This window comes from Rhineura floridana, chromosome 1 (genome assembly GCF_030035675.1).
Source record: "Rhineura floridana isolate rRhiFlo1 chromosome 1, rRhiFlo1.hap2, whole genome shotgun sequence".
In the NCBI taxonomy this organism is placed as follows: domain Eukaryota; kingdom Metazoa; phylum Chordata; class Lepidosauria; order Squamata; family Rhineuridae; genus Rhineura; species Rhineura floridana.
Genome location: NC_084480.1, coordinates 168,558,623 through 168,630,711, shown reverse-complemented (window position 1 = coordinate 168,630,711; position 72,089 = coordinate 168,558,623). Strand labels below are relative to the sequence as shown.

The 72,089-nt window shown below is 44.8% G+C and overlaps 1 protein-coding gene and 1 pseudogene across 6 annotated transcripts; both read left to right on the top strand.

The window, feature by feature from the left end:
- Positions 1-28,786: 28,786 nt before the first annotated feature.
- Positions 28,787-30,909, top strand: LOC133375564 (uncharacterized; annotated as a pseudogene).
- Positions 30,910-36,592: 5,683 nt separating this feature from the next.
- On the top strand, positions 36,593-52,667 carry PLPP6 (phospholipid phosphatase 6). Of its 6 annotated transcripts, none has more exons than XM_061585002.1 (3): positions 36,593-36,838; positions 42,781-43,219; positions 52,254-52,667. In XM_061585002.1, exons 2-3 carry the CDS (start codon positions 42,802-42,804, stop codon positions 52,619-52,621), a joined length of 786 nt encoding a protein of 261 aa, XP_061440986.1. In that variant the 5' UTR covers positions 36,593-36,838; positions 42,781-42,801; the 3' UTR covers positions 52,622-52,667. The 6 variants fall into 6 exon arrangements, with proteins under 6 accessions (XP_061440986.1, XP_061440976.1, XP_061440970.1 ...); XM_061584992.1 differs by lacking the exon at positions 36,593-36,838 and adding an exon at positions 36,853-37,048; XM_061584986.1 differs by lacking the exon at positions 36,593-36,838 and adding an exon at positions 36,854-37,255.
- The last annotated feature ends 19,422 nt before the right edge of the window (positions 52,668-72,089 follow it).

Here is a 72,089-nt window from a genome sequence, read left to right as displayed (position 1 = left end):
AAAAACATACGTCTGATTTTCTTATTGGTATTATGACTTGACATGTTTTCCTCCCTTTTTATTGTTCATGCTTGTTACTTATATTTATAGAAAAATTTGAAAAACCAATGAAGTATATAAAAGAAAAAATAAAAGAAACACAATCACAGGTCCTTGGCTGAAGGCTCTTTGTGCCTATTCTTGGCAGGAACATGAATCAGCTGCATCCTAACACCCATCCATCCATCTCCATGGCCACTAGTATTCCAAACCTGCTTATTTATTTATAGGCATGCTATAAAAGAGGGCTATGCACAAAACATAATAATCCTTTCTACTGCAATGCTAGCAGCAAAATCTATTCTCCCTGAACCATTGAAAAGCTTCTGTCTTTTCCTCCCTCCACCAACTATATGCAAGACCATCATTTGTGGCCCATATTTGTCAATGTATGCAATATAACATTTTAAAAAATGACCTGACAAAGACCTGTGCTTAGTGGCTTCCACGCTCTACAAAAATATGAGGGTATTAGCTGAAAAAACAGAGAAAGAAAACAGGCAGGGGAGGAAACTGACCTTATAGCGCCCCCCAAACTTTTTGGGCCAAGGTAACCTTTGTAAGGTTAAAACCTGCCACAAGAACCACAAAATGCCAATGTCTCAGAAGAAAAACACGTAATGCTCAAACAGGCAACCTCCACCTACCCAAAATATCCCCCACCCAAACCAGATAAGAAAGCAGGCAACAGAAACACAAAACAAGTAACAAGTAGACAATATTTCACACACACACCCAAAAAACACCAGGCAACACACACACAGACAACCAAACACAAACCCTCTAGGCAAAACAGCCCCACCCCCAAACCACTCCCAATACAAAACGCGGGCAACTAACCCTCACAAACTTACAGAAGAGCAACACACCCCGATCTCTGAGCATGTTCCAGAGGTTCCAGCATGTATCCTGGGTTGGGGGGGAGAAAAACATGTCCTCTTTTGCCGTGTTGCCAGCTATTTAGTTCCTGTGGCATTGTAAAAGAGGATACTTCCAGGCTATCTGTTTATAAGCATTATTCTGATTTGTTTCCACAAAGTTTGTGAGGATTCTGGGGAGGTTAGACATCGGCTGTTAATTGAACAGCTTATGCAAGGAGATTATATGGCATTGTGACAATCAATCATTATCCCAAATTTCCCAGTGCATCTTCTTGTTTAGTTGTGCAACTTGAATTTCCCAATAAGTGAATGAATCCTACCTGAAAATAGTGACCATGGGCTGGTTCACATATGAGCCAAGATCCACATTAAAAATGCTGCTTTTCCCATTGCGATTGATTTTGACCGTTCACATACTTCCGCCCTCGCTACAAATACATTGGCTGTTTTTCTTTTTAGCATCCACACGCGTGTGCGTTTATTGCTATCAGCATTTCCTTGTTGCCGTGCACACACATTAGAATGTTAACTGCGGAGGCGAGGAAGGGGCAGTGTTTCCCTAAACGAAGGGAGGAATAGGCGCTTGAAAGAAAGGGGATCACCTACAGCTGCCCTACTAAAGGAAGCATTGACCATTAAATATTATCGCAGTGGGATGAGTGGAGCAGATGCTGGGATGAGATGCCAAGGCAGCTCCCCTTTCCCCTGCGCTTTTGGCCACTTATAAATTACCCCAGCCTCCTCTCACCATGGCTGGATGCGCTCCAAGCCTAGTGTAGCGAGAGGCGTGTAGCGGCTTGCAGGCCCTCCCCCCAGCTCAAGTGAGAGAGCCGGCCAAGGCTGAAGGGGAGTCTCCCTCTCTGGCGGCCAGGAAGGAATTTCCTGAGCTCCAGCTCTTCCCTGTTACCCTCGGGGAGTTGTTGGTGTCGCTGCAGAAGGGAGAGAATGAAGGGGTGGGGGGAAAACCCACTCACATCACATTCAGAGAGCTTTCACAGAATTAGATATTCTAGGGTGAATAATCTGGATGAATGTGATTTTATTTAAAGGAGCGGGGGAGAAAATGTATTCGGGGGAAGCAGGAGAAAGCGGGAGAAAGGACTGCAAGAGCAACCGGAAGTTGCTTCGTCAATGGCAGGAAACAAAATGACGCCCAGAGACAGTTAAAGGGGCGGAGAAAAGGGAGGATCTAATGGCGAAGAAATTGCGCAGCCAAAAAAAGGTGCTTAAAAGGTAATACACGGTAGAAGTGCACCGAAGCAGGTGCAGATTTTAAAAGCAATTTTGGGTTTTTGTCACATTGATTTAATCCGGAGTTAAAGGCCACAGCAGCTGAATGTACTCGCGTTGGGGAAAAAGTCATGCAAACGGTCCAAATTAAAAGGATCTGCAAAAAACATCAGATCTGAATTACACTGGCATCTGATCAGGCCCCATCTGTGTCCTTATTTAACAGATATGCCCAGGGCTATTTACTTAATGAAAGGAACCATTTTAGGAGTCCTCTTCTTCTGCAGACCCCACTCATACAACTCTGGGATGACCTTTGGCCCTGCGATTCCAACAGGACATCCAACCCAGCTCCAATCCTGTAACTCTCAAAAAGAGTGCCACAATAGAAAGTAATAACCCAAATTCAGGACTTGGTTTAGAATCCAGACCAATTAACAAAGGGAAGTTATACTGGACTTATTTGGCTAAAGGCCAAACTGGATTTGTGACAAATAACATTTCTGGCATTATTGCCCTCTTGGAATGGTTGTGTGAAGGGTGCTTTTATGATTAAATGTTTGCCATAAAAACATCTATAATAATGAGATGCAGCCAAAGTAAAGGAACAGTTGCTTAGCTCTGATTTTTTTTCTTTTGGCCCTATTCCAGGGAAGGTGGACCTTTTTCCCCATCAAGAGCCATTGGCCCCAGGTAAAAACTAATTGGTGCCCAGAGCCAATGGTGGGTGGAGCCAGAGCTAGCAGTGGACTGAGTCAAAAATGGGTGGAGCCATCTCTCTTTCTGCCGCTACATCACCTTCACTGGTCCCTTCCTGCTTTGTGCTGTCCAGTCTGTGATACATGGAGCTGGCTACAGAAGGAAGAGCCCATCTCTGTAGCTTGCTTTGCACCTTACTTGGCAGTGGCTAGCAGCACTGAAGGGGGAAGCTGTCTGAATTTCCACTGCTTACTACTGAAGCTTTGCTTCCTCCTTCAGGCACCATGAGTTTTTTTTGTAGGGTTTTTTATTATTTATAGAAATCTAGCCGATTGATTGATTATTGCAGCAATGTTTTATTTGCTGGTCCTTAATTTGTCATATGCAATTATAATGTTTAAATTTCTTTGTGCTTTGTACATTGCCTAGAGAACTCTTGTTTTCAGGTGACTGTTTATTCAGTTATTCAATTTTTAAAAAACATTCTCTTTAAAGGTGCAGTAACTCTTGGCTGGTTGAAGCTTAGATACTCTAGATTTATCCACTGGGGTTCTTAAAGCTATTTTAAAAAGTTCTCTCTCTCTCTCTCTCTCTTTGCCAAATTATCAAGCTGTAGGAAAGTCCCATAGCAAAGGATGCTGCAAATTATGGAGCATTTCTAGGCATGACTTGAAGAAAGGGTTTTTGGAAACATTTGCTAGTTATTGCTAGCTTGTTTTATTGTACATTTTAATTGTGGGTGCAGGAAAACCCTATTCATAGGGTCGCCATAAGTCGGAATCAACTTGACGGCAGTTCATCATCATCAAGATTTTGATTAAATTGTTTTACTTTGCATTTTAATTATGTGTGTTTCTCTTTTTTGAAGTTAGTTTTATATTTGTAAACTGCTTAGAAGCACCCTACGCAATTAAGTGGTATATAAATTAATGAGAGAGAAAGGCTGCTGCCCAAAGCTTTCCTGTCCATGAAACTAACAAGGAATGAACCAACATGGCTTCTAAAATGCACATCAAATGCGACAGATTTCTCACATTAATCACATGCAGCAAAACCTCCAGACATGTCTGCAAATGTCACATGTTGGCAATGTATATACAGCTTGCAACATTTTCCTATGCAGAAGTGCTATCTGTGCAGGAATTTTTTCTATTTTTCAAGCAGTATTAAGATGCAGTGGCATCTATTCACACTGCTGGTGTCTGGTGCCATCTAGTGGCTAAAGCAAAGCAAATCAAAGGTGTAAGCATCAGAGTACTTACTGATGGACAGAGAATCTTGGGAAGAATTCTGTGGTAATGAAGGATTATAAATATGAGCGTGTAGGAGTCTTTGGATATTTTATCATGTAGGGCTACCACCTAACTTTAGATAGACCCAAGAAGCAGCTGTAGTGTTCTATGCGAGAGACACTCTTACGTAGATTTGTCCCTCAGTCATATGTCCCCATATAAAGTACTGTGAAGTAGCTGTGCAGTGCTTTCATTTGAGACAGTAGTTATAAGGGCCCTGCTCTGGAACATGTAAAGAGAGCCTATTTGAGCATGTGCAAAGTACACTTTTCCCAAGAATGAACCAACACATACCTGGGGGGAGGCTGCTTTCTAGGCAGGCCCAAGACTTGGCACCTTCTGATGTTAGAAATTACTCACTAGAGTTATTCATTCACAAACAGTTCACTGTCTTTTTTCTATCAGTTAGGTTCTAGCTTGGATTTGGCCCATGCATTCTTCTTAGGCAAAGATGACCAAGGCTTTTTGTTTTGCATTTTGCTGGTGAAATGTTCCCCATCCTGTGCCTTGTCGCAAATCTAGGTAAGCTATATAGCAGCTCATGAAATAATCAAAACTTAACTGTGATGCTATTTTCTCATTTTCAGTTTTAATAACTGTCAGATCAGAAGACTCTGCATCCCTGTCATGTACCCTCTGCTGTTTTCTCTATGTGTTTCTCTAAGAATATGCTATGTAGTAGTTCAGGATACAGCTTAACCTCAAATTGCAATAAAGCATTTCTTATACCATAATGCCCAGGAAGATGTGTTCTATCACATACCAAAAGGCTTCCAAACGCTTCCCTGGGAAAATCCCTTCATCCTTTTTTGTCACTGGTTCATTAAACAGCAGTTTGGAAAGGCCTCTTCTTTCTCATGTATCTTCTCTTTAGTGGAAGGGAGGAGGTGATCACCAGGGGGCACAACATGGACATGACAGGCAGTTTCCCTTTCCTAACGCCCCTATTTATTTATTTATAATATTTTTATGCCACCTTCATGAGAGCCACCAAAAAGAGGAAGCTTCCCAAAAATGAGGGGATTGGTAAAAAGAAAGCTGAAAGGCAAAGTCAGGAGGCCAAATCACTCCAAAGTACTTTGGGAGTTGTTTAAAAACACAATATTAGAAGCTCAACTGATGTGTATACCGCAGATTTGGAAAGGTACCACCAGGGTCAAGAGGATGCCAGCAGTGAGCAGAGTCAAAGATGCCATTAGAGGCAAGAAGGTTTTCTTCAAAAAACAGAACTCTTGTCCAAATGAGAATAAAAAGGAACATACACTTTGGCAAAAGAAATGCAAGGAGGCAATAAGGCAGCCTTTCCCAACCAGTGTGCCTCCAAATGTTGTTGGACCACAATTCCTATCTTTCCTGACCATTGGCAATGCTGGCTGAGGCTGATGGGAGTTGTAGTCCAACAACATCTGGAGGCACACTGGCTGGGAAAGGCTGCAATAAGGGATGCTTTAAAAACAATCTGAGGAGCGCATTGCTAAAAACATAAAAGACCAAACAACAAAAATCTTTAAATACAGTAAAAGCAGGAGACTGTTGCTGTGCCTCTGCTTACTCACCAACTGACTTCTGTGAGTAGAGAGGGGGACATAGGTTTTTGTTTACTCTTCACACTACCCAATATAGCAATGTTATTCAGAATTCCCTTAGAGTTGCTATATAGTTCAGGTACAAAGGGCAAGCCTCCACTGTGACACTTTGTCCCTTTGAAGCTCACAGCTATGAGTTTAGCCCCTGTAACCGGATACTAAAATCTTCTTCAAGGATTTGCTGTCACCACAAAGTATCTGACTCAGCCTCAGTGAGGAGGCACTTGTGTGAAAACAATATATACTGTTGCATGCCACCCCAGTCTCCGAGTGGTGAGAGATCTCCAGGGGTCCCTGCTCTTGCCCAGGGTTTGGTTTCCTTGGAAAGAAGGTCAGCGGAGACTGTGGTGTCTATGAAATATGGTTTATTTATTTAGACACATTCCAACCTGAGCTTAAGATGGAGGGGTTCAAAGAATCAGCAGTCCAATAGATCTTGCTTTTCCATCAGGCTTATAGGAGGCATCCTAAAGCCATGGCGCAGGGAGCCAGCCTCTCTGCCTGTCTCCAGTTCCCAGGCTTTCCTCAGACTCAACTAAAAAGACAAGCCTCTCTTAGGCCCCTGGGGTGTGTGTGTTGAAACAGATGGGTAGGTGGGAAGGGAGTTGTGTTAATCTAATTGGATCTTCAACAGAGTGCCATTCAGATGTTGTTGGACTACAACTCCCATCAGTCCCAGATAACATAACGATGCTGTTGGTTCCTAGTTCCCAGTTCCTTATTTGCTTGAAAGTTAAAAACACTTTAAAAAGACAAGTTCACAGCTACAATAACTCCAAGCCAAAGTTAACATGTCTGTGAACCCCAAAAATATGTTTTGGTACCCTGTATCATATATTGCTGTGATCTGGAGACTCTCCCCATCAAGAATAACAACAAATTTATTCAATCAAAATTATCAGACTTCTGAAATGCTCATAAATGCATAATGATGTCATAAAATCATAAAAAAATAAGTAACTGGGTGTGCCCACCCAAAATCTGTTCTGAGCCAGGACAACTCATACACCCCAGGGAAGGGGAGGGTGCCCTCTACAAGATGCCAGTGTGTCCCGCCTGGCCCAGAGCTTTTGCTGTGTGCAGGGCAGGGATAAGGGCATTTCTGCACAACCCAAAGCGACAAAAATATGCAGAAAACAATAACAAACTGGGGGTGCCCACCCAAAACTCTGCACTGTGCCAGGCAGTAGTGTAATGGCAAATTCAGAAGTGCAGGGCCCCTTCATGATCGTCTCAGCCACAGCCAGAGCCCCCTCCCTCCTTATTTTGCTCCTGGGTTGAGAATGAGGTCCTTGTTAATGCCTTCTCCCACAACAACTGATGTCCCTAGGAGATGATCAGTATGAAAGGGGAGAGTATTAGCTACTGAAAAGAGTCTTCTCAGTGGGTGACTCACCTCCTTTCACTCTGATTGGCTCTAATCAGCAGGAAAGGACAAGGAAGCATATTAGAAGACTCCTCTCAGTGGCTAACACACTTCCCTTTCATGCCAATCAGCTCCTATGATGCTGGAGACATAGGGACCCTGCTCCCAAAAAAGTAAGAGGTCTAGAACTCCCTGAGCCCCTGGACAACTACATCCCTGCTGCCAGGACAAATCATACATCCCAGGAAGGGGAAGGGTGGCCTCTACAAGATGCCAGTACTTCCCACCTGGCCTATAGTTCCTGCTGGGCACAGGGCACTCATAAGCTCATCTGTGCAGAACTAAAATAATGAAGAGTAAGTAGAGAAAAATATGTAATTTGGGGTGACCACTCCAAAATCTGCTGTGGTCCATGAAACATCATTCACCTGAGCAAAGGGGAGAGTGTCCTCAACAAGATACCACTGCATCCTTCCTGGAATGGATTTTCTTGTGGACACAAGCAATGTAGAATGTACAGTAGGGCCCCACTCATACGGCAGGTTATGTTCCAGACCTCCGCTGAAAAGCAAAACCCACTGAAAAGTGGAACTCATTGAATAGAATGGCGTGCAATGCCTGAAAACAGCCATAAAAGTGGAACAAGCGCCATATGAGAGGGGCTTTAGTCTAATTGCGTCTACTTGAGACCGCTGCATTAGTTAAGCTCCGTAAAGCGAAGTGCCGTAAAGCAGGGCCCTACTGTATATAAGGAACTGCAGGTTCCCACCCCAAAACATGCTTTGGGCACTACAAGTCATACATCCATGCCTGCAGGAGAGGGCTCCCACCCATTTCAGAGCTTCTTTTGTATGTATGGTACAGACAAGGGCATATACATATATTAGAAAAATAGTGAATATGTAGAGGAAAGAAAATAAGAAACTGGAGTGCCCATCCTAAAAGATGATTTGGGGCATCACATATCATACTTCCATACATCTGGGAGAGTATGTTCTGTGAGATGTCATCCATGCATACTTTAGAGTGTCATCTATGAAATTACATCTTCTTCAAGAAATCATTGTTTGTTGACCCTGCCACAAGTCCTTCTGTCACCAACATCAATGGCTTTTAAAAATAATAATTGAGCTATAACAAAGTAAGTAACAAGGAAGACCAATACAAGTTTTTTAAAAATCCACATAGATCATAAGCACTGGCCGTAAGCACTGGCATAGAATAGAGGACACCCTATCATTTTCTGGGGTGTCCGATTTGTCTTGGTCCAGAAAAGATTTTGTGGTGACAACAGTGGTCAGGCTATCCCAATCCAGAAACCGCCAAAGCTGTCTTACCAACCTAAGCTGGTAAAAGACACTCCTAGCCACTGAGGTCACCTGGGCCTCTAGCAACAAAGATGAATCAAGGAGCACCCCCAGACTATGGACCTGCTCTTTCAGAGGGAGTATGACCCCATCCAAAGCAAGCAACTGACCAATTATCCAAACTTGGGAACCACCAACCCACAGTGTCTCTGTCTTCAGACTGTCTATTGGCCCTCATCCAGCTGACCTCCGAGTCCAAGCAGCGGTCCAAGGCTTGCATGGCCTCTCCCGATTCAGATGTTACAGAGAAATAGAGCTGGGTATCATCAGCATACTGCTGACTCCTAGCCCCAAATCTCCTGATACCACTCCCAAGGGCTTCATATAGATGTTAAACAGCATGGGGGACAAGATGGTACCCTGTGGCACCGCACAGCACAACTGCCAAGGGCCCGAAGGACAACCACCCAATGCTATTCTCTGAAAATGACCCTAGAGATACAATCGGAACCACTGTAAAACAGTGCCTTCAATACCCATCTCAGCCAGTCGGCCAGTCGGCCGCTGAGAGATCAAGTAAGAGTAACAGGGTTGCACTCCCCCTGTCCTCCTCCAGATAAAGGTCATCCATCAGGACGACCAAGGCCAATTCAGTCCCATAAGTAGACCTGAACCCAGATTGGAATGGTCAAGATAATCTGTTTCATCCAAGAGTACTTGCAATTGTTGCACCAAAACCCTCTCAATCACGCTCCCTAAGAAGGTGATATTTGAGACCGGTCAGTATTTGTCGCAAACCAATGGGTCCAGGGTGGGCTTTTTCAGGGCAGCTGGAACTACTCCCTCCCACAACAATGCATGGACCACATCCTGGATCCACTCGGTCAAACCCCCTTGGCAAGCTTTAATAAGCCAAGAAGGGCAAGGTTCGAGGCTGCATTGTCACAAGCACCTTGTCCATGTCATCAGGCCGCATCAACTGAAACCATTCCCAAGAGGTTGCAGCAGATGTTGCACTGGACACCTCATGTGGATGGGGCATCAAGATTGCTACGGAGGCAAGCAACTTTACCCTCAAAGTGCCTTGCAAACAATTCACAGTGGGCCTCCAAAGGGTCTAAAACTTGATTTCCTGGAGTTGATGTCGATAGACCCCTGACAATACAGAAAAGCTCCACTGGACAGCCACTTGAGGATTTGATGGTGACAGAGAAGTGGGCCTTCTTCGCCCCCCTCACCACTGCACAGTAGGCATGGTTATGATGTTTTACGTGTGCCTCATCAGCCTCACAGCATGTCTTTCACTACTTGTGTTCTAGCCATCATCCAGCCTGTTTCATTGCCCTTAGCTCACTGGTGTACCAAGGGGCAAACAGGGCTCCACAATGCCAAAGAGGGCACTCGGGGGCAACCATGTCAAGAGCCTGATGTGCCTCGCTGTTCCACAGCATGACAAGGGCTTCAACAGGGTCACCTGCTCTATCTACTGGGAACTCCCCAGGGCATTCAGGAATCCTATGGATTCTATTAGTCTCTGGGGGTGGACCATCTTAATCTGTTCACTACCACTGCAGGGGAAGATTGGAGCCATAAGTCTAAACTTCGCCAGGAAGTTGATTGACCATGACAATGGGGTGACGTCCACCACCCCCATTTCCAGACCACCCCTTCCTCCATCTGGAACAAAAACCAAGTTGAGGGTGTGCCCTGCCATATGCGCTGGGCCGGTGACAACTTGAGACAGTACCGTGGTCGTCAATGAGGCCATGAAGTCCTGAGCCAGAACACTAGAGGCAGCCTCAGCATGGACATTGAAATCACCCAGGACTATCATTGTGGGCTCCTCCAATACCACAGCTGAGACAGCCTCCACCAGCTCGATCAGAGAAGCTGCCAGTCAGCAGGGTGGACAGCACACCAGCAGCAACCCTAGTTTCCTGTCTCCTTGGCCCGACACCAGATGCAGCCCCTCACAGCCAGCTCCAAGAAAGTGTGGTTTCCTGGTGACAGAGGTGGATGTTTGGTAGACCACAGCAACTGCTCCCCCCCATCCCGGCAGCCTGTCTTGGTGTTGTACCGAGTATCCAGATGGACAAAGCTGGGTCAGATCAACTCCTCCCAGCTCACCCACCCAGGTCTTGGTAATGCACACCAAATCAGCACCTTGATCCATGATCAAATCATGGATGTGTGGTCTTATTGTGCACCGATCTGATGTTAAACAACAGCACACACAGGCCAGTGGGCACAGCAAATGAGCAACAAGTAACCCATCTATGAGAGGAGTGGGAGCGAGGAACAAGACGTAGATAGCTTTGCCCTTGTCTTCTGTGGTAGTTCACCACCTCCCCATCCCTCCTTCTACCCATAATCACCGAAACTGGGGTGGCATCACCCATATTCCTCCTTATGAAGACTCCACCTAAACACCTGATATGGACCCAAGAGCCCACCAACAAAACCTACCTAGTTTTAGAGGTGGCTTATTTAACAGTCCTTTTTGGATGGGCAGTGTTGGGTGTCTACACATGTGAAAAAGAAAGGACTTCTACCATCTTCAATTTCAGCAACTAGAGAGACTTAGGACTCGTCCAAACTCACCTGGATAATCCACATTTTCCCTATTCGCGTTGTGCTTGGATAGTCCCCACTTCTGCTGTTTTTTAGCTTTTTTCAATGTAAAGAAATCCGCTGTTTTTGCGCCCACACATTAAACACATTATTTTCAGTTTTTCCCAAGCCCCACCTCACTCCCACCCCTGTGAGGCAATTGGTCTGCAAAATATGACGTGTCCTCTCCCCCCCTTGCACCCAAGCACACCAACGCGCAGGCACTTGGATGCAAGAGCGCGAAATTTTATTTTGCTGTTGGGGCAGACTGATGCTCAGCAAGCCCATGCCCACGCCGCCCACCCCAGCAGGGCTGAGGACAGAGCGGGCCGCCAGTAGGTTGCCCGGGACTGCTGGGGGACGCCGATGCCTCTCACACCATCCAACACCACAATTTCCCACCCACTGAGCCTCCAGCAAAGCCCATGGCATCCCTGTGGAAGCTGCTGCCGCCTTCCTTGCCGCTCACCACTCCAGAGCGGGGCCGGCCAGGGGGGTGTCTCTAGGTGCCCCTGACTGTCCAGGGGGATTGTGCAAGGGGCAGAGCTTGGAAAAGTTACTTTTTTGAACTACAACTCCCATCAGCCCAATCCAGTGGCCATGCTGGCTGGGGCTGATGGGAGTTGTAGTTCAAAAAAGTAACTTTTCCAAGCTCTGCAAGGGGTCAGCGCTTGTAATCACCGGGCGAATCCCCCCATAACCCCTGGGCTCATTCACTGCAGGGTTCAGCTCCGGAGCATCATGCGGCTCAGCCGCAGGAATGCTGCCCCGAGGGAAGCAAACAGCCCCCCCCCAGCAGGTGGCCGCTCTGGGCTCAGGTAGGGAATGCAGGCAAACATCCCCACGTGCTGCTGTGTCAATTTGCACTGAAGCGCCCAGCACAGGCTTTGCGGTGTTCCCTCTGATAAAAGAAACATGCAAACCACTTATATGCCAATAATTCCTGTATTTTTGTTTGCTTGTATTTGCAATATTTTGCAAAACCGACTGTATGCTTTTCTGCCTTTAGCATATTAAAGTTTCTGGAGATACACAGGGCTGGCAATTTCACTTATTTCTCCAGAACGTGTCATGTCTAGGAAGGTAGACCACCAGTCTCTATGGTTGTGGGTGGCCGAGACACTCTAGCAAACCACTTATATGAGATTAATTCCTGTACAGTATTGTTGTTTGCTTGCATTTGCGATATATCGCTAATGTGTGCAACTGAGATACAGAGTCTAATAATATAGCCTGCCTTGTCCATTTTATGGTGCCGAAGAGATGCAGAATGAACCTGACCAATGGGAGGGGGGACAGGAATTAACCAGAACGACAGTAGTAAACAGCTACTTAATCCCCTGTGGTTAAGTCTTGCTGAATGCCACGATTACCTCTGTTTTAAAAAAAAAATCCCAAGCAAGCTCTTCTACTTTAGGAAGATGGACAAAGGCAAGAGGGGCTCTGCTCTGCTCTTTTCACGATTTAAAGCCTTACTTTAGAACTTTTACCGCTACATTCAGCCGTGTGTGAAGCGAGAGGCTGGAAAAGGGAGGAGATACACATGGCTGGCAATTCCAAATATTTCTCCAGAACTGAGAGCTTTTCTAGAGTGCTCGGTGGCAGCTCCCAACTCCTCCCCATTCTTTCTCTCTCTCGCTCGCTCTGCCAGTGCACAGGCAGCTCTGTTGCAGGAGCGGCAGCAGCAGCAGCAGCACCATCAGGGAAGAGCCACCCTCCCCAGCAGCTTCCCAACCACTTCGGGCAAAACTTGCTCCGCTGCCTTCACCCCCCCTCCTTCTCCCTTTCCTTCCTGTGGCCCTTTGCAAAGCGCCAGGCTCTCGCTTTTCTCCGCCGTGTGTGCCTGTGCATGTCTGTCTGTCTCCGAGTGAGGAGGAAAGAGCAAAGCGAGCTCCCTGCACCAACCAGCCACACTTGAGCGAGACCAGCCAGGAAAAGGGGGGCTTTACAAACAACCGCAATTGCAGGTCCCACACGGAGCTGCCGTCCAGTTCGCAGGCTGGCTAAAAATAAACAGCTGTAGTTGCTTCTGCACAAATGCACATTTTTGCATCTGTGCAGTAGAAGTTGCAGAGCACCCCCAACACCACCCTATTGCTCTGATTGGTTCAGTTTTTCCGGGCTTTTCTCCAGACATTCGCACACATGCGCAAAAGTGAAAAAGCATGACTGGATGGGAATGAGGGAAGGGGTATGGGGAAACGCCCAAGGACCGCCCACGGACCACCCACAGCTCTAAAGTCCACAGTATTGCATCCGAGCACCTTAAGGGAAAGCGGATGATTCCAGGTTTAAAAAAGCAAATTGCATTTTTTGCGTTACTGCAGATGCGGATTTAACCGTGAGAAAATCCGCGAAAATGGATGACGTCGTATGGACCGTGGAAAATTAACGAATACACAAAGCGATCATATCGCACATTATACAGTCGTTTGGACAAGCCGTTGGTGTATATTTTCTCATCAGTTACAATTTGACCCATATGCTCATGCTAAATTAACTTTATGGGGTAATCTAGAGTTAAAGATAGAGAGGCAACCCTTTTTGTGGAAGAAATTGATTGACTGTGGCATTTATACATTAGATTAGCTGACAGGAACATATGGAGAATTCTTTATACTTTCTTATATTGCAGTTTCGATACCATCTACCAGTGAATTCTGAATGGCAATATTTTCATTTACAGCAACTGTTGGTGTCTGTTGATATCTGCAGATGTTCAAGTACTTAAAAATTATTTCTGTGGTAAGGGGAATAATAGCAAGACAACAAAAATGGATCTTGTGAAACCTTATTGTGACTGTGAAGAAATTAGAGTTTGCTGAAATGGACCTCTTTTTTATGGACTGTTGTGTATTATATGGGAATGTATATTTCATTTGAGGATTACAGGGTTAATGTGCTATACCTGCCCTGCCCTAGGGCTCAAATGAGAAAGCAGTAGAACTCCATTGTATATATTAGAGATGGCATGTCTCTTGTCTGAGGACGGGAAAATTAAAAGCTACAAACCTGTGGGTACCTGTAACATGTTGGGTGGAGCCTGTGATTGGCAGACAGCAGTAAACAGAGATGTTATCTACACGTAGTTAGTGTTGAAGGAAAACTCTTCACAATGAATTTAAGAGAAACTGTTGATTAGACTGATGTTTATTGCTGTCCAAGCAGAGAGGAGATATCTTTGTCTTTGCTCTCTCTCCTGAGCCATGAAGGCAAAATACCCAAGTCTGGGCATTGAGCCTCCAATTTAGTTAGTTAGAACTAGGAATGCCTTTCCTATCTATTATGTATTTCTATAAATAAAGTAGCTTTTCTTATTTTACTAAGTCTTAAGTCTCAGTGATCTAAATGCAGGGTAAAAACTTTCTTTCTTAGGTAAACACACACACTGGCACACACGCAGCTCAGACTGCTGCGTATCTCTCCATATGTATATTTCCATAACAATTAGGAAGGAGTGTTATACATTTCGGTGGAGTCTTTACACATAGGGTGGGTACAAGTCTCAAGTCATGAACACATTTCCCGCGTATCCTGATGACTCCAGTTCTGAGTACACTTTTCTCAGATGTTACAGATCTCTCTCTTAACCACTTCTGCTTTTCGGGAACACACTGGGACTTTGTGCAATTCACCCACTTCCTCATTTATATCCCAAGAAAATGCAAACCACTTTTATGCATCAGCAGTATGCAGCTTGATTAATTATAATTACTGTCAAAGCTTTTATGATTGCTGGGTAGGGTTGAGGCCATCCTTCCACAAAACCCTCCTTTGAGGCTTCATGCCACACTGTGGCTGGACTCACCCATTACATGAACAACAGTGGAGCCCACTGACCCAAGGTGGATACATTTTGGTTTGCTATCAGTGTGTGTTGCTGCTCCTGCAGATTTATGGAAACAATTTCAGCAGAGTAAGCAGTTGGCAGGGTAATTACAGATAACAATAACCCATATATTCTTTTAGAGCCTAATGAACCAAATACATCTTCAATTTGAGAATTACATAGTTAGATAAAATTTAACAGAGGGCACACCCATGTTCCCAAAAGCAATACCCAGATGCCCAGTTGGGTCCTCAGGTCACACCCTCACCTAGACCAAGTAATATAGGTACTGTTTTAGGAAACATGATGGTATAATGCAATAACAATAGCATCACAATACACACAAACCAAATAAATGAAATAAGCCATTTTCTCATGAAACAGTCAGTAATGGTGTATCAGTCAGCAGGATTCCGCACTTCTTCCCCTCAAGCTACTCCTTGCTTCACACAATGAAGACCAAAAGGAGTTGTTAGGCTTCAGGAAGTGTGCTTTCTGTTGCATGTTGGTGACCAGAAGAGTGACAGTTTGTCTGGTGGTCGAGCTCCTGGGACCCCGTCACTAGTTCCAGGTCCTGAGGGGCTTCGTCCTTGCCCTCAGGGAAAATCTGTGTACCAGTGAGCGCTTGGCTTATTTCTGGATTTTGTGGGACATTATCATGGTCCTTCAAAGTAGATCAAAGCATTAGACTGACTGGACTGGCTCTCTTCACCATTTGTGTTAACGGCTCAGGTGTCCATGGAGGAGATGTCTTTTGCAGTGAAATCAATGTTAATGTGTGAACCCAAGACTCTGAGCCTTGGCATTTCATAGCTGGGTGTGTTGTCAAGATGACTTGAGATCCTAATGTAAGGGCAAGGTTTCTGTGCTGATTGGAGCAAGGCTGCAGAAACCTATGAATTGAAAGTCTCAACATGCATTAACAAGGACAATCCAGATAAAATACAAAGTCCCAAATCAATTTCTTGGAATTGCTCAACACTGAAATACAGACAATAAAGTACTCCAGAAACGTTTAACATCCCTTTCCAAAGTACCATGTTGCCTATATCCAAACGCCAAAATTTAGATGTGACTTCCCTGCTAGTCAATGTGGGAACACAGGCACATACGTCTTTGCAAAATTATGCTTAAAAGCATGGGCAATTGTAATAGAGAATAGAATAAAGTCCCAAGAATAGAATAAAGAACCAAAACAAGGAAGGGAATATGTTTACCCTATCTTGATTCCAAAACTTCACTCCACTACCAGTAGTAAACAGAATAAGGAAATGAATTTTATGAAGGATCCTTTTCAAATCAATACACGGAAGGAGTCCAAATAGATTCCTCAATGTAACCAATTTCCCCCCACAAATTAATATTTAAAATCAAATAATTCTTCAAATTTAGCTTTACTTCCCAGTAGGGAACATTATCGTGCAGCCAAAGCAGCAAGAATTCCCGCTCTCCAGCTGAGTGGGGATGAAAGCCCTGTGCAAAAGCGCCCTTTAAAGAAGCTCATGCATGCAGGCTACTTCAAAGGCAATTTTGCAAAGGCTTTTAAGACAGCTCCTGAACTCCCATTTGCTCAAATGCGAACTCAGGAGCTGTCTTAAAAGGGGGAGAGGGGAGATTTGGAAGTGAAGGGATTTTGGCACATGTGTCCCTGCCTGCCTGAAAACTATGTGACATCATAATGATATCATGTGATTGACAGATGGGTGACCCCACCCACCTGTGAAATTTGGTCCACAAGGCAGAATTTGATAGGGATCTGGCCCTTGGAGACAAAACTGGTTCCCTACTCCTGCTCTACACTTTAAGCTTTGCAAGCGATTGGTCATCCTAAGAATAGTAGTCTACACAGGTAGGAAGAGTTAGTAGATCAAAGGACAGGTATAGCCTAGGAATCAGGAGGTTTCCTCTCTATCTACCCGTTTTAACCCCATGTAGACCCAACCCACCAGTTCGAATTCACCACATATTCCAGCACAGGAATACCTCTGCTCTCTGCTCCTTGATCTGCCTGAGCACTCTCAGAAGAAGTGGAATGTATGGAAATGCACAGAGTAGGCCCCTTGTCCAGTCTGAAATCAATGAGTCCACTAGCTCGGCAACAGATCCACTATAGGGGAATCAAAGTGGTTGACTATCTCCTGGAAGACTGAGTCGTGTAGGCTGCATTCTCCCAGATCCAGACTCTGTCTGCTCAGCCAGTCCGCCTGACATTCAGAGACCCCTTCACGTATTCTGCTTTGATGGATAGTAGGTGGACTTCCACCCACATGAACACCATGAGGGCCTATCTTAGGAGTGAGTCTGAATGAGTGACCCCCGACAACTGGCGTTGGCAGTTGTTGGTCTGAATCAGGATGTGATGATCCTGGATGGAAGGTGCAAATGCCCACAGTGCCAAGTGGATGGCCCTGAGCTCCAAGAAGTTGATGGACTTCTGAGACTCCTCTGGGGACCAATGTCTCTGTGCTGGGGGTCCTGGCCCTACAGCCCCCCTGCCCCTGAGGCTGGTGTCCATTGTGATGCTGATCTGACTGGGGTCCCGTATGGGTACTCCTTGTCATGCCAGCTTGCCAGCCTTGCCCTGGCCTGCATTTAAAATGGCTAAATCCCAAAGCCTTGTGGGGAATTCTTCCCCTTGACATCTTTCTTGTTAACTTGCTAGCAAGCAGTTAAACATTTGATTTTCTTTCATCACTGTGACTTGGTGATTTTTACAACGCAGCTGCATCAGCTTACAGTAGTTTTGCACCTTCTTATCAGCGGAAGAGGCCTGGTTCCGTCAAGGCTGTAAAACTCCTTGCTTTGTTATGGGAAACCAAGAGGAGGCGCCAGGTGCTGTGGGAACATAGTTTTTTCATCCCTTTGATGAAAATGTTAATTGGTTAATTGTCTCCGGCTTGGAGAGAATTTTCATCCATAAAAAGAGGCTCAGAACTCTGGGTTAAGTGTCTCACCACCTTGTCTCTTTGGTGATGTTCTGTTGTGGCTCCATTTCCATCCTGACTCACAACTCCCTGAGGGGAAGAAGGCTATCCATTGAGAGATCCTATGCTTTGTAAGCATAGCTAGGCCAGAAAGCTTTGTTATTTTGATTTGTGCCAAGAAACTTATCTTACCTTTTTATTTACTAAAACCTTACCCATTTGGGTGTATGGTATTAGGATCCAATTTGCTGCTAAAACTTACTTTTGTGCACCCTTTTGTTTTTGTAACCTTTTTATGCTTTTCTTATTTTCTTTTTTTAATAAACTTTAATTACTTTAAACCAACGTGTGTTCATTCCAGAGAAAGGGGTCAGTTCCTAAATTCAGTCCTTGCCATTTGACCACAACTACCGTGTAACAGAGAAACGTTTTTACCTGAGACTTCAGAAGGGGCCAGGAGTGTATCCAGACTCTGGTCCTGAGAAGCTTGGGTGTTTAAGTGGGCTCTGGGGTTCCCTTTGCCCCAGAGTAGCTAACCAGTTGAAGGGTAGTGGCAGTACTACCTTGCAGGGTTGGTGTTAGCGTGCACAACCTTGGCAAACCAGGATTTGCTGGGATCAATTGCCCAAGGCTGGGGATTGACTCCTAGGATCGTGAGAGCAGATGGGGAAGGGTTCCCTGCTTTCACTACACTCCCCTGTTCAGGTTCCTTGGGTCCTCCCACCAAGTTAGAGACTCTCTTACTCTGAGGTGAACTGGGATCTCCCGGTCGATATTGTCTGTGATTTGGAGCTGAAATCTCAGAAGGAATGTCTGAAGAGGCCTGGAGTGGAGTCTAGCCCAAGGGACAGAGTCTATGTAGGATATCATCATACCAGGAAGGCTGGCAAGTTGCTGGAGATGAGATTTGTGCTGAGATGTCAGCCTCACTGCCAAGCTCCTCACTGCATCACCCTGTCCCTCCCTTTGGGAGGACAGTGGTACAACTATTGGGCGGACATAAGCATGCTCTTGTTGAAGTTGACTATAAATCCATGCTTCTGTAGGGTACTGATGGTCAGTTCTGTGGCGTGGAAACAGCTGATGAAGTCTGAGCCCTTATAAGCAGGTCATCCAAATACAGGTATACCATCACCCTCTTGGTCCTGAGGAAGACCAAGGGAGCAATCAACATCTTGGTGAATACCCATGGGGCTGAGGCCAATCCAAATGGTAGGGCCTGGAACTGGTGCTTCCCATAACTGAAATGGAGAAATCTGTGATGGGCCTGTCTAATGGGTACGCAAAGGAAAGCTTCTGTCAAGTCAATTGAGGTGAGAAAGTCTCCCTCCCTGAGGTCCCCTAAGATGGAATAAAGAGTCTCCATTCTGAACTTCTGCTTTTTGATATGGTGGTTCACCCTCTTTGGGCTTAGGGTGGATCTCACGTCTCCATTCTTTTTCAGAATTGTGAAGAAGACTGAAAACATCCCCAATCCCTCTCCTGAAGTGGCATTGATTCGATAGCCTGGATCTGAAGGAGATGCCAGATAGCCAGCATGGTTGTGAGGTGTCTGGCTGGATCCTTGGAGAATGGGACTGGAAAAAAAGCTGTCCCTTGGGATCTTGCGGACCTTGAGGGAGTACCCACTTTGAACTGTCTCCAAGACCCAGCGATCTGAGGTAGAAGCCTTTCAGACACATGAGAAGCTAGCCCCCCCCCCCCAGAAATGTCTAGAGGTACAACGTCATGCCCTGGAAGACTTCTTTGGGACCCTCTGCCCCCTGCAGAGGGCCTGGCCTTGGAGATGGAGCTATGTTGCCAGCATCTGAGGCCCAGGCCATAATGTTTGGAGAAGCCGTGATTGACCCAGCAGAAAAGTCAAAGCCTTTGCACAAGGCAGACTCTGCCCTCCTGTTGTGCTAGTTCATGGGCCAATCCTCCCCTTCCAATTGGACATGACTTTGGAGAGAGAGCAGCTACCAGTGGGTCCAGCTTGGGTGTGGCTAGGTCCCCTTTGAAGTCACCCTATAAATGGTATAGCCTTTTGCAGTAGCGTTGGACAGAACTATGCTTCCCTAGTGTCTCCTATTCATTTCATACAAGTCTTTTGAGGCCATGTAGGATGGGAACCCCTGGGCCCTCGGGGGGGTACAGAGAAGGCAGAGGGCAGACCCTCTATCTCGTCCTCTAACATGAATTAAAGTATATTTGCTATGTATTTCCTCCTTCCTATATGTTTCAATGCCTCTATGCACTTATATATTCATGCCATTTACTATTGGAATATTTCTATATGCCTCTGCACTAATACTATTAGTATTATTCTATCATTGTATTCACATTTATAATTGTATCTTTTAAATATATAAGAAATGCTCTCAGTATTGCAACTGACAGAAACACAGTGTTGAGCCAGGAATGTTTATAATTTTTCCATCTTGTTTGCAAAACAAAGCAGCGTCTGTTACATTGCTTGTATGTACTATAGCACCAGGTAGTTACCCATATATGTTGTATTAACATGTAGAAGATGTATGGGTATGAATTTATCTTTTTAGGGCTTATGGTTGAAACTGGAGGCTTGGAGGCACTGAAGGTTATTAAGATGACAACAACTGGAAGGTGTCTGGAATACAGGGGTGATAAAAATCAATGATTTTTAAAAAATCAAAAATTTGGATTTTTAAAATGTAAATCAGATTTTAAAAAAAATTAAATCAGATTTCAAAATTATGCTAAAACAATTAGTAAAAAAAGAGCCTAGGTCAAAGATATCATGAATACTAATTATAGAACTTCTAATTATATTCTATGAATTTGTTAACAGCAGTTTAGGAGATGGGATCAGTCCTATTCTGCAAGTGGTGTACATTAAATGCATTCTTTTTCTCTCGACCTTGCCTTGCCTCTCTAGAGGTGCAAAGATCAAAAATGTCAATGAATAGAAAATTTGGGGAGATGGAGTAGATCAGAACACGGAGGAGATCACTGAAGTAGTAATCCACCTCTTAACAGCAGTAGCCTCTTCTGCAGGCTTAGAGAGAATTTTTTCTCCCTTTGGACGAATTCATTCTAAATTGAGAAATAAGTTGGGAACTGAAAAAATGAAAGCTTTTCTTTTCCAATGAACAAGGAAAACAAAAGTGAAGAAGGCTGAGTTAACTGTACCACCCAATATTTTCTCATGTTGACTCAGTTGAAATTGCCTAAGTTTTATTTTTTGAAGAATTTTACATTTATCTAAAATTGAAATATTTAACCATTCAAAAATCCATGAGCATGCTTTGTTAATGTTGTCAGTCGAAGAAGAAAATGAACCAAAAGAATAAACAGTACAATGTAAAGGCATGTTTGGTGGTGGCGATTCTGGTACGTCATGACAAAAATATCACAGTTAATTTAATAGTTGGAGCTGGTTCATCTCCTGAATGATTTCACAAATTCGTTCTGCTTTAGTACTAAATGACCAAATTATTGCCATTTTTTGAGGAAAATTCATCTGAAAACCACTATTTACTTTGATATCCACTAAATTTAAGAGAGCTCTCACTAAAATTGGTGCACAAGTTTAAGTAAAATTTTATTTAGGTCACAGACCAGTACATACACATCATAAATACCATATAAAATACATAAAATCAGGAGTGAATAGGAGATTATAATCATATACAGGCCTCCTATATAAAATCATTTGTCATCTATTTCTGGCATACAATGGCAGCAGCATAGAGACTAGTCACTTTTGCTATAACCTATGGATTCATATCTGCCAATAAATGTGTTAAGTAAAACTCATAGGATTTACCTGGAATGCACTGTAAAACTGGAATAAAAGAAGAATGAAAATCTCTATAAAAAATACAGTACAATAAAACATGACCCCCCCCGTTTCCACTTTTTCCATTCCACGTGAGCAGACCCATTCATGATGGGACACCTTTCTATACCTTCCATCCAGGAGAGCAGGTGGCATAACATTGAACCAAGCTGCTGTGAAAGCTCTTCTGTATTTAGGGATATTCAGATTTGTCAAGTAATGCATGGGCACCAATGCTCTCCCATTGTCCCTGGATAACAGCAAGACTCAAATGATTTTGTAATTCTATATCCCAGATTCGCTGTTAGATAGTTTTTGCTTTTATATATCCAAGAGCACGAACAGCACTGGGAGTAAATCCTAGATTTTGTAGTTTCTCCAACAGTGAGCTTTTCCATCTTGACTGGTATGCATCGATTAATGTCAGTGGGGCCAAGCCCACAGGAGAAAAATATCAGCTTCAATCAATAGCGAATCCTGAGAATTCATGCACGGGCTTCAATAGAAATTAGCCCCGCTTCTAAACGAAGCAAAACATTGGGCACACAGCTCGGAACTCCAAACACAGCTCTCAGAAACTTAAGTCTGTGTGACTTCAAAAGGGGCAAAACTATCATATGCACATAACTGAGTGCCATATAGCATCTTTGATATAGCTTTCACTATGAATATGACACCTATAAAGATCTCATTTATGCAACCAACTATACAGCCTCTCTGAATAGGTACTATTTGCACATGTGATGGGAGCGCCAAAAAATTTCAAGGGTTCTTGGCAACAGTTGCGGAATAAGATGGATAGTATGACAGCAGATTATCTGTCCCCACAAATGATACTGTTGAACCTGTTCCTGCATGATGTTTCTTGTCTTGTGAACCGCCCAGAGAGCTTCGGCTATGGGGCGGTCTATAAGTTTAATGAAATAAATAAATAAAGATTTGCAATTGCAGAATAAGAAATTAATCAGTTATTATTGGTGACACGACTCACCATAGCTTGATTTTGGAAGGATCTGACAGGTATTAGTATTGGTATATGTTATGGAACACAGCATTATTGGAAAAGCTTACAGATAAATTAAGGATGGCACAAGATATAAGATAGAGAGACAATTTCACAGCAGTTTGGTTTGATTTTATAAGATTTATTAGTGAACAGGCTGAGGGTCCAATAGTGCCAATGTCATATTCTCAGATATGGAACAGATGACAGATGGTTAACAAGGAAGTTGAATGAAGGTCCCTGAAATGATCCTGTGAAGGCAAAAGGGAAAATATTAGAAATTAATAAATATGTAATTTAATGTATAGCATAAACAGAAGCCCAACTTAACACGTGAATGTAAGGAACTGATGTATGAAAATGTATGATGAATTCTGTTAATTTTTTTTGTTTTTCTTTCATTATGTTTTATGAGTTTGTAATGTATAAAAATTAACAAAATCATATCATAAAAAAATCAGAATTGCTTAGTGTACCTACTTTCTAAACCTACATCTCTGAATATGTATTAAGGTTATATTAAACAATAATGTACTTCTACTAAAAATAATGATTAATAGAATCTTCCTCACTAGTGATTTAAATCATTAAAACTGAGTCCTTCTGAGAAGCAATTTAAATCAATTTGATTTAAATCCAATCAATCCTGCTGGAATACATCAAACATATACAACGGTTATAATTCTAATCCAAGTTTGAGTACCCTAAAAGAAATCCCATGACCAGCACCCTTGATAGGCACCAGGCTGGCATGAGAAAGAGGAGAACATAGATGTACCAAGAGACTGACATTGCTACAAGTGCCAGTTGACTGACTGATGGATGAGATACTGGGGCTCAGTGAAGATATCAAAAGAACACCAAAACATTATCTGGCTATAAAGACACTCCAGCTTCATCAGAAGATTTTAGAAGTTTTCTACCACCTGAGACTCTGTCAGCATGCCTCCGCTCCTTCTCCAATCCTTCATTGTAATACTGGCTGGTCACCAGCTACTTGTTTTTTTTTATCATTAATTTTTATTCAAATTTTCAAAAACATAACAAAACAAAACAAAAATAATTAAACAATAAAATAAAATGTTGACTTCCGATTTGTCACAGATCAGTTATAGGTCTACAATATATAACAATCCTGTCTCTTAAATTATATTACAAAATCACTTTCCTCCAGTAGTTATCTTAGTTAATCATCAAATCTCATAAACATTACTTTATTCTTTCCACAAAAAGTCAAAGAGAGGTTTCACTTCCTTGAGAAATATATCTATCAATTTTTCTCCAAATAAACATATCGATTAATCCATCTCATCAAATTTGTTAGGTCCAATAATTTCAATAGCCATTCTTCCATTATCAATGTTAATTCCATCTTCCATCTTCAATAATCCTGTTAAGTCCAATAATTTCAGTAGCCATTCTTCCATTATCAGTATCCCATAATAATCTTGCTGTCATAGCCATAGTCATATAATAAGAGTCTAATGGGAGTTTCCTTTCTCACAAATATTTAATCCATCTCATCAAATCTGTTAAATCCAATAATTTCAATAGCCATTCTTCCATTATCAATGTTAATTCCATCTTCCATCTTCAATAATCCTGTTAAGTCCAGTAATTTCAGTAGCCATTCTTCCATTGTCAATGTTAATTCCATCTTCCATCTTCAATAATCCTGTTAAGTCCAGTAATTTCAGTAGCCATTCTTCCATTGTCAGTATCCCATAATAATCTTGCTATCATACCATAGTCATATAATAAAAGTCTAATGGGAATTTCCTTTCTCACAAATATTTCCTTGCCATCAATTCTGAATATGTTGCTGAAATATTGTTGCAAAGTCATATCTCTGTTCTTTTTTTTTACAAAATGCACTGGCACATCTCTTGAGAGTTTGTCCATTGTCACATATCTGTAGTCACTTCCATAGATTTTTTCTATGTCAAGCTCCATCACATCATTCCAGTCCAGAAATTTATCCAAGACATTAATACCTCTAATATCTTCATTAATTTCTTCAGAGACAACTGTGAGGTGTCCTTCCCTGGCTCTCCCTGTCAGGTTCCTACCTGCGCGTGGCTACTGCCTGTCACTAGGCACCACCAGGGACTCCACCAGTCCGGACTGTCCTTTTTTATTGTTTCTCTCCCTGCTCTAGCACAGATCTCAACAGATCCCCCTGCTAGGCAACCACCAGTCACGTCCTAATACTAGTATTCCCAGAGACTCTGAATACTGTTATTGTTATTCTCTTCACCGCTGCCACCATTTGTTACAGTTCCCCTTCAGCCTTGGTCATTACCTTACCCTCCCTTCTGGTCTGTGAAACCCCAGCCAAGGATCAGGCCTTTGGTAAACCAAATTAAGTATTTATTAAAGATAACAAAGCTAACAAGATTAACAAGATTTCTTCTTAAGGCACATAAGCATATGGTTTTACTCAATACTAATCTGAACTCCACCCCCCTCCTTCTCCACTCTCTCCTGGTAAACCACTCTCTCAAACCCACCAAACAACCCACTCTTTCTCTTCTCCCCCCAGATTCCACTCTCACTCTTCCTTTTATACGTTCAGCCATTTTAAACACTCAGCCAATCATCTAGCATTCTACTGCCCATTCACTCCCCCTCCTCTTTCACTCCACTTACCATGTGTCTTCTAAACAACCAACACTTACCATATATACATTAATATAGGAACATCACATTCCCCCCCCCTTAAACAACGGCAGAGTATTATTCCTGTTCCAGGATTTATACATCGCGTTAACAATATAAACAAGTCTCTATGGGGAAAATGTCTTTCTTTGTCCCTCCGTCTGGTCACGTCACTGCAGTCCCGGCCAGTTGCCTGGAAAGTCCATCGGCCAGTACATTGTCCTTGCCTTTTATGAACTGGAAGTCCACTTGATAGTCCTGTAGGGCCCAGGACCACCTCTGCAGCATAGTGTTATGGTTTTTCATAGTCTGCAACCATAACAAGGCCCGATGATCCGTAGTCACTGTGAATCTTCGTCCCCACACGTATGGGCGCAACTTGTTCAGTCCCCACACGACCGCTAGGCACTCCTTCTGGACCGACGAATAGTTTTTCTCCCTCGGCGTCAGCTTGCGACTCAGGTACGCCACTGGATGTCTGGTGCCTTCTCTCTCCTGCAACAAGACGACTCCCAGCGCCAGGTCCGACGCATCTGTAGCCACGATGAATGGTTTCTCATAGTCTGGTGCTATTAATATGGGTCCTTGGCACAAGGCTTGCTTCAGTAGATCAAAAGCCTTCTGACATTCATCCGTCCATACCACACGCTCAGAACACTTCTTCTTTGTTAATTCATGCAAGGGGATAGGCCACAATTGCACTGCCTCTACCTTGCTCCATAAGGGGGTGATTTTCCCACTCCCCACCCCATGTCCTACACAGATTACTTCACTCACAACTTTCCCATTCACACAGCATGGTACAGATCTGACTGGGGCATGCTCTCCAGTATCAATGGAATGTATAACTATACTGGTTCGGCCAGGTTTATTACTAAAGAGATTCCTATAGGTTTTCAAAACTCTCAGAATCTCTTCTTTTACTTCCACCTTCACCTCCTCTGACCATTCCACTTGATCTACCCCTCCTTTGTCTTTGCTTTCCTGTACCAAATCTGGAAGTTCAGGCCCACTTCCCTCAGGGAATAAGGTAACTTGCAACACCTGTACATCCCTGGTATGGTAAGGCTTCAACATATTTACATGAACCACTTTGCTTTTGTTTAATTGGCCTGTGGTGATTACATACGTCACTGTGTCAAGCCTTTCTCTGATGGTATATGGTCCTTCCCAGTTAGCCTGTAATTTGTCATGTTTCCTGGGTATGAACGCCATAACCATATCTCCCACGAATACACTGCCTTGATCCATCAGCACTTCATGAGGAAAACCCAGCCTCATAAAGATTTTTAATAAAGCCTCTGCCACTACAGGGGCTTCTACAGATCTTAGTGCTTCTGTGTCTGGGTACCTGGTGGCAAAATCCACCACCACCAATAGATATTTCTTGCCATGCCTTGTGGGTTTGGAAAAAGGGCCCACCAAATCTATTCCCACTCTATAAAAGGGTTGTCCAATTATAGGAAGGGGCTTTAAGGGTGCCTTAGTCTTTACTCCACTTTTTCCCACCTTTTGGCATATTCCACAAGATAGACAATGTTGTTTTACATCTTTGGAGATGTTTGGCCTATAATAGTGTGCAGCCAATCTCCTCTTGGTCTTTTTATTCCCAGATGTCCTGCACATGGGACATCGTGGGCTACCTCTAGCAATCTGGTTCTGTATTTGCTAGGTACTATCAATTGCTTCACTGGTTCACATTCATCCTTTCTCTCAGCGGGCACCAGTATCAAGCAATATCAGTATCAATGCCCAATAATTTGCCCCTTGTTCACTCACTTCCTCTCTCAGATTTGAATCAAGGTCTGTTACTTCTGTCCAGTTTATCTGGCAGAACTGAACCTTTTTCGCTGTTTCTAAAGCCTTGGGCTCTGTTTTCACTGTCCTTGTCTGAGCAGGATTACTAATGGGGTTGGCAACCTCACATTGAAAACGTAGGTGCCCCGGTCTACCACATTTATAGCATAATTTCTACTCACTTTTAGGGTACACAGATCCACTCCGGGGTGTCCTGTGCCCTTCAGATTTTACTGGAGGACTCACTCTCTGTGGTACCACATCCCTTCTGCCAGCGTTATATGGTCTGGGTTTAAAATCTCTTGATGTTTTCCCCACCCAGCCAGTTCTGTTGGAGGCAAAGTGATCCGCCATCTCTGCGGCCTCCTGCACTGATGTAGGGGAGCGGTCTTTGACCAAGAGCCTTATTTCTGGTGGTAACTGATGGTATAATTGATCCAATATCATGAGGTTTTTCACCTCTTCCACAGACTCAGCTTTTGCACTTGTCAGCCATTTCCCAAATATGTCCATCAGTTTTGCCCCCAGCTCCACGAAAGACCTCCCTGTCTGTATCTGGCAGTTTCTGAAAAGCTTTCTAAAATAATCAGGCCCCAGTCTGAATCTTTTAAACACTACTTCTTTGAATTCAGCATAGGTGACTGGCCTGTCTGAGGGGAAATATTGGTATACCTCAGCCAATTCCCCTTTAATCAGGTTTGATAAATACTGCATGTATTTATCTTCAGGTAGCCCCCACAACTGAGCTGCTTTTTCAAAGGTGCTGAGGTAAATTTGAGGATCTTGACCAGGCTCATAGACAGCAAAGTCCTTTGGAGTAATTTTTATTTTTGCTCCATCTCTGTCCTTTCTTGTTTCATCAGAATGAAACTTCTCTCTTTCAAATTTTAACTTTTCTACTTGTAATTCGGCATCCACTGCTCGTTGCTTCTCCCTCTCCTCAAACCCCATTCTCATTCTCTCAGTTTCCATCTTCAACTTCTCAGTTTCCAACTCCCTCTGCTTATCTGTGTCATGGCCCCGTCAGAGGACTCCTCAGATGAGGACGACTCAGGAGTAACAGCAGCAGACCCAGGAGCAGCAGGAGACATGGAGGAGCCTCCTGAGAATCCAGCTCCTTCTGCCCCTCAGCTGCAGAGCACCCCAGGGACAGCAGAGGCCCTGCAGCCAGACACAGACAGTGAACAGGATACTCCCCCCTCACCTGCAGAACGTAGACAGCAGAAGGTCAGGCAGAAGAGAGGCAAGCCTGTTTCCTTAAGGCCCAAACGCTGAGGGCTCACACCTGCTGTCCATCCTGCTCTTTATAAGGCACACCTTGGCTGCAGCTTGTTGCTGACTGCAATGTCAGGCGTGGCTTTGTGTAGACCTAGTTTCCCTGCAGCATCTCTTTGACTGACCCCTTGGCAATTGATCCCGGACCTACACTGACCTCGCTTCTGGACTTCTGACTCGGCAAGTACACTTCGGATAGGCCTGGCAGATTTACAACCCGACTGCTGGCTAAGGACTTTCCTTCCCTGCCAAAGACCCAGGAATTTCCAGCCCCCCCCAGCACTGCTGATGCAGTGTAGAGCTGACAGTTTGCAGTCAGCCCAAACAAAGCAGGCCACAAAGGAATGGGGGAAGTGCTGACCATGGAGCAACTCCAGCAGGAAACCTTGCTCCTGCGCTCACAAGTAGACCAGCTGCTGTTGGCCGTCCAAGGCTTGCAAACCCAGCTAGCACCAGCCCCACCCCCTCTCCCTACAGGGAGAGCCAAGTGCCCTGTGACTCTCCCAGAGAAATTTACTGGGGCTTCCGACCAGCTCTCAGCCTTCTTGGCCCAGGCCCAGCTCTTCATGGAGTTACGCCCAGAGGCCTTCCCAGATGATAAGACCCGGGTGGGATTCTTGCTTAACCTCTGCACCGGGACGGCAGCTAGATGGGCCACGCCCCTGCTCCTCGAGCGGAGCCCCGTGCTCAACGACCTAGCCGCCTTCACCAGAGAACTGAAGGCTATGTTCGAGGACCCAGTCCAATCTGCCACAGCCAACCGCCGGATACGCAGGCTGCGGCAAGGCCGACACCCCTTGGGAGAATATGTAACAGACTTTCGTCTATTGCAACAAACCCTGGGCTGGAACGAAGCCACTCTCATGGACCAGTTTCAGGAGGGGCTGTCGGATGAGCTCCTGGATGAGCTAGCTAGGGTGGAGCGCCCTGGAACCCTGCAAGCCCTCATACGCCTGTGTCTCCAGATTGACGGGAGGCTGGAAAGCAGGCGTGCTGCCAACCGACCCCGGCCAGTCTACAGGGCATCAGCCCCAGTGGCTGGGCCCTTGGAGCCTGTCGGCAAGGACCCTACACCCCCGGCAGAACCGATGCAGCTGGGAGGGGCTCGGCCACGTCTCTCTGCGGCCGAAAAGCTGCGACGCCGGCAACAGGGCCTCTGCCTGTATTGCGGGGCCCCGGGACATTTTGCAGCCCAGTATTCCGCAAAACGACCCACAGCCCCTGCCTCGGGAAACGCCCATGCCCCGGCCTTCACAGGCCCCTGAGCCGGGGCAACCTCATGGTTCAAGGGGCCTGCCACCTCAGTTCCTCACCGCCCAAGCATCTGACCGTGTTGATCGCACTGACAGTCCCCGGAAGAGGGACCCTACAAGTACCCGCCATGCTGGACTCAGGATCCACCAGCAATTTTATGGACGTGTCCTTTGCCAAGCTCCACTGGGTTCCTAGTCAACCCATTTGCCGCCCCCTCCTGGTGGAGACTATTGATGGCCGGCTTCTCGCCTCGGGCCCTGTAGTACAGGAGACAGTGCCGCTCGACATGGCCCTGGGGGAGCACCAGGAAAGCCTCCAGTTCTACCTGGCTGCCGCACCCCACTTCCCGGTTGTGCTGGGCCTGGCATGGCTCCAGCGGCATGACCCCATCATCCAGTGGTCCACGGGCCGACTGACCCTCGGATCCCCCTATTGCCAAGCCAACTGCTGGAGGCCGAAGGAGTGCATCCTGATGACCCAGGAGGCAAGCTCCGTGCCCGAGGCCTTACCGGAACAGTACCGGGAGTTCGCGGATGTGTTTGGGAAGCAAGAGGCAGACCAGTTGCCTCCCCATCGTCCTTACGACTGTCCCATTGATGTGCTCCCCAGAGCCAAGATTCCCGTGGGCCGGCTTTACTCCCTGTCGGAACCCGAACTGGCAGCCCTCAGAGAGTTCCTCGACAAGAACCTGCGCCGAGGGTTCATTCGCCCTTCCACGTCCCCTGCAGCCGCCCCTGTCCTCTTTGTCAAAAAGAAATGTGGGGAACTCCGGCTGTGCAATGACTACCGTGCCCTCAACCAGATTACAGTTCGGAATCGCTACCGTTTGCCCGATCCCAGAACTATTAGAGCGGCTGCGGGGCGCTCGCATTTTCACCAAACTAGACCTGCGAGGGGCCTACAACCTGGTGCGTATGCGGGAGGGCGATGAGTGGAAGACGGCCTTCCGCACCAGTTATGGGCACTTTGAGTACACCGTGATGCCTTTTGGCTTGTGCAACGCCCCTGCCGTCTTCCAGCACTTCATGAATGACATCTTCCGGGACCTCCTAGACCGCTTCCTGGTGATTTACTTGGATGACATCCTGATCTACTCGCGGAACCCCTCGGAACATAAGGAGCATGTTCGAGCGGTGCTGCAGCGCCTGCAGGAGAACCGCCTCTTCGCCAAGCTCAAAAATGCGCCTTTGACCTCACGATCGTGGATTTCCTAGGCCATCGGATCTCACCCTCAGGTATCCAGATGGACCCCGCCAAAATTGAGACCATCCTCCACTGGGCAGCTCCGCGAAGCCCCAAAGATGTGCAGCGCTTCTTGGGCTTCGCCAACTATTACCGCCGGTTCATCTCCCACTTCTCCGAACTCACCACCCCCATATCAGACCTGCTTTGAGGCAAAGAGAAGTTTGTTTGGACGGAGGCCGCTCAACAGGCCTTTACGTCTGAACCCATCCTCCAGCAACCCGACCCCACCCGACCTTACATAGTAGATGCCGATGCATCCGATAAGGCCGTGGCAGCAGTCCTACTCCAGCCGGTGGGGAGCAAGCCGTCCCTGCTCCCCTGTGCGTTCCACTCCCGGAAACTCAACGCTTTGGAACAGAACTACACCATTTGGGAGGAGTTACTGGCCATCAAAGTAGCCTTCGAGACCTGGCGTCATCTCCTGGAAGGGGCACGCCATCCGGTCCAGGTACGAACGGACCACCGAAACCTGGAGCACCTGCAAAGCGCCCGACGGCTGAACCAACGCCAGATTCGGTGGTCCCTGTTTTTCTCCCGGTTCCAGTTCATGGTCACCTACCTCCCCGGCCGCCGAAACACACTAGCGGACGCGCTCTCTTGCAAGCCGGAATACCGAGCCGAGCAGGTCGATCGGCCCCTTCGCCCAATCCTTCGCCCAGAGAACTTCGCCGCTACCCACCATCCACACCCCCTCCAGGACCGGGTGCAGGAACAGCAGCAAAAGGACCCCTACGCCCTGGCCCAGCAGCGAGAGCTCCAGTCAGGGATGCCCGCCCGGGACAGCCCCTTTTCCCTGCAACAGGGCCTCTTGTACCACCGGAATCGATTGTATGTTCCCCCGGGAGCTCTGCGGGGAGAGGTGCTCCACCTCTGCCATGACAGCCAGCCGGCAGGGCATTTTGGAACGTATAAAACCCTCCACATGGTCCTACGGGATTTCTGGTGGCCCCGGGTCCAAGCGGACGTCAAGAACTATGTAGCGGCCTGTGATACCTGCCAGCGAGCCAAGAGCCACCCCGGCAAGCCCCCGGGGCTCCTGCTCCCACTGCCTACCGCCCCAGGGCCCTGGCGCTTGGTCTCCCTGGATTTTATCACGGACTTACCGGCCTCCCGGGGAATGACCACCATCCTCGTAGTTGTAGACCTGTTCACCAAGATGGCCCATTTCCCCCCGTGCCGGACTACCCTCTGCCCCAGAAACTGCGCAACTGTTTTTGGCCCAGGTTTTCCGTTTGCACGGCCTCCCCGACCACCTGATCTCTGACCGAGGAGCCCAGTTCACCGCCCGGTTCTGGCAGGCCCTGTTTCGGGCCCTGAATGTCCAGATCCACTTGTCCTCCGCCCACCACCCTCAATCAGATGGACAAACAGAACGTACCAACGCCACCGTCGAACAATACCTGCGGTGTTACACCTGCTTCCAACAGGACAATTGGGTGGATCTGTTACCGCTGGCGGAGTTCGCGTATAATAACTCCGCTCTTTGCCTCCTACGGCTACCACCCCCGATTCTTCCCCTCAGTGCGACCCCCGTCGCCGGTCCCCGCTGCAGATGTCATGCTGCAGGAGTTGCAGGCCCTGCAGGCAGTCCTGAAGGAGCAGCTGGAGCAGGCCAAGGACGCGTATAAGCGCTTTGCTGATCGCCACCGCCAACCAGGCCCACCGCTGAAGGTAGGGGACCGAGTATGGCTCTCGACCAAATTCCTGCATTCGCAACGGCCGTCTCACAAGCTGGAGGCTCGGAATGCAGGTCCCTTCCGGATCACCCAGCAAATTAACCCGGTGGCGTTCCGGCTCCAACTCCCTGCCTCCTTCCGCATTCACCCTGTCTTCCATCGATCACTGCTGACTCCCGCTCTCCCGCCTCACCCCTTGGGTAGTCAACCACGGCCCCCACCACCGATACAAGTCAACGGGGAAGAGGAATTCGAAGAGGCGCAGATACTGGACTCCCGGAGGCATCGGGGCCGCCTCCAGTACCTCATAGACTGGCAGGGGTACGGCCCTGAGGAACGCTCGTGGGAAGATGCGGAGCAGGTGCATGCCCCTCGTCTGGTCCGGCGCTTCCACCAGCGCTATCCGGATAAGCCGGGCCCCGGTGGGAGGCGGAGGGTTGGTCGTGGGGCGGGGGATGGTGTCATGGCCCCGTCAGAGGACTCCTCAGATGAGGACGACTCAGGAGTAACAGCAGCAGACCCAGGAGCAGCAGGAGACATGGAGGAGCCTCCTGAGAATCCAGCTCCTTCTGCCCCTCAGCTGCAGAGCACCCCAGGGACAGCAGAGGCCCTGCAGCCTGACACAGACAGTGAACAGGATACTCCCCCCTCACCTGCAGAACGTAGACAGCAGAAGGTCAGGCAGAAGAGAGGCAGGCCTGTCTCCTTAAGGCCCAAACGCTGAGGGCTCACACCTGCTGTCCATCCTGCTCTTTATAAGGCACACCTTGGCTGCAGCTTGTTGCTGACTGCAATGTCAGGCGTGGCTTTGTGTAGACCTAGTTTCCCTGCAGCATCTCTTTGACTGACCCCTTGGCAATTGATCCCGGACCTCCACTGACCTCGCTTCTGGACTTCTGACTCGGCAAGTATGCTTCGGATAGGCCTGGCAGATTTACAACCCAACTGCTGGCTAAGGACTTTCCTTCCCTGCCAAAGACCCAGGAATTTCCAGCCCCCCCAGCACTGCTGATGCAGTGTAGAGCTGACAATCTTTCCCATCAGCTTCCATCCTCATTCTCTCAGTTTCCATCCTCAACTTCTCTCTCAAATACTCAATATAAGCGGGATTGCTTAAGTATTCTTCTGGGATCTCTTCTCTGACAGGTTGTTTTTGCTGGGCAGTTGCAACTCCTGTAAGTGCTACCCTCAATTCATCTACCCCTTTACCCTCGTGAGGTAAATTGAATGTTATGCACTTCTCCACCAGCTCCTCTCTTTTCATTTTTATATATTTAGCCATGGTGTTTGAGTTCACTCACTCTTTGCCACACACTCTTTGCCAGTCACTCTCACAAGAAATCTTGTTATGTTATTTCTGTTTGCCACACCACTGTTCTGGATTCTCTAGTATTCGTATCTGGATTCTCTGTTGTTCGTATCCCACCGCTACTGACACCACGTGTGAGGCGTCCTTCCCTGGCTCTCCCTGTCAGGTTCCTACCTGCGCGTGGCTACTGCCTGTCACTAGGCACCACCAGGGACTCCACCAGTCCGGACTGTCCTTTTTTATTGTTTATCTCCCCGCTCTAGCACAGATCTCAACAGATCCCCCTGCGAGGGAACCACCAGTCACGTCCTAATACTAGTATTCCCAGAGACTCTGAATACTGGTATTGTTATTCTCTTCACCGCTGCCACCATTTGTTACAGTTCCCCTTCAGCCTTGGTCATTACCTTACCCTCCCTTCTGGTCTGTGAAACCCCAGCCAAGGATCAGGCCTTTGGTAAACCAAATTAAGTATTTATTAAAGACAACAAAGCTAACAGGATTAACAAGATTTCTTCTTAAGGCACATAAGCATATGGTTTTACTCAATACTAATCCGAACTCCACCCCCCTCCTTTTCCACTCTCTCCTGGTAAACCAGTCTCTCAAACCCACCAAACAACCCACTCTTTCTCTTCTCCCCCCAGATTCCACTCTCACTCTTCCTTTTATACGTTCAGCCATTTTAAACACTCAGCCAATCATCTAGCATTCTACTGCCCATTCACTCCCCCTCCTCTTTCACTCCACTTACCATGTATCTTCTAAACAACCAACACTTACCATATATACATTAATATAGGAACATCACAACAACATTGAATTCCAAACAGTAAACTTTATCTCTAATATCCATAAACTCCAGGTCTTTTTCCAATTCCACATTTGTTCCAATCTCCAGGGCTTGCATCTTCTCTTTAATTTTTCTTTTCTCATCTCTGATCTCATCAATCTCCTCTCTCACAAGATTCCCTATTTCTTTAAGCTCCTGCGTCATTTTGCCAAATTCAATTTTCATCTCCATTCTACCCTGTCTCAGGGTTTGTTTCGTTATCTCAATCTCATCCATTATTTTCTGAAACATAATTACTTCCAGATTCTCAGCCACTTTCTTGATTGCCATTTTTAAAACCACGAAAAAAAACACCACTTCTTATTTCAGCAACAATTGGGTTAATAATTCAAGCCTGATGACATCACAGTGTAGACAATACAGCCTGCCCTATCTCTTATATGTTCAGGAATGCAAAACAAATTTAGTTCACAGCATCAGAACAGGTAGTGGCGTCGTGAACAAGCAGATTCGTCAAAATGAAATAGACCAAAAAAAAAAAAATAGTCCCAGACATATAATATTCCAAAGTTCATAAATCAAATTTATTTATTTATCTCCTCGGAATAGAAATCCCTCATCCGTTTGTATCTTTAAAATTCACAATTCCAGGTCGGCTGTTTGCAATCAAAATAAAGATAAGCTTTTTCAATTTCTTTCCTCCTTAATTTCGTGAATGAAAGAGAAGAGCGTTAACTCACCCAGGAATTCTTTATAGCTGATTCATTGACAAATCTCTTTTTGCTGCAACAATTTAAACCAGATGAAAAAAATAGAAAGAAGAATGCTTGCCTGTTAGAATCAGTTTTTCTTTGAAGAAAAGATAAACGTGTCGCTTTATCAGTTAGAGCTTGTTTGAAAATCCATCCGGCATTGTTGGCTGAACCTTCTCTCATAAATTAATGAAATCCAGTCCTCCCAACTAACACAGGCTTTTGTGGTTAATCTCTACGTTTCTCCCTGCCCGGGAGAAAATCTTTACCAGTCAAAAAGAACGTTCTGACTGATTTTAAAACTGAAAAAGCTTCTTCTGAGACGAGAGCTCGTCTCAAAAGCAGGCACAGGCGAAGTCACCCTTCCCGGAAGTCCCGTCACCAGCTACTTGTGTGAGTGCGTGAGTATGAAATATCAGGACGGTGGGGCATATCTATTTTTGCATTTTACAATTCCTGCAATTGGTGACTCACAAGAACACCTCTGTGTCAAGTGGACACCTTTCAATAAATCTTTTAAAACCTTTATCTTGCTGTTGTCCCAACACTTCTTCTGCTCGTTACCACTATCTCCTGGCTTGGTCACCTAGGAGTGTTTTTGGGTTCATTGGTAAGACCAAATTCCCCAGTGCTACATGTCACCTCCTTGGATGTGCTTACCCTGACCCTCTGAGTGCTTTCTTAGCTGCAGGGTTTCTATAGCCTTTGAAAGCAGCTTTGGAAAAGTTTCCTGGAAGAATAGCCTGCCTTGGAGTGGCTTCTTTCTGTGCTCTGCCTCTGAGGGTGCCCCATCCTCAGGCCCCAATGAGAAAGCTGACCTGGATGGAGACTTGCTTTGTCTCTTTGGAGTGGTTGGGTCTGGGTCCCCCCCCCATATCCCCTGGCAGGCAGACCCTGGATGGGGTGGGACTGCTGGAGGTGCGAGAGATGCCTCTGGAGGAACGTGGTGACAGGTCCTTGTCTCCCTAGAGATCCTACTGCTGGTGGAGTGGCCCCTTTCCCTCTTTCCGCTCCCTCAGGAGCGACCATGTGACTGCCTTGCTGTGCCTGGAGTGACACTTGTAGGGCGAGTAGGACCTGTGATGATGCCTGCAGTAGGATCAGCTACAGCTGCAAGAGTAGGACCGCCTCCTGCTCTGCTCCTTGCGCTGAGCTAGTGGCTTGCCTTGGAGCCGCCAATCAGGGCTGCTTAATCCCCCGCCCCCCCAGCGAAGGGTGGAGGTGGGGGATGCCTGAAGTCCGTCCCTGGCATGGGGGGGGCAGAATGGGAGCTTGACGGACAAAACCCTGCCCCTTCTCCCTCCCGGGGCATACGTGCATTTGTTGGAGGATCTATCCGATGACGCTCCTGCGCCATGATGCCTCAGAGGAAGCCCCTGTAAGCCCGGTGGCCCCCACTGCCTGAGAGATGAAGGGAAGGGGCAGCGGGCGGCTCTTCGGAGCCTGCGCGACAAACACCGCGCGCTGCAAAAGGCAGCCAAGCCGCCTCCCCTTTGCTCCTATGGATTTTTTGGGTGTGTAGAAGAGTCTTTTTCTTTATAATTCTCCCAAGTGAAGCAGGCGCGGCTAAAAAGCCTGCCTAGCAACCAAGAGGCAGGAAATCCGCCTCCCTCCAGAAGAGTCTGTTAGTCCTGCCTAGGAGGAGCCCCGGAAGCGGAGCCTCTCCCTCAGCTAGCTGCCCTTCGTCCCCTCGCAGACAGAGAGAAAGCCGGGCTCTTTCTCATGTAAGCCACTTCATGCTTGCCACGGGGGCCACGTGTCTGGACCACATCCCACCTTCTCTTCTTATCGCGGGTCCGAGAGCGTCGAGCTTTTTGCCTTCCTCGCCCCGCCCTCACCGCTTTAGTTACAGCGTTGTTACGTGAGGTGGCGGAAGCGGAAGTCGCGCTGAGTCCCCTTGAGAGAGTCGCTGAGGGCTGTGACGTTGCTAGGTAACAGCTGGGCGAAAAAGAAGGGGCGGATAACTTGGTTCAGGCTTCTGTGGTGCCACGGAGGGGGCGCGCGTTGGCGGGACGGGTGTAAAGGCGTATGGGAGGGCGTCGAGGGAGTTCCGTGGCTTCAGTGGGGGGGGGAAGGGATAGAGTGCGCGCGTGTCTGTGGTTTGCAGGCGCAGGTGAGGGCGTTACTAGGCGCTTGGACTCCCTTCCTTCTTCCCACCAACCAAGGCGTTCCTGGGGTCCGGGGTCTCTAAGATTCTCCTCTCCTCCTTTTTTTGTATTGTAAGGGGGATGGGGCAGGGGGAGGGTCAGTTTTTCCAAAGAGTGCATTGTAAAGTAAACCCTTCTTCCGCTGGCTATATTTAACTCACTGTGGTGAGATAACGGTGCTCTCCCCTTCTTCTTGCTAAGCTCCTGATTTGAAAAGAAAGTTCTATGCTGGGCTTGGAGTAATTTTGTCACTCTGTATATCTGAGAGCATATGTACCTCCTTCCATGGAGCATTTCTTGAGGCAGATGGCCCTGTCCCAGGAAGATTGAGGAACATGGAGGCCGAAGTAGTGCTTCTAGCTGTTAAATAGTTAAATATATTTTAGAGTCATTAACTATTTGGTTTTTAATAGATTGGTTACATTTGTGTTCATTTAAATAAGAGTGCTACTGCACTCAAGGCCCACTTAATAGGCATCTGGTTGGCCCACATGTGAAGATGTATCACTGAACACTAAAGTCAGGATCATTCAGACCATGGTATTCCCAATCTCTATGTATGGATGTGAAAGCTGGACAGTGAAAAAAGTGGATAAGAGAAAAATCAACTCATTTAAGAAATGTGGTGTTGGAGGAGAGCTTTGCAGATACAATGGACTGTGAAAAAGACAAGTAATTGGGTGTTAGAACAAATTAAACCAGAACTATCATTAGAAGCTAAAATGATGAAACTGAAGTTATCGTACTTTGGAGGAATAAGGGGGAGAAAAACCAGGATGTCAAGAGGCAAATGTGGGTGAATCAAAGTCTGGAGATATATTGTAAAAATATTGTAAAAAGGTATGCCCAATGTGTTTCGGCTGGAAAAACTCCTGCCTTCATCCTGCCTACATAAATGAACAAACTCATTACTAAACCAGACATAAAAGGTAAAGGTTAAACAAGCATGAACTACAAAGAACCATCTGTATACTCACATACCAGATAACGTAGAAAGTCAGATCACGTACAACGATTTGCACAAGTTGCTAATTAGAACAATGCTTAACAATAAAGTTATGTTTGAAACATTCTGGTACAGAATAGAAAAAACCGAATGACCCTAATTGCTCAGGGGAAAGGTTAATTGAAACATTCATTACGCTTATGCATGAGGGATCCTGTCAAAATATCAAACCCTATGGAAACTCGGACAAAGTCTTCAAAGGGAGATTAATGGAGAGGTTAGATGCATTTATCCCAAGGGATCATGTTGAAATGTCAAATCTTACAGAAAGAAAAGAACTTTTAAGTACCCATTCAACTCTACGGGGAAAGTAAATATATATTAATGTATGTACCTTCGTCTCTCAAAAATATGTCCATTATGTGTAAGTATCTTTTCTAAAGTCCTAAAATGAAATGTCTATGGGAGTGCGTCTAATCATAACCAAATGTTCTGCTGAAATAGAGATAAAGTGTAATCTTCACAAGGGGTCATGTCTGAATGTCAAATCTTACAGGAGAGGAAGAAAATCCATGTCTTCATTCAATGCATGGGGAGAAAGAGTGTTTAAATTCAAAATCCATGCAAGTTCTTTTTTCAAAAGTATATGTATATTCTGTGCATGTATTTTTTCTATACCCCAAAATTTAAAATCCGCTAGAGTATGTCCACATGTAACAAAATGATCTACTGTTTAATATCTGCATGAAACCGCTGGAAGAGGTTGTCCGGAGATTTGGGGTTCGGTGCCACCAGTATGCAGATGACACCCAACTCTACTTCTCCTTTCCACCTAATTCCAAGGAAACTGTCTTGGTTCTAAACCATTGTCGGGCAGCAGTGGTGGACTGGATGAGGGTGAACAAGCTGAAGCTTAATCCAGACAAGACAGAGGTGCTCCTAGTCAGTCGAAAGGCAAATCAGGGAATAGGGGTTCAGCCTGTGCTGGATGGGGTTACACTCCCCCTGAAGACGCAGGTTCGCAGTTTGGGTGTGCTCCTGGACTCAGCCTTAAACCTGGAGGCCCAGGTTTCTGCAGTGGCCAGGAATGCTTTTGCACAGTTAAGATTAGTGCGCCAACTGCGCCCGTTCCTGGAGTCGTCTGATCTGGCTATGGTGACACATGCCTTAGTTACGTCCAGCTTAGACTACTGTAACACGCTCTACGTGGGGCTGCCTTTGAAGAGTGTTCGGAAACTTCAGTTGGTGCAACGAGCTGCAGCCAGAATGTTAACTGGGGCTGGTTACAGGGACCATACAACTCCTCTGCTGCAACAGCTCCACTGGCTGCCAGTCTGTTTCCGGACACAATTCAAAGTGCTGGTTATGACCTATAAAGCCCTATATGGCTTAGGTCCAGGCTATTTGTCAGACCGTATCTCCCTATATGAGCCTGCCCGGGCCCTGAGATCTTCAGGAGAGACCCTTCTCACGATCCCAGCACCTTCACAAGTGCGACTGGTGGGGACATGAGATAGGGCCTTTTCGGTGGCTGCCCCTAGGCTCTGGAACTCCCTCCCTAGGGAGGCAAGAATGGCCTCCTCTGTGCAGACTTTCCGCCGACAGCTAAAGACTTTTTTCTTCCGGCAGACCTTTGGAACTGAAGGTTTTAAGGGTAGTGACTGAAGAGGATGCTGTATGTTATTGTTTTACTTATATGCTCCTAAACTGGGTTGCAGTATTTTAAGAGTAATTGGTTTTAACATCTTAATAGTTTAATCCTGTTTTAATGCTGATTTTATATGTTTGTATGTTTTATATTTTTATAGGTTCTTAATGATGTGTACTTGTTTTTATCTGGAAGCCGCCTTGAGTTCCAGTTTGGAAAAAGGGCGGGGTATAAATAAAGATAATAATAATACTAAAGGTGTGCCAGATCTGTTACGTCTGATATTGCTCAGATGTTCTCCAATCCGTATTTTTAAAGGTCTGGTGGGCTGTCCAACATATAATTTGGGGCAACTACATTGTACAACATAGACAACATTGGATGTATTGCATGTGGAAAACATTGATACAAGATGCTGTCGTTGGTTAAAAGGATTAATGAAATGTGTTGTTTTCTGGGTGTATTTACAGTACACACAGTGGCCACAGGGATGATGACCTGTGGGAACAGGAAAGCCCACCTGTGTCCTGATTGGATCTCGAGTTTATCTAAAAGTGCTCCTCACTAGTATGTCCCTAATATTTTTAGTCCTGTTGTAAGAAATCCAACAGACCGCTCAGTTTCCTAGAAATGAATGTCAGAGAGAGGACTTTCTTTTGTTCCCATTCCTTTACACGATCCAGTACAAGCCAGATTGGACTTTTTCCGCTTTTTAGAAACATCAAGCTACACCATTTTTTTGGCAATTCCACGATGAAGGAGTCACACAATCCTTTTAAAACTCGTTCCAAATTCATGCCTGCAGTACTGACGGACCCTTCTATTGCTACATTCGAGAGACTCGTCTCCCATGATTTATAAAACTTAGAAACAACACCTAGTCCGTGGCGAAATTTAAGTAAAGATGAACACCTTGCTCTCAAAAGGCTTTCCAATGACACTGATATCGTCATAAAGCCAGCAGATAAAGGTGGTGTGATTGTAATTCAAGACTCCTCAGCTTACAAAACAGAAATTCTTTTACAGTTTTCCGACAGGACAGCGTATATTCCATGTGTGTCCGATCCTACAGCCACTATTACACAACAAATAGGTATCATTCTTGAAGAGGGACTTTGCCTGGGATACATTACTGAGGAAGGAGATCGATTTCTACGCAATTCTTCATCAAGGATTCCTATTTTCTATACTCTTCCCAAAATCCACAAAGGGATCTCACCCCCTCCAGGGAGACCCATTGAATCAGGATGTGATTCGGTCTTGGAACCTTTGTCACAGTTTGTAGATCATTTTTTAAAACCTTTTGTACCCACTATCCCCTCATACATACGGGACTCCACGAACTTTATCAACAAGATAAAACACATTTGCATAGAGCCCGATGACATCATGGCTACTATGGATGTTCGATCCCTGTATACAAACATCCCTCAAGAACAAGTGATGTTATTCGAGATACGCTGGAAAAAAGAACCTGTAGGCAACCTCTCACCTATTTTCTTTGCTCCCTAGCAGAATTGGCTATGGGAAAGAATTACTTCAAGTTTGATAAAAGTTTCTACTGGCAAGTTAAAGGTGTGGCTGTGGGGTGCCCTATGGCCCCAGAAGTGGCCAATTTGTATATGGGACATTTCGAACAGGACATTACTTCCCCACACAGTCCTTTTGCAGTCCATTTGATCTGTTGGCTACGTTACATAGATGATATCTTTTTAGTTTGGAGGGGTGGACTAGATCGTGTTCTAATGTTTTTTACATGGGTAAATAATCAGAATAACCACATACAATTTGATACACATCATAGCAACAGCAACATCAATTTTTTAGATCTCCAAGTTATTAAGGTTGGGAAGCAACTCCATACTTCATTATACAAGAAACCAACAGACAGAAATATCTACCATAGGTATGACAGCTCTCATCCCAAGATATTAAGACACAACCTTCCCTACAGTCAATTTCTCCATATTAAACGGAACTATAGTTCGCATGAAGATTTTACACGACACTCTTGGTCCCTCAAACAACAATTAAGGGAAAGGGGTTATCCAACAGGAATCATTGAGAACAGCTACAAGAAGGCCTCATGCCAGAGACATACTGGATCATGTAAAGGAGTGGTGAGAAATGCTGAGTTTGGTATTCTCAGTCCAAATTACATGGTTGTGTGCTAAAACTGTACTATGGACTGTTAAAAGGTCAGTTCCTGCATGTTTGAAACAGTAGTAACTGGTGATTTATTAAATGACTGAAACAAACAGTGGTAAAGTTAACTGCTTCCAATTAGTTCTTCAGCCTTGATTTTAACACACCAGGTTGCTACTTGTAGAATGTGGAAGTGTGTACATTGTGATGAAACCCTTTCACAAGGTATTGATCGGTGATATATACAGATTTTCTTTGCCTGGGTCCTCCATAGTCCTCTGTTAAGCTAGAAACAGTTTTTGAAGCATAAAAGCGGGCACAAATGTCTCACAAATGTTGTGACTTAACTGATTTAGACTGCGATCCTATCACTTACATGGAAGCAAGGCCCACTGAATTCAGTGGGAATTACTTCTGAGTAGTCATGTATAGGATTGGGTTGTGGTGTCTGTAAGAGGGAAAGGGGTAGAATATGTTAAAATATGTTATTAAAGTTTTAGTGCGTTCAATGCGTGGACTAGCCAGTCAAACTGCCTTTCCTAGTAATCTTCTCTATTCTTCTCCCAACAGATCAGCTATATCAGTGCTATCATGCCCAGCCCTAGGAACAGCCCAAAGAGTAGCCGTGAGAGACGGGCACCTGGCAATAGGCTGGAGTTCCTATTGCTCACAAGTCAGAGGAACCCGGTACTCCCAGAAAGCCCTTCTCATCGCAAGGACACTACAGCCAGCACTTGCTGTCCACAGGCTCTGCCTGAAGAGGACTGCATGAAGCTAAATCCATCTTTCATGGGTATTGCTCTGCGCTCCTTGTTGGCTGTTGATCTTTGGGCGTCTAAACAGCTGGGGGTATGTGCTGAAGAGAATTCCTCTTGGGGCAGTGCCCGTCCTCTCATGAAGGCTGTAGAGATCTCAGGACATGGCATTCCTTGGCTAGCTGGCACCCTGTATGGCCTCTGTAGAAGTGGCAGCTCAGCAGGCCGTGAGGTGCTGCTCAACCTGCTCTTTGGTAAGAGCTCCTTTTCTCCTCTTATAGCTTTACACAGTGGGGTCTTGTTCCCCATATTTTTATTACCTTTTTCATTTGATAACTGTGGTGATTGGTTCCATTGTCGGTGTATCTGGGATAACTGAGTAGAGATAGCATCCCCCCCACATCACCATCTTTCCCTAATGTGTCATTTATTAAAATGATGTCTACTCACACATTTGAAGGTATCCCTATATGCTTTAGAAATGTGTATATAATAAAAAATATGCTGGGGCTATAATAATTCTGTTATAGGTTTACCATTACCATAATATTTATTATTTTTATTTATTTATTTATTTTATTTAATTTATATACCGCCCTAAGCCCGAAGGGTCTCTGGGCGGTGTACATAAAAGATAAAACAAGCACAGTGTATAAGTGCAATAAATACAATAAATCAAGAACCAAAAACAAACAAACAATAAAAGAACCAAACAACGTCCAAAATACAAGATAATAGTGAAATACTGTTAAAATACACTTTAAAATGCCTGGGAGTATAAAAAGGTTTTCACCTGGCGCCGAAAAGATAGTAGTGTCGGCGCCAGGCGCACCTCATTGGGGAGACTGTTCCACAGTTCGGGGGCCACCACCGAAAAGGCCCTAGTTCTAGTCACCACCCTCCGAGCTTCTCGATGGGATGGCACTCGGAGGAGGGCCTTAGATGTTGAGCGCAGTGTACGGGTAGGTTCATATTGGGAGAGGCGTTCCACCAGGTATTGCGGTCCCATGCCGTGTAGGGCTTTATAGGTCAAAACCAGCACTTTGAATCTAGCCCGGAAACAAATAGGAAGCCAGTGCAGACGGGCCAGAACAGGTGTTATATGAGCGGACATTCTGGTCCGCGTCAGCAATCTGGCCACTGCATTCTGGACTAGCTGTAGTTTCTGAACAGTCTTCAAGGGCAGCCCAACGTAGAGCGCATTGCAGTAGTCCAATCTAGAAGTTACCAGAGCATGAACAACTGAGGTGAGGTCATCACTGTCCAGATAGGGACGTAGCTGGGCTACCAATCGAAGATGGTAAAAAGCATTCCGTGCCACCGAGGCCACCTGGGCCTCCCAAAAGAACTCCCAAGCTACGAACCTGTTCCTTCAAGGGGAGTGTAACCCCATCAAGAACAGGATGAACATCCACCATCTGGGCAGAGAAGGCACTCACCAACAGCGTCTCAGTCTTGTCTGGATTGAGCTTCAGTCTGTTAGCTCCCATCCAGTCCATTATCGCGGCCAGGCAACGGTTTAGCACGTTAACATCCTCACCTGAAGAAGATGAAAAGGAGAAATAGAGCTGCGTGTCATCAGCGTACTGATGACAACGCACCCCAAAACTCCTGATGACCGCGCCCAGAGGCTTCATGTAGATGTTAAAAAGCATGGGGGACAGTACCGATCCCTGCGGGACTCCACAATGGAGGGTCCAGGGTATCGAGCAATGTTCCCCAAGCACTACCTTCTGGTGACGACCCACCAAGTAGGAGCGAAGCCACTGCCAAGCAGTACCCCCAACGCCCAACTCCGTGAGTCTTCCCAGAAGGATACCATGGTCGATGGTATCAAAAGCAGCTGAGAGATCAAGGAGAATCAACAGGGTCACACTCCCCCTGTCCCTCTCCCAACAGAGGTCATCATACAGGGCGACCAAGGCTGTTTCAGTGCCAAAACCGGGCCTAAAACCGGATTGAAATGGATCAAGATAATCAGTGTCATCCAAGAGCCCCTGGAGCTGGCCGGCAACCACCCGTTCCAGCACCTTGCCCAAGAACGGAACATTCGCCACAGGTCTATAGTTGTTCAGGTTATCTGGGTCCAAAGAGGGTTTCTTCAGGAGCGGTCTCACTACCGCCTCTTTTAGGCAGTCAGGGACCACTCCCTCTCTCAAAGAGGCGTTTATTATCTCCTTGGCCCAGCCGGCGGTTCCGGTCCTACCAGCTTTCACCAGCCAAGAGGGGCAAGGGTCCAGCACAGATGTGGTCGCCCGCACCAGTCCAAGGATCTTGTCAACATCCTCAAGCTGCACAGACTGAAACTCATCCAATAAATAAGGACAAGACCGCATTCTGGATGCTTTGTTGGAACTCACTGTCATAACATTGGAGTCTAAGTCCTGGCGAATGCATGCGATCTTATCCTGGAAGTGCCTCGCGAACTCATCACAGCGGGCTACAGATGAATCTATAATATCCCGAGGGCCAGAATGTAAAAGCCCTCGTACAATTTTAAAGAGCTCCGCTGGGCGGGAGAGAGATGCCTTAATTGTGGCAGCAAAATATCTCTTTTTTGCTGCCCTCACCGCTACTATATACCGCTTAGAACAGGCACTTACCAAGGCATAATTGCATTCGTCAGGAGTTCGCCTCCATCTGCACTCAAGCCTCCTCCTCTCTTGCTTCATCACTCTCAGCTCCACGGTATACCATGGAGCTGTATGAGCTCTACATAGGAGGGGGCGCATGGGAGCGATCGTGTCAACCGCCCGGGTTTAAATCTGTGGTATATCCTTCCACTTCCATTCCACACTGGAATGTACTCAAAGTCTGGAATGTGTCTGTGTTTCAGATACGCATCTAGACAGAAGCCTTATAGAGGTGTTCAGCCTGAAAGCGTGAGGGCACAAAGTGTCGTGGCCATGGCGCATGCCTACTCCACCCCAATCTTCATGTGTTAAGTGGGAAGATGTAAAGAGGGCTTCTAACTGTGGCTGATAAGGTGGGTTCCTTATGATGGAGAGGCTCCTAAATGTGCTTAGCAGGTAGAAGCCCCTTCAGACCTTCTCACGTAAATTGGGAAGGTCAGGAATGGAGCAGGTGTGCCCACCACACACAGGGACATGAGGGGGTGGGTAAGTGCCCCGTCCCCCAGGCACTTTATGCTCTCATGATTTTAGGCTGTGCCTGTATTTAGAGCTTCATCAATATGTGGAACAGGTACATCATAAAGGAGTCTCCAGGAGAGAAAGACTTGATGCACCTATAGCACTCACTGTGCTAAGGAATCTAAAGCTTCAGATGAGCTGATTTTAATGCTGGCAGATGGGACTGCTAGAAGAGAGAATGAAACGGCACTTGGTGGTATTGCTTTTCTGAAGGTGGCCCATGAACATCCCAAATGGAGGTCGGCTGTTATCAAAGGCATAATGGACTTCGAAGAAGCACAGATACAGGGCGAACGAGACAAATGTGCGGAAGGCACGTCAAACAAATCCTCATCGCGACCATCTTCCATCTGGAAACCTATGTCCTCACTGTGGGAGGCAGTGTGGATACAGAATTGGCCTCCACAGTCACTTACAGACTCACTGTTAAAGTCCTTATCTTTATTTATTTATTTAATTAATTACGCTTTTAAACCGCCCTATAGCAACGAGCTCTCAGGGCGGTGTACAGCAAGATAAAACCACATTTAAAAACGAACAAGTGTGGATTACAGCATACAATATAAAACATATTTAAAAACAAAATTAGAATACAAATTAAAATAAAAATACAATTACAGATAAGTTTAAAATAAAATTAAATTTAAGCTTAAAATGCCTGGGCGAAGAGGTAGGTTTTTACCTGGCGCCGAAAAGATAACAAAGAAGGCGCCAGGTGTATCTCATCTGGGAGGGCATTCCATAATTCGGGGGCCGCCACTGAAAAGGCCCTAGATCTAATTGTTGTTCTCCGGGCCTCCCTATGAGTTGGGACCCGGAGAAGGGCCTTAGATGTCAAGCGCAGTGAACGGGTAGGTACATAGCGAGAGAGGCGTTCCATCAGATATTGCGGTCTGATACTGTTAAGGGCTTTATAGGTGAGAACCAACACTTTGAATCTGGCCCGGAAACATATAGGTAGCCAGTGCAGTTGGGCCAGAATAGGTGTTATATGGTCGAATTTCTTCGTCCCAGTAAGAACTCTGGCCGCAGCATTCTGCACTAGCTGAAGTTTCCGAATCGGCTTCATATAGATATTAAAAAGCATGGGGGACAGAACTGAACCCTGCGGGACCCCATATTGGAGTACCCAGGGACTCGAATAATGCTCCCCAAGCATCACCTTCTGGAGGCGATTCCCAAGATAGGAGTGCAGCCACTGCCAAGCAGTGCCTCCAATTCCTAAGTCCGTGAGTCGCGCCAGAAGGATACCATGGTCGATGGTATCAAAAGCCGCTGAGAGATCAAGGAGAACCAACAGAGTTACACTCCCTCTGTCTTTCTCCCGACAGAGGTCATCATACAGGGCGACCAAGGCCGTTTCTGTACCAAACCCCGGCCGAAAGCCCGATTGAAATGGGTCCAGATAATCAGTTTCATCCAAGAGAGCCTGGAGTTGGCGAGCGACCACGCGCTCTAGAACCTTGCCCAGAAATGGAACATTTGCTACCGGTCTATAGTTGTTAAAATTATCAGGGTCCAAGGAGGGCTTTTTTAGGAGCGGTCTCACCACCGCCTGTTTCAGGCAGAGTGGGACCACTCCCTCTCGTAAAGAGGCATTAATCACCTCCTTGGCCCAACCGGCTGTTCCATTCCTGCTAGCTTTTATTAGCCATGAGGGGCAAGGATCCAGAGCAGAAGTGGTCGCCCGCACCTGTCCGAGCACCTTATCCACATCCTCGAGCCGTACCAACTGAAACTCATCCAATAAAACCGGACAAGACTGTGTTCTGGACACCTCAATAGATTCAACTGCTACAATATTGGAGTCAAGGTCCCGGCGGATGTTAGTGATCTTATCTTGGAAGTGCCTTGCAAACTCATTACAGCAGGCTATTGATGGTTGTATTGCATCCGGAGGACCAGAGTGTAGAAGTCCCCGGACAACTTTATAAAGTTCCGCTGGGCGGTTACAAGATGACTGAATGGAGGCAGCAAAGTACTGCTTCTTTGCTGCCCTCACCGCCTTCACATAACGTTTGGTAGAGGCCTTCACAAGAGCATAATTACAGCCATCGGGAGTTCGCCTCCATTTGCACTCAAGCCGTCTCCTTTCTTGCTTCATCACTCTTAGCTCCAAGGTAAACCAAGGAGCCAATTGAGCTCTGCAACGGAGAGGGCACACCGGGGCGATTGTGTCAACTGCCCGGGTCATTTCCGTATTCCACAGAGCGACCAGGGTTTCGACAGAATCGTCAGTTTTATCAGCTGGAAAATTCCCTAGAGCCCTTTGAAATCCCTCAGGATTTCTTGGAAGACAATCTTACTCAGCCACAAGTGATCGCCAATGAATGAATGAATTCATATTTTCCAGCAGATGCCAAACTTTGATTGCAACAGCTGCTCTGGTCCTTGGCTTTTCAATTCGTATGCACAGTCTGTGGGATGGTTGTTTAGCATCTTGAATGAATAAATGGTGCAGTAAAACTGTCAGCCGTGTTGACCATCAGTAATTAGCTTTCACTGGAAAAGATAACAAATATAAAAAATAGCCAAAAATACATAATATCCATCTTAGATCTATTACTTTCACACCTTTTGCCCAATATAGGACAAATAATGTCAGTTTATTTAAAAAAATGGTTTTACATGTTGTGTTAAGAGTTTTGGATGTTCAGTCAAGCTCCATAATGCTGGGAAATTGCAGCTGCTGAAGGCTGTGCCCTAAGCAGATGTGTTACTTTGACAATATTGATATTTTATCTGTGGTTAGTTCCAGTTTCACCACCACTTTGGAGATGGTTGTCTGTCAGTGGCAAAGTGGTGGACCTTTGTCCCAGTTTTGTCTGTTCAGTGGAATAGATACATAGAGTCTCTGAAATTGAAGCTATCACACAACTGAAAATACCACATTGTAAGTATCCGACTGGCAACCAATACCATCATATAGAATGACAGAGTTGGAAGGGACCTTGAAGGTAATCCAATCCAAGGTCATTTAGCTCAGTACAGGAGTGCCATGGATGACATTTTCCTCCTTACTCTACCTATAAGGGTTTTGTTAGTTTTGTAATCCTGAAACAAAAATCCTGTATAGTAGGGTAATATTTCCTCTTGGTGCAGAATGAGCAAATGAGTTGAGAAAGAGAGATAGTATGTCTTTTAAATACATTTTGAATTTAGGCACAGGAAGGATGGAAGCTTAATGGCTTACTGAATTTCATTGTAACTATTATACCCAAACTTTGTCAAATGTAAGTCTGTGTAAGGTCTGGGGTTAGGGCAGAGTAGCTCTCCATAATACTGCAGTATTAATTAATAGCCACCGTTTAAAATTTTGCCTTTTAAGTAATGAGATGAGGCAGTGTATATAAAGGACTGGGAATATTGCACATACTTTATGTAAATAGGAACCAATTCTCTTCCTAAACTCATTGTAATCCTGAGCTCCATCATATCTCCCTCGATGGAGAAAGAAAGTAAAAAGTTGAGCAAGAGGCTATAAAACTTGGAGAGGAACAAATTGCATGACAAGGTACGAGAGATGAAACAACAGCACACCAGAATGTATTTTCAGTTCTTCAATGGAGTGTCTGCTATATTTTTTTCTTTAAACCCTTTTGAACCTTGTAAGGAAGGTACACTCACTGATCTGACAACCTACTCCACAGTATTCTCAAAATAATAATAATTAATAATAATAATAAATGTTAGCCACTTGTTACTTGAAGGTCTCCAAGTGAGTTATGAAAATGTTCAAATAAAAACAAATGTATCATTCTGTAAAAAGAAAACAATAAAATAACATCCCCATGCAGCCTCAAGAAACTTTGGCAGCATACTAATAACCGATAACATTATCTCAGTCTATCAAGTTCAACCCCCTGCTCCATACAGGGATCCAACTTAAAGCATCCCCAACAGGTGGGTGTCCATCTGTCTCTTGAATGCCTTGTCTTGGGAGAGCCCACCACCTCCCTAGGTAGTTGGTTCTATTGTTGTACTGCTCTAATAGTTGGGTTTTCCTGATGCTCAGTTGAAATTTGGCTGCCTGTAACTTGAGCCCATTATTCTGTGTCCTGCACTCTGGGATGATGAAGAAGAGATCCTGGCCCTGGTCTGTATAACAGCCTTTCAAGTACTTGAAGAGTGCTCTAATATCTCCCCTCAGTCTTCTCTTCTCAAGGCTAAACATGCCCAGTTCTTTCAATATCTCCTCATAGGGCTTTGTTTGTAGTCCCATGATCATCCTTGTTGCCCTCCTCTGAACCTGTTCTAGTTTATTGATGTTTATTGAATTTGATTATGTTTTGAGAAAGCTATGTCTACAATTTTCTTATCAGGCAAACTAAACTTGAAAATTAGAAACTCAGCAGGGGAAAAAGACGAAATATCTTGATTAATTTGAAATACAGTTGATTGTAATTCATTACCCTCTCCTGAGAACTGCGTGCCTCCATGTGGAAGCCCTTCTCCTGGACCATGTATTTATTTAGCAAGGCATTAAGGGAACAAAAAAAATTGAGATACATTGAAAAGAATGGGGGAGTAAAGGGATGTTTCTCTCCCCCCAGCCCAATTATTTGGGAGTCCAAATTATCTTGCTTCCATAACCTAAAACCTGGTATTGAGACTCTCTCTTGCAACATTCTACTGTTATAAACTTTGAAAATTTATTTATTTAGTTCTTACAGTACTATTCCACTTCTCTTGCAAGGAGCTCAACTTCTCCTACTCCCCATTTTATCCCCACAACAACCCTGTGAAGTTAGGCTGAGAGACAGTTACTGGCCCAAGATCACTCAGTGAGCTTCATGGCTGAGGAAGGATTTGAACCCTAATCTCCAAGGGCATAGTCACTCTAACCACTATGCAACACTCTATATAAATTTTCTTTATAAAATTTAAAAAAATGTGTCTGTGTGAAATACCATATGTAGAATCTAACTGAAATGGGGCATATTTTCCTCAGTTATGACTCACACTTTGTCTTGGTCTTCTGGTTTGACATTGGGCTTAGTGTGTATTTGTTGGATGGGGTATGTGACTAGATAGAAATTCATCAGATTCATTTGCACCAAGTGTTTGGGGAAGCGGCACCTGTAGAATTTCTACCTGGACATTCACTGGTGAGGAAGCACAGTATGTTTTATAGATGCATCAGGCCGAATTCTTAGGTGTGTGTGTAGCAGGTGTTTGAAGAAGTTGTGCCTGCTAAATTATTCCCCACCTTCCAAGCCCAGTGTTTAAATTGAAAGAGTGTGGGTGCATGGAGCTTAACTTGTAAGTGAGCAGAATATGTGAAACTGCCATGGCTTTACTGCTTAGCCCAGGGCCTCTCAAACTTTCTACCTCCATGGCCCACTTGAGAGGGGTGAAAATTAGAGGTTCACCTGTCACACAATAACAGTGCAGGGACAGAGCCTGCCATAAGATGGTAGGAGGTGGAGATGGAGTTTGGCATAACTAGTTGGCAATTAATAACATTTCCTCTTGATTTCTAATCTTTGGAAATGGCTAAATTCTTTGCTACAGTGTTTTCCTTGTGGCAAGGAGTTCCATAATCCAGCTTTTCCCAAATTGAATACAGATGTTACCTCTGGAAGTATTCTGATACAGGTCCTCTTTTTTTGGAAGAATATGCTGATCCAGAGTCTATAACTAGAAAGGGTGTCATTTTGTATTTTCCCATATATTTGGCTATTTCTCATATGTTTTTTGTTTTATGAAAGCTACATTTTGCCCACATGGTGATAATTTTACTATGGTCATAGATTATAAAAAAAGGCTATCTCGTTTATTCACCTGGCAACTGCCACCCCTTCTGGCCCCTAAATAGTAAAGGCATTCTACACAACAAACATAATTTTGTTTAATAGGTGTGTTCCCTAATCACTAAGTTCTGAGAATTGAAATACTCTTAGAGTTGAGGAGCCATGACTATGAATCACATTTAAGTTTGCAATACTGGTGTGACAACAGCAATGAATCCTGTGGCACCTTAAAGGCAAGTTGAAGTACAGTGACCTAAGCCTCCTTGCATCTGATGAATGAATGATAGGCTATGGAAATTCAGGCTTCAATAAATATGCTAGTCTCTGTTTATCAAGTTGCTTTTCAAAATATCTGAAACCTCTTTATTCACTTTGTCTCCCAGCTCTCATACTTGATCTAATTTTGGTGGCAGCTGTAAAAGGACTGGTAAAACGAAGGCGGCCAACTCACAACAAGATGGACATGTTTGCCACTGTGTCTGTGGACAGGTATTCCTTTCCATCAGGCCATGCTACCAGAGCCTCCATGGTTTGCAGATTTATTCTACATCATCTTGTACTGGCTGTGCCTCTGCGGGTTCTGGTGGTACTTTGGACTTTCATAGTGGGAATCTCCCGAGTCATGCTGGGCAGACACAATGTGACAGATGTGATCTTTGGGCTAATAATGGGCTACATGCAATACAGCGTGGTGGAGTACTTCTGGTTGTCACCTGTCAGTGCTCCTGTTCTTTTTACATTGTGGAGTTGATGGTCTGTCTGTCCTAGCACAAACAATAAAAATTCATGAAGCTTGATCTGATCAGCAAGATTCATCTTGAAGGTGTGTGTGGGCTGCTTAGGCTCATCTCTGAAGGGCACTAGGTGCCTTCTTTTCTGAATGTGCTGGGCTAGAGCATGAACCAACCTGTAAAACTGCACAAGTCATCCCATAGTAAAACTTTTTTTATTTTTGAGATGACAGAGTAGTGGAATTCTAGTGGAGCTCTTGAGGCAACAAGTCAATCACATCATCCTTATTTTTCATAGGATTTGTGATTACAATCATACAGTTTATTTCAGATGACAGGTGGGTGGTCCCACCTGCCTGTCAGAGTTGGCCAGTGGGGATGGGAGATAAAGATCTGAGCTGCCAGGCCAAAAAGATTCTCCACTCCTACTGTAAACTGATGAAAATCACATCTCATCTCAGTATTTCACATAAGGGGTAAATATAATTTTATACTATGTGTCAAACTTGTCTTGTAAGCTGTACTTAATTCAATTGGTGCTGATAGCTTGCTTTAGAAATTGTGATAACAGTATGTAATAATGGCTGTTTGACTATTTTGATATATGTAAGGTTTTCATTTTCTGGAACCCATCTCCTACAGTTTTAAAACATTGTCTTTCAGACCATCCTTTCCGAGCTGTTGCTGTTGCCTACTTTCTTTAGAGGTTTCTGTTATGCAATCACCTCTTAGCGGGAAAATGAAGGCTGAAAAAAGTAGGGCTTTTATTTTTAACAATGCCTTAGTTTTCAAGGAAGGACATGGATCACTTAGCAATCAAGCCACGTCTTCCAGGACTGGAAGGGTTCAGTGTTGCAGCAGGAAGATGCCTAGTTGAGTGTTTCAGTGCCCCAGAAAGCATTCCATATGCCAGTGAGATTTGTGCATGTCTAGATTTGCTTGACAACTCTGAGGTAGTATGTATACAACATGCTGAAAGGAAGTTAAAATTGTGTTTCTTACAGAGTTTGGGTCTTCAGGTAGAAATTAGTCGTATGTTTCTAACCGAATTGGAATCAATTGCCAATTTGACACTATTCCAGTCCAGCTCTTCTTTAACAAATGACGACATACCAGTCCATTTATTTGGAAACTGCAGTCTTTGCAGTCTGAATTAGTTCTTCTGGTTTATTTAAATGCTATTAGTTGGAGGGGCAGTATGAAAACTTGCCATGAACAAGAAAGAACCCTCAGCACCAACTAATAAAAAGAGCTCAGCATTTCTGTAAATGAATTTTGTGCTTTAAGTGGAAATGTAAAATTTTGAAGTCACAAACTGCTGGAAAGAAAGTTGTTGTTTGCAATACTTAGCACCCACAAACTTTTATATTAAGAACATGAAATGTATCATGTATAACTTGCATCAGGATCTTACCTTCTCACTCCCCCAGTATTGATGGCTGGAGTGGTTAGATGGCATGTAGTTGCCTACCCACTGACCTCCATCCATGGAAGCAAGCACCACTAGTCAGGGATGAATCTCCCATGGTGGAGACCCCAACATCACCCAGCTGGAGGAAAAGCAGCTGCCAGTGATTCTCCCACTAGGTGCAGCCTGTGGAAAGCCCTGAACTGGAGGGAGGGGGGTGCTGTCAGCTTGTTGGATCCAAAGCTGTATGGACCCCCTGAGAACCCCAATCCTCAGATCCCTCAGCTATGCCAGCCTGAAGCTAGCTAAGTTTTAAAAAAACCCGACTTTCCACTCTGACCAGTGTGAGCCAACAGGGCTTGAGATGCAGTTGTGGAGCTGCCACTCCACTCTTCCGTGCTGCTTCCCAGAGTCAGTATGGTTTGGACATTTCCCCATTACTTTCCCCTGTTCCTTACATTGTCATTCTCTCTATTAGCAGTTTCCTAAATCCCAGTTTATACATTAGGTGTTCCTTATAATTGCTGTCAGGAATGTTTTAAGTGCAATGTCATGCAGTTTTGAGATTAAACATCTGTTCTGAATGTATAATGCCTCTTCCTTTCTCAAAAGGGTAGCTCTTCAGAGTACACAACTTTAGTGTGGCAGGATCTTGTTTCAAGACTAGGAACAAAGGGGATTGTTCTCTATTAGACTGAAATGCTATTATAATGGCTTGAAATAAATGGAAATGGTTCTAGGAAAACTCTTGCTAAAACTGTACTTAATATAGACATAGTACTGCCTGAACAATCAGTTTTATGGAGGAATGGACTCTTTCCAGGAAAGGAATGTGGCTGAAGAATCTGGCACTTCACATGTTTTGCTGTTCAAAAGTAATACTCACGGATATGAACTTCAAGGCAGCTTTAATAAGACTGCTTCCTTGGCCCTAAAATATTAATCAAAAGCTGATGGATTAGAGAGGCATTTGTTGTAATCCTGTCTTGCTAACCATAATTTTAGTATATTTACTCCTAAATGCAGCCTTATGAAAGAGTTCAAAAAAGGCTGAAATGGATTTTATCATATCCGATTCTGACCGCATCAACTATGCAACAATAGCTCAAGCTATAGTATAGAGGGCCCAAGGTCCACAGTCACCCTTGGCCAAACCTCTGGAGATCACATGCTAGCAGTAGGGTGGACATCCCACACTGTGCATCCTCAGGATGCGACATGGGCAGGATACACAGACCATACATCACAGGTAGATCAGCGGCAGAGGGGTGTATTGCCTTCTCCCTGCTCTCCAGATAATTAGTCTAATGGGTAGGGAAGGGGCAATTTGCATCTTGGTGTGATTTACAGCATGGTTTAAACTTCTCTGCCCAGTACCTCAAAGCAAATGAAAATGGATCTGTCCCCATTTTGACTTGGCACACTTTTTTTTCACCAGAGTTGGTGTTGCTGCCACTGGCTGAAAATTGGGTTGGGAAGCCACTAGGAAAGGCTTGGTGGGGTGGATCAGACCCGAGGGCTGGCAGTTTATCCCTGCTATAGTTGAGTCAAGCTCAGTGAAGTATCTTTGGCAAAGGCATACGTTTTTGCACACCTTTTGTAAAGGTGTAAAACCTTTTTTCTGTTGACTGCATTTCTCCAGAGGTAATCTGCCAGGGGCCACATGCTGGAGATGGATGAGGACAGAGCCAAAAAATGGATGAGGCCACCTCTTTTTTCCTTTCTTTTTGCTACCCCTTCTCTTCCTCTTCCCACCTAGCAGGTTGCCAGAGGAGGACAGACCACTCTTGCTAGAGGTCTGAACTGGTCACTTGCAAAGGGGTTTTGAAATAATGCTGAGGATCATATGTACTGGCAAAGGTCTGACAAACATGCAGTCCTCCAACTACCCCCTTTATGGGGGAATCTCAAGCCTCAAATAAGAGTCTGACACTGATTGTAAAGAGCTAACAGCTTGCTTGCCGTTCTCACAGTGAAATGCTGTCTAGGGCATGAGTCAGCTTGGTCCTCTCCCAGGAGTTCACAGTCTTGTATTAGATCATAAGCGCAAGACAGCTACTTTGAAGAAGACAGAAGCAGTACACAATAACAGGTGGCTTATCAGTATTATTATGGTTATAGAAGGTGAAGTCATGAGGAGGGACTGGAGTAGTGAACATCCAGCCTGTGATGTGGCAGTGCCACCCATTGGCCACTTACAACAGGAATCTCTGTCTGGTATAAAGCACAGAGGCTCAGAGCAAGAGAGTCACAACTCACTGGCCATCAGACACTGAACACTGATAATGAAGTGTCCTGAAGGCTCCCTTCCTGTGTAAGGGGTGGGTGGGCTTCCCCAGTTGCTAAATCAGGTCGTATACCTGTAACTGCTAGATACAATTATAATAATATATGTAAGCTGTAGTAAAATCATGTTGATAAGCACATCTTGGTGTTAAGACTTTTTGCTTATCTGAACTTTTTCTAAAAGAACATCTCCCCCCCCAGTAAATGCAGGGGGGTGACAGGACATCACATAAACTGAGGCTGAGGGCCACATGCAGCCCTAGGGGCTGTAGGTTGCCCATCCCTATCCTGGTATTTGGATTGAAGCCTTAAACATATATTTTGATATGTGTATTTAATTTCATGAGGGTGGATCTTCAAAGAACCTGACAACTTTGAGCTCCACACCTTCTCCAGAGTTCCACAATATCCTTCAAGAGATTCCCCCCCCCTCCAAAGTATGGATAAGATCCTCTTGATGCAGCAGAAGCATCTGCTAATGTAAGAGAAGGGAACTTGGTTTTTGCCAGTTTCCCCCTGTACCACCTTTCAAGTAGTTCTAGAGGGTCCTTCAGCCCTCTGGAGCAGATTTTGAGGGAATTGCAGTAGGATGGGAAAATGGGGAAATTCCCACCACCAAATTGAGTTTGTGTCTGTTTCATCTGGATTTCATTCTGTTTGTTTTCAATTAGCCCAGAAAGCCTGAAAAGTGATTTTAAAAATAATGTTGGTGTTAGTCACCAAACTATTAACTTCAGCATTCAATATAGTGAAAGCTTACCTTTTCCAATTTAGCAAACAGTTTTTGTAAAGTTGCTTGAAATGTTCTAAACAAGGTTATAATATTTTCACTAATAAGTTTCCCAAACGGGTGGAGAACCTTTGGCTCTCCAGATGCTGCTGAAATACAACTCCCATCAGCCCTGGCAAGCATTACCAATGGCCAGGGATGATGGGAGTTGTTGTTCAGCCACAGCTGGAGGGCCAAAGGTTCCCCACACCTGCTGTGTAACATAAGACTCTGAAAGCCTTCTGTTCTGTCTTAGTACTGTTCTCTATAAAGTATGTATTTTCTGTACCTATATTGCATATTGTACTATAACTCTATTCAGTTGTAACCTTTCACACTGGTTGGGCATTCAACTCTGAAGCTATTGTGAATGCTGCTCAATGCTAATTTTCCTGGAGCTTATATCCATAACATTTTATGCCTGTCTGTCCCTTTCCCATGACTACACTTGTGTTTCCTGTCTGTTTCACAAGTAGTCCTGCCCCATTCCTAGCTGTACCTCTTCTCTGGTTAGTGTGTTGCTTCACGGAGAAGAAAGGTCTTTATATAGACCTGTGTTCAAATAGGAATGCAGTGCCCTTATTTCATGAAGGGCACTAATTTTTACTGTGACATATTCATGAGAAAACATGCCAACTAGTACAAGCTCAGCTTAACAGGTTTTATAAGGTTAAATACTTAAGTATTGTTTTCAAGTACAGTTCTGTGCACTCTATCTTGCTCAGTAATTAGCTATTGTACAAGTGCAGCATAGATCTATTATGTGTTTTGTATATTTGTGTGTTTTTATATACCTGCAGTGGGGAAGAAGATGCTGTCTTACTAGTAATCTGTATGCCTCAAACTAAGAGCTAGATTATTATACTGTGATTCTCCAACTGCTTTCAACTACTGGTGTATATATGTGTCTTGCTTTAATAGAGCTTGTGTGAGCAAATTTGTTTGGGAGTCAGGCTGCGGATCTTAGATGTATTATTAAAATACAGTAGACAAAAGTTGCTGTTTCTGATAGTAGCTTTCTAACAACTGGACTGTGCGCTCATTTACATAATTTACTCTACCTGTACTGTATCAACTGTTGTGGGACTTCATCTCTCCCTTTATTAACATTAAAGTGTTGAAAGTTTATCTGGTTGTTTTTATATATGCTTTATTAATAAAGAGGAGGAGCACAACCACCCCAACTGCAAGGATCATTGAGTTGAGCAACTGGGTGGGGGTAAGTGGAGGCAGCATTTGTCAATGCCACTTTCCTGCCCTTGTTGGGCTTCCTTTTTCTCATTTATTCCATGATAGTGGGATAATGGTCCAACTGATAGAATGTTTAACAGGAATTGTTTTCTTCCAAATGTATGTCCCATCTTTTCTCCAACCAGTTTTTTTCCTGGAAGGAGATGCTTAAAATCAAGTCTTTACACACAAGACTGAGGCAGATCCTGTTGGCCCAGTTCACCCTTCCTACTCTACCTGTGTTTACAGTGCTCAGAACTGCAGGGTGCTCAGCTTACCTGAGCACTGGTAGATGGACGTACTTTTCTCTGTTAGCTTATGGGAGAACAATGTAGAAACATTAATCCTGCCAACAGCATATTTGTAGACAGCATATATTTCACCTATTTTTCCAGATGAAGAAAGTGAACAAGGCAAGTAGGCCACCCCCCTTATCCATACTTCACCTTTAGGGGTGCCAACAGGATTTTCTGGGTCTGGTACACAGTATTTGGCTCTCTACATTCCCCCCACACACACTCCTGGCAATCTATTGGCAAAAACTGCTGCTTGTGTGTGTGTGTGTAAGTAAATAATATTAGTATAATATAGTATTAGTAATATGAACAGTTGTTTTGAATGCACAGTCTTAAGATGTATTTTTAACCTGCCTTTCAGAGTTTCTGCCCTCACAAGGCATTTTACAACAATTGTAAATAGTTTAAATACCATGTTAATATAATTATGTTGTTTGACATTTAAACATTAAAATAATATTTAAAAGATGGAAGCATCTAAAAACAAATTGTGCAGCTTGACTGAACTAATTCTCAGCCTAACCTACCTCACAAGATTGTTGCAAAGATAAAAGGAGGATTAAGGACCCAGGAAAAAAAGCGAGGTGCAAATTATTATTATTTATTAAATCTATATCCCACCCTTCTTCCCAATAGGAGCCCAGGGCGGCAAACAAAAACACTAAAAACACTCTAAAACATCTTTAAAACACACTTTAAAATATAATAAAACAAAATTTTAAAAAGCTTTTTTAAAAAAGCTTTAAAAACATCTTTAAAGGCAATTCCAGCACAGACTGGGATTAGGTCTCTACTTAAAAGGCTTATTGAAAGAGGAAGGTCTTCAGGAGGCATTGAAAAGATAACAGATGTTGCCTGTCTAATATTTAAGGGGAGGGAATTCCAAAGGGTAGGTGCCACAACACTAAAGGTCTGTTTCCTATATTGTGCAGAACAAACCTCCTGATAAGATGCTATCTGCAGGAGGCCCTCACCTGCAGAGCACAGTGATCGACTGTGGGTAAGGGGTAAGAAAATCTTTCAGGTATCCTGGTCCCAAGCTGTATACGGCTTTGTACATCAAAACCAGAACCTTGAACTTGGCCCGGTAGCTAAAGGGCAGCCAGTGCAATTATTTCAGCAGCAGGGTGACAAGTTGGCAATACCCTGCCCCAGTAAGTAGTTGCACCGCCACATTTTGCACCTGCTGCAGCTTCTGGACCAGTCTCAAGGGCAGCCCAACACAGAGTGAATTACAATAATCCAGCCTGGAGGCTACCAGTGCATGGACAACAGTCAGGCTACCCCAGTCCAGAAACAGCCACAGCTGTCTTATCAGCTGAAGCTGGTAATCCACTCCTAGCCACTGAGGTCACCTGCACCTCTAGCAACAAAGCTGAATGCAGGAGCATCCCCAGGCTATGAACCTGCTGTTTCAGAGGGAGTACAACCCCATCCAAAGCAGACAACTGACCTATTATCTGAACTTGATGATGAATAATTTATTTTGATCAAAGATCAGTACATAAAAAAGCATGAGTAAACCAAAAGGTAAAGGTGTCCCCGCACTTATAGTGCGAGTCGTTTCCGACTCTTAGGGTGACGTCTTGGGACGTTTACTAGGCAGACCGTATATATGGGGTGGGATTGCCAGTTCCACCCACAGCCTTTCTTTACCCCCCAGCATATGCCGGGTACTCATTTTACCGACCACGGATGGATGGAAGGCTGAGTGGACCTCGACCCCTTTTACTGGAGATTTGACTTCCTCCTTCCGTTGGAATCGAACTCCGGCCGTGAGCAGAGTTTCGGCTGCTTTACCGCCGCTTACCATTCTGCGCCACGGAGGATCTTATGAGTAAACTAGATGATATAAAGTACATAAAACCATAAGTGAGTAAAAAGTACAAAATTAAAATAGTATAAAATTTCCTATATAAGGTCATTTATCATTGTTTTCTGACATGTGATAGCAGCAGCACAGAAAATATCCACTCTTACTGTAACCTGTGGACTCCTGTCTGCCAATAAGTGCGTTAAGTAAAGCTCACTAGGTAAGTCTGGGGTGCTTTGTAAAACTGGGGTAATAAAGGAGTGTCAGAGATCCCTATAAAAGGTACAATACAATAAAATGTGACCTAGTTTCCACTTCCTCCATTCCACATGGACAGACCCTTTTGTGATAAGGTGCTTTTCTATATCTTCCCTCCAGGAGGGCGGATGGGAGTACATTAAACCTGGCATCTGTAAAAGCTCTTCTACATTTAGGGATATTCAAATTTATTAAGTAATGCATAGGCACCAGTGCCCTACTGTTAATCCCTGAACTCAGGGTGTCTACCAGCAAGACTCAAATGATTTTGTAGTTCTATATCCCAAATTCACTGTTGGATAGTGGTTTTTGCTTTAGCATATCCAAGAGCGAGAAGAGCACAAGGAGTAAATGCCAGAGTTTGCAATTTCTCGAACAGTGAGCTTTTCCATCTTGATTGATGTGCATCAATCAGTGTCAAAGGGACCAAACCCACAGGAGAAAAAATCAGCTTCAACCAATAATGAAGCCTAAGAATCCATGCACGGGCTTCAATAGAGATTAGCCCCGCGTTTAAACGAAGCAACACATTAGGCACTCCCAGCACAGCTCTCAGAAACTTAATCTGTGCGACTTCGAAAGGGGCAAAGTTATGATATGCACATAACTGGGCACCGTATAACACCTTTGAAATAGCCTTTGCTATAAATACCTGGAAGGCTGAAGGCACATATTGGCCCCCCTTTGTGTAAAAGAACCGGAGCAAGGCCTTTATACTCCTTTGAGCATTCCCAGTCAAAAGGGACTCAACAGAACGGCCTGGGCACTTCCGGGAAGGGTGACTTCGCCTGTGCCTGCTTTTGAGTCGAGCTCTCGTCTCAGAAGAAGCTTTTTCAGTTTTAAAATCAGTCAGAACGTTCTTTTTTACTGGTAAAGATTTTCTCCCGGGCAGGGAGAAACGTAGAGATTAACCACAAAAGCCTGTGTGCGTTGGGAGGACTGGATTTCATTAGTTTATGAGAGAAAGTTCAGCCAGCAATGCCGGACGGATTTTCCAACAAGCTCTAACTGATTAAGCGACACGTTTGTCTTTTCTTCAAAGAGAAACGGATTTTAACAGGCAAGCATTCTTCTTTCTTTTTTTTCCATCTGGTTTAAATTGTTGCAGCAAAAAGAGATTTGTCAATGAATCAGCTATAAAGAATTCCGGGGTGAGTTATAACTCTTCTTCTCTTTCATTCACGAAATTAAGGAGGAAAGAAATTGAAAAAGCTTATCTTTGTTTTTATTGCAAAAAGCTGGCCTGGAATGTACATTTTAAAGATATAAACGGATGAGGGATTTCTATTCCGAGGAGATAAACAAATAAATTTGATTTATGAACTTTGGAGTATTATATGTCTGGGACTATTTTTTTTTTGGTCTATTTCATTTTGACGAATCTGCTTGTTCACGACGCCACTAACTGTTCTGATGCTGTGAACTAAATTTGTTTTGCATTCCTGAACATATAAGAGATAAGGCAGGCTGTGTTGTCTACACTGTGATGTCATCAGGCTTGGAATATTAACCCAATTGTTGCTGAAATAAGAAGTGGTTTTTCTTCTTCGTGGTTTTAAGAATGGCAATCAAGAAAGTGGCTGAGATATTGGAAGTAACTATGTTTCAGAAAATAATGGATGAGATTGAGATAACGAAACAAACCCTGAGACAGGAGAGACTGGAGATGAAAATTGAATTTGGCAAAATGACCCAGGAGCTTAAAGAAATAGGGGATCTTGTGAGAGAGGAGATTGATGACATCAGAGATGAGAAAAGAAAAATTAAAGAGAAGATGCAAGCCCTGGAGATTGGAACAAATGTGGAATTGGAAAAAGACCTGGAGTTTATGGATATTAGAGATAAAGTTTACTATTTGGAATTCAACGTTGTCTCTGAAGAAATTAATGAAGATATTAGAGATATTAATGTCTTGGATAAATTTCTGGACTGGAATGATGTGATGGAGCTTGACATAGAAAAAATCTATGGAATTAACTACAGATATGTGACAATGGAAAAACTCTCAAGAGATGTGCCAATGCATTTTGTAAAAAAGAAGAACAGAGATATGACTTTACAACAATATTTCAGCAACATACTCAGAATTGATGGCAAGGAAATATTTGTGAGAAAGGAAATTCCCATTAGACTCTTATTATATGACTATGGTTATGACAGCAAGATTATTATGGGATATTGACAATGGAAGAATGGCTACTGAAATTACTGGACTTAACAGGATTATATGAAGATGGAAGATGGAATTAACATTGATAATGGAAGAATGGCTATTGAAATTATTGGACTTAACAGATTTGATGAGATGGATTAAATATTTGTGAGAAAGGAAACTCCCATTAGACTCTTATTATATGACTATGGTTATGACAGCAAGATTATTATGGGATACCGATAATGGAATAATGGCTATTGAAATTAATGGACTTAACAGGATTATTGAAGATGGAAGATGGAATTAATATTGATAATGGAAGAATGGCTATTGAAATTATTGGACCTAACAGATTTGATGAGATGGATTAATCGATATGTTTATTTGGAGAAAAATTGATAGATATATTTCTCAAAGAATTGAAACCTCTCTTTGACTTTTTGTGGAAAGAATAAAGTAATGTTTATGAGATTTGATGATTAATTAAGATAACTACTGGAGGAAAGCGATTTTGTAATATAATTTAAGAGACAGGATTGTTATATATTGTTGACTTATAGCTGATCTGCGACAAATCGGAAGTCAACATTTTATTTTATTGTTTAATTATTTTTGTTTTGCTTTGTTATGTTTTTGAAAAATTTGAATAAAAATTAATGATAAAAAAACAGAACGGCCTGGGAAAGACTGCAAAATAGGGTATATTAGGTCTTTTCTGGCTACAATAGCTACAATTAAATGTAGGCTGCTGGAAAGTCTAGTGGTCTGGTTTTCCACAAAGACAGCAAGGAAAGCCAAGGAAAGGGTTAAGGCGTTCAGAAAAAGCTCAAGGACAGATGTGCAGCTGGCACAGAGCTTCCGTTGTCTATAAAGCCTTGAAACTGAAAACTGCTTGGTGGGGGGGTGTTAGTAGTGTTAGGAAAGTATTCTCATCTGTATTACCGTTAATGTCAGTAAAAGACTCTTAAGACTAAAGGCTAGTGTGTGTTGGTCTCTTCTCTTGGATGATCTCTCAGGTTGGACTGGACCTCTGGGTACACGCAGTTCATTATACCGCTGCCAACAAGGGTTATGGGCCCAGCCTAGAGGCACAGATGCCCAGCCTAGAGGCACAGACACCCAGTCTAGAGGCGCAGACAGCCGGCCTAGAGGCACAACGCAGCAGAGTGTTTGAAACCTGTTGGACGATGGAATAGTGTTCCCGAGGCGTGAAGGAGACGTGGCTACGGGTATGGCAGTCTCACTATCAGCCGAGATGCCTTTGGAACGGCTCACCGAAATAAACTATTCCAGTTGGTGCTTGAGAATGCAAGCTTTCCTAACCAAGGAAGATTTATGGCAAGTAATTGAGGACGACCCACCGGCAGCACCGCAACCGGCTCCATGGATTCGGATGGACGAGAGGGTGAGAGCGTTTATGATCTTGGCAGTGGATGATGCCCAGTTGCTGCATATTCAAGATAAACAGCGAGACTTATATGGACTGCTTTGAACAAAATTCATGTGAGAAAAACAGCCAGCAGCAAGATACACTTAGCACGAAGGCTCTATCAGATGAAGCTGGCTGAGGATGGGACGATGTCTGCTCACCTACTAGAAATCAAGAAGCTGTTTGCAGAACTGCAGGAGAGGAACGTGGTACACACGCAGTTGCAACAGGTCTATATCATTCTCTCTTCACTGAATTCTTCCTGGGACCCGATCGTGAGCTCGTTAGAAGCGATGCCAGACGTGGGCCTGACTGTAGAGTACGTATCCGGAAAGCTGCTCCAGGAATGGGAGAGACGACAAGAAGCAGGAGGAAGGGAGAGGAAGGAGCAGAGAGACAGCAGAAAGCCAAACTGCAAAGAACAGAAGCAAGGTCTTTCGGACTAAAGGCTTGCTACTTCTGTGGCTCACGTAATCATCTACAAAGAGACTGTGCAGCGAAGCGAAGGGAACAAGGGAGGAAGCCTCCGAAAGTACAAGTCGTAAAAGTGTCAAGTTCGAGACAAATGGACAGAGACTGTACTGAATGGGTTGTAGACTCCGGAGCTACCCACAGTATGATTAAGGACATAGAAATGTTCAAAACCACACTTCCCACGCAAGAGGATGTTGTGCTTGCAGATGGCACGCACAGACAGGTATTGGGGAGGGGAACTGTGAAGTTAAATGTCCTTAATACTGTAATGACTGACGTATTGTATGTACCAGGCTTAGAGAGCAATATCATGTCTGTTACGAAACTAAATGCAATGGGGTATGAAGTAATGTTTAGAAAAGAGACGTGAGATTAAGAAAGGGGGAGAAACCTGTTTGAGAGGGTATCTCAAGAATGCACTATTTTACATAAAGCTGAACCCCACAGAATGTGCTGCTATGATGGCAAACAAGAAACCTCATGATAGATGCATTCACCTATGGCACAGAAAACTTGGTCACGCTAATTATGGGACAATAATAAAGACACCCAGTAATAGTTTGGATGTAACATTACAAGAGTGTAACAAGCATGTGGATTGTGATATCTAAGCAAACTAAGGCTACAGTTGCTCCCATATGTAGAGAGTAGCACAAATGCGCCATATCAAACAATTCATATTGATCTTGCAGGACCATTTCAAAGATCTCAAGGGGGTGCCAAATATTTCCTAGTTATTGTTGATGACTATACCAGGTTTTGTACTGTATATTTGTTGAACTCTAAAGACGAAGCAGAGGGGAAATTGAAACAGTTTGTGAAAAAGATTGAGGTGCAACAGGGTATAAAGATCCGACGGATACGCTCTGACCAAGGTGGGGAATTCACCAGTAAATCATTGGAGCAGTATATGTTAACGAAGGGGATAGAACATGAGTTAACAGCCCCATTTTCTCCGTTTCAGAACGGACTAGCTGAGAGAAAAAATAGAACATTGCAGGATGCAACGAGAGCAATGTTAAGAGACTCTGATTTAACAAATGCTTTTTGGGGAGAGTGTATGTTGTACACAAACTACATTCAAAACAGACTGTATCATAGAGCAATACACATGTCGCCATATGAAAGGCTCAATGGCAAGAAACCGAAATTACAGCACATTGTACGGTTTGGGGCGAAGTGCTGGGTGCACATTCCCAAAGGCAGACGACATGGGAAACTGGCTCCCAGAGCACAAGAAGGACATGTGCTGGGATTCCAGAATGCCTATTACCGTGTCTGGATACCAACTCAAAGAAGGTTGGTGCTTAGTAGAAGCATTAATGTTCAGGAACAGGATTGGGATAACATTGAGTATGTTGAACTAGGCAACTCACACAGACATGAACACAATGAACAAGAGAGTGAGCAAGGAATAAAACAAGAAGAAGAGGAACAACCTCTTGTCAGCAAAGATGAGAGAGGCAGAGAGGAAACAGAGCCGCAGGTAACATTAAGGCGATCTGAAAGGGCAAACCTGGGTAAACCAGATTGGCACAGTAAAGAGCCAAGAAACAAGGAGGTGCATTGACAAAGATGATGGTGAAACATTGTACCTAGAATGTATAAAGCCAAGATCGTCATAACTGTAAACTGTGAATATAACTGTGAATAAATGATGTCTTTATGGAAAAGGTGGGAGCTGTAGGCTGCTGGAAAGTCTAGTGGTCTGGTTTTCCACAAAGACAGCAAGGAAAGCCAAGGAAAGGGTTAAGGCGTTCAGAAAAAGCTCAAGGACAGATGTGCAGCTGGCACAGAGCTTCTGTTGTCTATGAAGCCTTGAAACCGAAAACCGCTTGGTGGGGGGGTGTTAGTAGTGTTAGGAAAGTATTCTCATCTGTATTACCGTTAATGTCAGTAAAAGACTCTTAAGACTAAAGGCTAGTGTGTGTTGGTCTCTTCTCTTGGATGATCTCTCGGGTTGGACTGGACCTCTGGGTACACGCAGTTCATTACACCGCTGCCAACATTAAACAGGACGTGTGAAATAGACTCCACTTTGTCATTACCACAGGGGCAACATCTGTTGTTTCTTTGAGTTTTTTTATATCTGCCATCCAAAGGTTTAGAGGGTAGGACGTTAAATCGAGCCAAAGAGAATGCCCTCCTATACTTGGGAATAAATAACCACCTTAGGTAGGGCATCCCGTCTTTGCGAAGAAAACCTAATAGACCCAGTGACTGAGGAGAACAAGGACCCTGTGCGGCTGCAGAGAGCTCTTGGTTATCAATATCCACTAGCCTCTGTTTGACAATCCTTTTGGCACTTTCAAAATCCATAGAGCAGATCAGGATAGAGGCCTACTGAAGTAAGTTTTTTCACCACTGTCTTTGACCAAGATTACCCCGCGGAATCTCTCATTGCCTGAGATGTAAGGGAGCTATGAGTAAGCACCACACAGCAGCAAAGCCAGAGATGAATAGCATAAATCCAGGCTAAGCATTTTAGGGAATTGAGGCCAGCCTCTAAATTAAGGGTGGCTCCAGAGACACATCTTGGGACACCAAAGATGGACCTAAGGAAAAAGGATTGAATTCCTTCGAGTGAACCCTTGAAATATGGAAACCAAATTGGTGCCCCAAAAAGAACCAGAGGGACTATTTTAGTTTTAAAAACATGGATGGCTGCTCGCAGAAATTTTCCACCCTTTATAAAAAAGAAGCGGGTCAATGCGCCCATGTTTTTCTCAGCTTTGGCCTTTGGTTCTCCAGCTTGCTGCTTCATGGAACCAAATGCCCAGGTATTTATAGGAATCAGCCTGTTCAATTCTATCATTTCCCATAGACCAAGAATACCTGACCTTTCTCTTAGAGAATACCAGTACTTTGGATTTAGAGTAATTAATTGTGAGGGTTTTTTTTACAATACTCCACAAAGCTACTCAATAGTCTCTTGAGGCCCAGCCAAGTTTGAGAAATTAAAACCGCATCATCCGCATAGAGCAGAATAGATACTTTTGTATACCCAATATTGGGTGGATGAGATTGTATCGTCTCCAACACAGATGGAAGATCAGCCAAACATAGATTGAATAAAGTGGGAGCAAGGACACACCCTTGTCTAACACCACATTAGGAGATAATCTCTTTAGAAAAGTGACCTCGATTGCTACAGCGTACCTGAGCGGACGTGTTGTAATACAATGCATGGATCAGGAACAGTAGCCTTTTCTCAATAGAGTGCTGTTCTAATTTGCTCCACAGGCAGTCACGAGAGATAGAATCAAACACAGATTCTAGATCTATAAAGGCTGCAAAGATTTTACCTCCTCTTGGGTTAGAATATTTATGCACTAAATGAGCCAGTACCAAACAGTGATCAAGGGTAGAGCAACCAACTTTAAAACCTATCTGCTCTTCCCCCAGGATGTTGTTATCATTCATCCATGTTTTCAGTTTAAGACCTAAAATGCTAGCGTATACCTTCCCTATTATGGAGAGCAAACTTCCCAGTCTGTGAAATCTCTTTTACCATTATTTGGCAAGAAACAAACCATCATGCAAATAACAAGGTGCATCATCAGTGGGTTTAAGGAGGTTGAGCTGAACACTGTTGTTGCTTCTATGGATGTAAGGGAGTAAGGTCAGAGGTAAATTAAATGTAAATAGAAAAAGAAAAAGACAGTGATGATTTCCTAAATGCAATACCATACCAACCACAACAAGATTCCTATGAGTAAGACAGAAAAATCAGCATCCCACAACCAGAGTTCCTAACCAAAACTAAAAAAATCCTGGTAGCCAGTCAGCCAAGCTCACAGAAATCTCCATGCAGCACAGCCTGACCTGGGGGCTGCAGTTAGTGCAGAATGCTGCAGCATGATTGCTGACATGAGTGAGACTGTATCAGCACATAATACCTCTGCTCTGAAATCTGCATTGGTTGCTGATTTGCTACCAGGCCAAGTTCAAGGTGTGCTTTCCATGTTATGGGTGCCACATAGTAATTTATTTATTTATTTATTTTGTATCCCTCCCTTCCTCCCAGCAGGAGCCCAGAGCGGCAAACAAAGCACCAAAAAACTCCAAAACATCATAAAAACATATCCTAAAATACATTAAAACAAAACAGCATTAAAAACATTTTAAAAAACAACCTTAAAAAGGGTTAAAAACATTATTAAAAAACATATTAAACAATTCTGACACAGATGCAGACTGGGATAGGTCTCGACTTAAAAGGCTTGTTGAAAGAGGAAAGTCTTCAAAAGGTGCCGAAAAGATAGCAGAGATGGCACCTGCCTAATATTCAAGGGGAGGGAATTCCACAGGGTAGGTGCTGCCACACTAAAGATCCGTTTCCTATATTGTGCAGAACGAACCTCCTGATGAGATGGTATCTGCAGGAGGCCCTCACCTCCGTTGCCTGACCGCGATAATGGACTGGATGAGAGCTAATAAACTGAAACTTAATCCAGACAAGACTGAGACACTGTTGGTGCGCTCTTTACCTGCCCAGATGGTGGATGTTCATCCTGTTCTAGATGGGGTTACACTCCCCTTGAAGGAACAGGTTCGTAGCTTGGGGGTCCTTTTTGACCCTTCCTTGTCGCTTGAGGCTCAAGTGGCCTCGGTGGCACGGAATGCGTTTTACCATCTTCGCTTAGTAGCCCAACTACGCCCCTATCTGGACAGTGATGATCTCGCCTCAGTTGTTCACGCTCTGGTAACCTCTAGACTGGACTACTGTAATGCGCTCTACGTAGGGCTGCTCTTGAAGACCGTTCGGAAACTTCAGCTAGTGCAAAATGCGGCAGCCAGGTTGTTAACGAGGACCCGCTGGTCTGCGCATATAACACCTGTCCTGGCCCGCCTGCACTGGCTGCCTATTTGTTTCCGAGCCAGATTCAAGGTGCTGGTTTTGACCTATAAAGCCTTACACGGTGTGGGACCACAATACCTTGTGGAACGCCTCTCCCGCTATGAACCTACCCATTCACTTCGTTCAATATCCAAGGCCCTCCTCCGGGTACCAACTCATCAGGATGCCCGGAGGATTGTTATTAGATCTAGGGCCTTTTCTGTGGTGGCCCCCGAACTGTGGAACAGCCTACCTGTGGAGATACGCCTGGCGCCTTCGGTACTTTCTTTTAGGCACCAGGTTAAGACCTGGCTATACTCCCAGGCATTTTAATGTTCAATGTGTTTCATTTAATTTTTTTTTTTCGTTTAACTTGTTGCTGATTTTATTGTAATTTTATTGTAATATTTTATTTTAATCTTGTTTTGTTCACCGCCCAGAGAGCTATTCGCTATGGGCAGTTTAAAAATGAAATAAATGAAAATGAAATGAAAAATGACTGGGCATATAAGGGGTAAGATGGTCTTTCAGGTATCTTGGTCCCGAGCTGTATAGGGCTTTGTACGCCAAAACTAGAACCTTGTTCTTGGCCCGGTAGCAAATGGGCAGCCATTGCAATTCTTTCAGCAGCGGGGTGACATGTTGGCGATACCCTGCTCCAGTGAGCAGTCTTGCTGCCACATTTTGCACCAGCTTCAGCTTCCGGACCAACCTCAAGGGCAGCCCCGCATAGAACGCATTACAGCCTAGAGGTTGGTCACAGCTGTCTCACCAGCTGAAGCTGGTAAAAGGCACTCCTAGCCACTGAGGTCACCGGGGCCTCTAGCGACAAAGATGGATCCAGGAGCACCCCTAGGCTATGGACCTGCTCTTTCAGAGGGAGTACGAACCCATCCAAAGCAGGCAACTGACCAATTATCCGAACTTGGGAACCACCAACCCACAGGGTCTACGTCTTGCTAGGATTCAGACTCAATTTATTGGCCCTCATCCAGCCCACCACCAAGTCCAGGCAGCGGTCCAGGGCTTGCACGGCCTCTCCCGATTCAGATGTTACAGAGAAATAGAGCTGGGTATCATCAGCATACTGCTGACACTTCGCCCCAAAGTTCCTGATGACTGCTCCCAAGGGCTTCATATAGATGTTAAACAGCATGGGGGACAAGATGGTACCCTGCGGCACCCCACAGCACAGCTGCCAGGGGGCCGAATGACAGTCACCCAATGCTATTCTCTGAGAACGACCCTGGAGATAGGATTGGAACCACTGTAAAACAGTGCCTCCGATACTAATCTCACCAAGTCGGCCCAAACAGATACCATGGTCAGTGATATCAAAAGCCGCTGAGAGATCAAGTAAGAACAACAGGGTTGCATTCCCCCTCTCCTTCTCCTGATAATGGTCATCCATCAGGGCGACCAAGGCTGATTCAGTCCCATAACCAGGCCTGAACCCAGACTGGGATGGGTTAAGATAATCTGTTTCATCCAAGAGTACTTGCAGTTGCTGTGCCACAACCCTCTCAATCACCTTTCCTAAAAAGGGGGTATTTGCAACCGGTCAGTAGTTGTCACAAACCAATGGATCCAGGGTGGGCTTTTTCAGGAGTGGTCGAATCACTGCCTCTTTCAAGGTGGCTGGAACTACTCCCTCTCACAATGATGTGTTGACCACACCCTGGATCCACTTGGTCAGACCCCCTTGGCAAGCTTTAATAAGCCAAGAAGGGCAAGGGTCAAGAGGACACGTTGCTGGCCGCATCATCTCAAGCACCTTGTCCACGTCATCAGGCCACATCAATTGAAACCGTTCCCAAGAAGTTGCAGCAGACGTTGCACTGGACACCTCATTGGGGTCTACAGTAGATGTGGATGGGTCATCAAGACTGCTATGGAGGCAAGCAACTTTACCCTCAAAGTGCCTTGACAACAATTCACAGTGGGCCTCTGAAGGGTCTAAGACTCCATTTCCTGGAGCTGATGTCAACAGACCCCTGACAATACGGAAAAGCTCCACCGGACAGCTACTTGAGGATGCGATGGAGGCAGAGAAGTGGGCCTTCTTCGCCGCTCTCACCGCCACACAGTAGGCACAGTTATGATGTTTTACTCGTGCCCAATCAGCCTCACAGCACGTCTTTCACCACTTGCCCTCTAGCCGTTGTCCAGCCTGTTTCATTGCCCTTAGCTCACTGGTGTACCAAGGTGCAAGCCAGGCTCCACAGTGCCGGAGAGGGTGCTCGGGGGCAACCGTGTCGAGAGCCTGACATGCCTCGCTGTTGCACAGCGTGACAAGGGCTTCAACAGGGTCACCTGCTCTATCTACTGGGAACTCCCCCAGGGCATTCAGGAATCCAGTGGATTCCATTAGGCTCCGGAGATGGACCATCTTAATCTGTCCACCACCCCTGCAAGGAAGGATCAGAGTCATAAGTCTAAACTTCACCAGGAAGTGATCTGACTATGACAATGGGGTGACATCCATCCCTGCTATCTCCAGACCACCCCTTCCTCCATCTGGAGCAAAAAC

Bases quoted from the DNA above. Each gene is read 5' to 3' on its own strand.
- PLPP6 (XM_061584978.1), top strand. The intron at 43,220-52,253 runs GTAAGAGCTCCT...TTTGTCTCCCAG, and splicing joins GCTGCTCAACCTGCTCTTTG to CTCTCATACTTGATCTAATT.